We start from the raw sequence: 72,089 nt of genomic DNA, 5'->3' as shown, positions 1-72,089 counted from the left end.
AGCCAGAAACATTCAAAGCCTTGGACAATCGAGTTAATTATTTCTAATCTTCTTGATGATACTTGATGATACTTGATGCATATGCTTGATACTTGAGAAATATGAATGTACTTAATGATACTTGATGCATATGTGTGATGCTTGATACTTGAGAAATATGAATGTACTTTATGTTTAGAAACATTTTTCATTCATGCTTATTGAAAGGGGGAGCCATGACTATTGTAAAAGGAGAGTACTTTAAGGCGTATTTTCTCATTTTTGCTTTAGATTTGTAATCATCAAAAAGGGGAGATTGTTGGCCTAACAAGGCTTACAATTTTTATTTTGATGATAAAAAATCAAGATAAGTTTGATATGGTTTTCAAGTTAAACTGTTTTAGGAAGCGAGCAAAGCACAAGCATTTCAAAACCAAAATGAAAGCTCATGATGGACATACTTTGAAGAATGAAAATTAATTGAAAGCTCAAAGATGATATATAAAAGCAAGGATTTACATAAATATCAAAAGATTAGAGTTTTAAGGATGTCTCTATGTAAGTACTTCATGTAAACCTCAATATAAGTTGAATTGAAGCTCTTACAAATAAAAAAAAACTAAGAAAACACATTTTTTGAAAGACCTTAAAATATGTTTTTAAGTCAAAATGATTAAAGGTCTCAAAGGAAGAAAGTTTTCAAATAAAAAAAGAGAGTTTATGAGAGCAAGGCGACTGCCCAATATAGGCAGTAGACTGCCAAAAATAAAGGGAATTAAACTTGGGAGGCAGTAGGGTTCCAGGCGACTGCTTGAACCCTGAAAGGTGCCTAAGTGGTCAAGCCAGGCAACTGCTTGTGTCTTGGCAGGTGACTGCCAGCCTTCTGGATGTATACTTTTGACTATGGCAGAAGTCGTGGCAGGCGACTGCCACTCGAATAGATTTTTAAAAACTCAACGGGAATATTTTTTAAATGGATTTCTTGGGCTATACTCTTTATGAAAACTTGATATTTGCTTCAAGTAAACTTGGAGGGCAAGGAATTGGCTTTTAAACATCTATAAATAGCCTCAAATATAATGATTTTATACATCAAGAAATTTTCTAGCAATAAAAGAACTCTTAAAGCTCTCAAACTCTCTTATGCTCATCCTACGTTCATTACTGAATTGCTGCGGATCCCAACTCCGAATTTAAACTTTCAAAGTTTGAATCTTTCAATACATGGAAGAAATATTCGGTGATCTAAATTCAATTGAGCTTTAATCTTTTTATATTAATTTACATTGAAGTATATTTGTGCTGAAATTGTACTAACAAGCTCTGTTGTGAGAGTGTCTATTGTACACAAACATTTCTCTACTTGTTTCTTGTTTATAGATGATTCAAGGTTGTTGGATTGTTGTGCCAAGAGAGGGGATATCATTTGAAGAGGCGGGCTCTAGCCTAATCGAAGGAGTGTTGTAAACGGTGTTGTTCCGCCCGGCAAAGGAACTTACGTGAATCCTTTGGTGGTTTGCTAAAGGCAAGGACGTAGGCTGGGTATAAGCTGAACCTCATAAAATCTTGTATTTCTCTCACTTCCCTACTCTTTACTTTTCAGCACACTTTATAAACTGCGTGGATGCTTTATAATTTCTGAATTCTTGAGTGTTTGGTTGTTAAATAAACTGGAAGATAATTTGTTTTGGTTTGACCAACATTGATTGCGGAAACCAAAAGGGACTACGTTGGTTGATCATCCTAAACTTATTAAACTGAAAGTTTATTTAAAAGCTGAACATTGGGAAGAAGTGTGATTGTTAATTTCAACACTGGGCTTATACAAATCCAACAAACATTGCATACTACTACAGGGCTATTGTTACAAGAATCAAGTGCTTGGTTATTTCATTTTAATTGTGGTTGATTTGGATTGATTGTTCTACACGTATTTTGTGATTGTGTTTAGGTTGTGTTCATTGTTATAATTCAAAAGCATTTAAAAAGAACATAAATTTTTTTTAAAAAAAAAAAAACCCAATTCGCCTCCCTTCTTGGGAACTATATCCTATTTTCAGAAATGGGTACTAGAAAGCTGCAATAGCAGCAATAAACATGTTGTGCAGGTGGAGTTGGAGACTCAGGACAAGAATGCACGGAGTTCAAACTTAGGAGACTTGCAGTATCACAGGATAAACTGGAGCAGAAAGGAGATTGTGATGCAGGTAGAGTTACAGACTCAGGTAGAGGTGAACAAATGGTCGGTTCGGCCAAATTTCATTAATTAAGAAAATTAACCGAAATTTTTAGTTAATGAAAACGGTTAACCAAACTGATCGAATAGAGGGGTCTTACCGAACCGAACCCGACCGAATTACCCTTTTAGGTAATTCAGTTAACCGAATTTAATCAAATTAATTTGAAATGAATTAAAAAAAATAGAATATAATTATAGTCTTTTTTTACCAATTCCAGCTTAATTAAGCACCTCATCTATTAATTTTATTAATAAAAAGGAGTAAACAAGTGTGTTTTTCTCAAATACTCTCCCACCCAAACAGGATATCATTGTTTTTATTCAATCTCTTAGGAACAATATATGTTCATGTTAAATGGATTGATATACATTTTCTGGTTCACTACCAAGCAACTTAAGCTTTTAAATCACGTGATAAAATAAGACATCAAATATTTCATTTCTTCTCATCCTAGATTAATTTCATGTTATTTGTGCCTTCTCCTATGATTTCTGTCATAGGGTCGCTTTTTTCCCATTTGTGTCCATGCACCTACTTAAGTTCCCATTTCAAATTTGAAATGAAAAATTTATTGTTACATACTCCCTCCATCTATCATTCACGTAAAAAATTATTGCTGCTTTTTTTTTTTTTCGTTTTGTTTTTTAATTACACAGAGAGAGAGAGAAAGAGAGAGAGAGAGAGATAGTATATAGCGATTGTGCAATGAAGATTTTGGAGGATAAAAGAAGGACCAGTAGCATTGCTAGCGGTTGTTTTCAACCTCTATCTCCTACCCACCCTGGTCCCTGGTGACGTTGCCTCCAATCAGAATGAGTGTTGTGCCTTGGACTGCACTTTAACAAATTAACATATGCTAATTTATATTTAAATTTTAATTAATTATTAAATTAATTATTTTGGTTAATCGAACCAACATTACTCTTATCCGAACCGATTAACTGATTAATCGAACTTTATAAAACCATAACTGAATCGACCGATCCTGTTTCTTAATCAAATCGAACCGACCAATTTTGGTCGGTTAATTTAGTTAATTCAAGTTTCCCCGAATTATGCTCACCCTTATACTCAGAGCAAAAATGCAGGGAGTTAACTCGAAAGACTTGCAGGATCACAATCCGCCCAGTTGTGATTTGATGTCTTATGCAACCATTGCTACCAAGAAAGATCCTACTACCTTTCAAGTGGCAATGCATAGTTAGGAGAAGGATAGGGGGATAGGTGCCATGGTGGAGGAGATGGAGGTACTGTATAAGAATCAGACTCGGGGGTTAGTGGTGTTCACAAGGAGGGAGAGGGAGATAGGCTGCAAGTGGGCAAGTATTCTATTTTTTCTATGTGAGTGACATGCTGATTGCTGGAAAGGTTCTGACTGAGGTAAATCAATCAAGGAATCTATTAAGAAAGGAAGTTGACATGAAGGTGTTGCGTGCTGCTAAAAGTGTTCTTAGGTTGGAGATTCACAAGAGTAAAGTTACAGGGAGATTAAAATTATTCCGAGGTGATTTTTTAGCTATAGGGAGATTTGTGTTATCTTAAGGCGATTGTATGGACAAAACTACATAGAGATTGTGGTTATCTCAGGGTGGTTTTGGAGATAAGGTATTGCTGATGTTTAGCATGGTTGATGTTAAACTAATCACCAGTACACCATTGGCGTATCTAAGTAAACATTATACCATTCAGTACTCAAGGACGAACGGTGATGTTCGGGTTATGTCAAAGGTTTCCTATGCCAGTGCAGTTGGGTACTTTGGCAGGAAATAGAGGGCTCCATCAGTTGTGAGGTTTGAAGATGGAGGCTACATAGGGGACTTGGAAGAAAAAAGGCATACAATGGGGTACGTTGTGGGAAGGCCTAAGTGTTGGAAGTCTGAGGTACAGTCTTAGGGTGTGTTGGTTGCAACTGGATCGGAGCTTTTGGCAGAGGCTGCCAAGGTAGCATTGTGGTTTAAAGGTTTGTTCAAGGAGTTGGGTGTTTAGCTGGGTGGAGTTCCTATTACCACAGAAAAGTTTAAGTGTGGCTTGGACTTGGTTTACGTCTCTAGGTGTTAGGGGGGAGGTGGGTCTTGATCTACAGGTCTGAGTGGAACAGCCATTATGCTTTCAAATTTCCAAGGTGGTGAATATTCACCAAGGTGGAGATTTTAGGGATGTGGCTCAAATTCAGAACTGACCACATGTACCAAAGAAAAATACATGACACAAGCGACAAAGGGACAGAAGCAAGGTACAACTAAGGAGGGCAAATAGTCGACGATTTGGGGCCTAACCGTTGACGGTTTCATGTAGTAGCTGTGAAGATTTTTCTTCTAATCCAAACTGTCGACGGTTTTCGTCAGTGTAGATTATATATTTTCTAATTGGGGGCTTGTATATTAGGCTTATCTGGAGGAATTTCCTCCAGGGGATCACTATAGATGTAGTTTAGTTACACTAGAACACTTTTGTATGCATTAGATTGTTATATAAACATCATTTTGTAACCCTAGAAGGGATTAAGCTTGTAAGCTTCATTGATCATAGTGAAAACTTAAGTGCTGCTCTTGTGGACGTAGGCTATTGCCGAACCACGTAAATCTTGTGTTTTAGTTGTGTTTTTTATTCTTCTTATTACTAATTTTTTGCTTCTTAAGTATATTTCATCATCAAGTGATTGCATTGGTGGTCATTGATTATTTCGTGTATGATTGTGTGCTTTCACTGTGTGTGTTCAAGTTGAATGAACGTCAACATTTAGAGATTTATATTGATAAAGTAGTATGACCTCTGTGAGATAATATCACCATATGGATAATGAGACACAATTGATTTTTAATGTGATTTGCTTATCCATTATGAATGTTGTGCGAATATGTTTGTTTGCTTGGAATTTGTTTATTTGTGGTGTCTTTTTTATTTATCTTAATAAAATCTGAGCAAAATTCCTCCCAAGAAGAAAACTCTCTCCCATTGATCGAGGTCCTATAATTACCAACTTCTGAGTAAGAGAGATGGATCCTCAGAACACATAGAATGCAAAAGGATTAGTTAAAAGAAGATTTGAAACCTTCAAAAAGTCATTATCAGATATAATGGCCCAACTTAAAGGAAAGGCCATTATGGACCATATTCCTCCAGCCCCACTACAACATTAGTCAAGGGACTCCTCTTGATTTCCTATGCCACTTGCACCAATGCCTAAGGCTCCTACTGTTGAGGAATTCCCTGTTAATGACCGTATGACATATATTGAAGAATAACTATGAACCTTACAGGGGATATAGGAATATATGGGCAATGAGTTTGAAGAGTTGTACTCATTCACTAATGTCAATATACCAATCAAATTCAAGCCTTTGAGTTTGATAAGTATAATGGGATAGGATGCCTTAAAACTCTCATTTAAATGTACACATGGAAGATGATGATGCATATAAAGAATCATAAGCTTTTGATTCGTGTGTTTCACAAAAGCCCAACTAGGCCCACATTGCACTAGTATGCCACACTAAATAAGAGTAGGATTTAGAGATGGAAAGACTTGGCTGATGCTTTTATGATTCAATATTGATTTAATACGAATATAACTCCCACCAAGTTGTAGCTACAAAGAGATGGAGAAAAAGAAGACCAAGATATTTTTGGGAGATGCCTAGAGGTGGACGGAGAAGGCGGCCCAAGTGCAGCCACCCCTAGAGAACAAAGACATGGAAGAGCTATTCGTAAGAACATTCCAAGACATCTACTATGACAAACTATTAAGCTCGAGCTTGATAGATTTTGTTGAAGTGGTTGATATGAGGAAGAAAGTAGAAGCTGATTTAAAGTCAAGGAAGTTGGTAGAATATGTTGCCCCTGACTCGGGGGTCTCGCATGGATAGAGCACCCCATATGGGAAGAAGGATAGGAAGGAAGAAAAGGTAGGCCTAGTTAACATAGGGAGTAGAAGGATCACTATATCCTACTTAACCCCCAACCAAGTACTCATCCACCACCTATCATCCATCTAAAGTCTACCAAGTCCATATTAGAATGCCCAATCAGCTAAATTTGGGTCAGGTTTGCACCCAGGCCTAAGAGATTTTACATTATTTCCTTTGTTGAAGTTTGTTCAACTTGAACATGTGCAGAGGAAGCACACAATCACACACGAGTCAATCAACATCCTAATGCAAGAACTTGACGATGAAATATACTAAAGAAGCAATCAAACAATGATAATAAGAATAAAAAATACAAGTAGAACACACAAGATTTACGTGGTTTTCCAATAGCCTATGTCCACGAGAGTAGCACTTGGGTTTTCACTATGATTGATGTCTCACCTTACAATATGGTTACATAATGACGTTTATATAACAATCTACTGCATACAGAAGAGTTCTAGTATATCTAAACTACATCTGTATCGATCCCTAGAGGAAAATCCTCCAGATTAGCCCAATTTACAAGCCCTTGATTTGAATTTACATAGCTTTATTTGGTGCATATGATCTGCTCTGAATATGAGCCATATCCCCAACAATCTCCACCTTGGCGAATATTCACCACCTTGGAAATATGAAAGCATAACTGCTGCTCCACTCGGGCCTGTAGATTGGGATTCGTCTCCCCTTTAACATTTGGAAACGTAAACCAAGTCTAAGCCATGCTTGAACTTGACCGTGGTAGAAAGCACTTCGCCTAGCTGAACACCCAGCTCTTTGAATGATCATTTAAACCACAATACTATCTTGGTAGCCACAACCCTTGCCAAGAACTTTGATCTAGTTGCAACCAACGCACCCTAAGACTATACCCCAAACTTCCAACACTTAGACCTTCCCACAACGTACTCCCTTGCAAGCCTCTTGTCTTCCAAGTCCCTTGTGTAGCTTCCATATTTAAACCTCACAACTGAAGGAACCCTCTGTTGCCTGCTAAAGTACCTGACTGCACTGGCGTAGGAAACCTTTGACACAACTGGAACATCACAGTTCATCCTTGAGTACTGAGTGGCAGTCTGTTTACTTAGATTAGCCAACGGTGTACTAGTGACAAGTTTAACATTAACCATACTAAACCTCACCAACACCTGATCCCCAAAACAACCCTAAGATAATCACAATCTCCTTGTAGTTTTCTCCATACCGCCACCCTGAGATAACACCAATCTCCCCACAGCTATGAATTCAAGGTCACCCTGAGATAATCCCAATCTCCTTATAACTTTCCTCTTGCAAATCTCCAACCTATGAATACTCTTGGCAACTCCCAATACCTTCATGTTAACTTTCTTTCTCAACAGAGTCCCTGAATGATTTGCCTTAGTCAGAACCTTTCCAATAATCTACATGTCCCTCCCATAAAATAACAAAATACTTGCCCACTTGTAGCCTATCTCCCTCTCCTCATCTAGGAGTACCACCAACCCCAACATCTAATTCTTATATAGTACCTCCATCTCCTCCACCATGGAACCTGTCCACCTACTCTTTTCTTGGCCATGCACTACCTTCAAAAAGGTAGTAGGATCCTTTTTGGTAGTAATGGTTGCATAAGACATCAAATCACACCTAGGCAGTGGCCTGGTAGTGCCTCTGAGCCCATTGTGATCTTGCTAGTCTCCCGAGTTTGAACTCCCTATAATCCTGCCCTGAGTTTGAAACTCCACCTGCACCACAATCTCCTTTATGCTCTAGTTTATCTTGTGATATTGCAAGTCTCTTGAGTTATAACTCCCTGCACTCCTACCTTGAGTCTCCAACTCCACTTGTATAATATGCTCATTGCCGCTACTGTAGCTTTCTGGCACCCCGTTTCTCTTCATTTTACCTGAGTACGTTGTCCCATGACTTTAACACCTAAAGTCATGTCTCCACCAATCGCCACCTTATTTTCCCATAGATCACCCAACTTGAACCCATCTTTCTTATAGACTAGAAAGATGGACCATCTAAACATCACACCAAGCCTAGATCCCACCTCATTCGAAAAGTGCATGGTTGGACCTCCAAAGTCTACCGCATAACTAGTCCAAACCTCTTCTGTAACTCTCCCATATAGTGATTCCTTTAGCGATCAATTAACTGAGAATCAAGCCATACTCGCTGACTTCACCAAGAAGTCCCACGCAAGCCTTGCATACACCATGCCCTAGTCACAAAACTTCTTGAATACCAGCTTACTCAACAACAATATCTAACTTGAGGAACTCTCTCTCGGTCTAGTACTCCACCTCAGCCACAAGTTACACTTGACAAACATCTCCAATTTGTGCTGCATGAGATACCCCCAGACCTTTCATGATAACCTCACGAAATACTTATGTCTAACCTGTGATGCTGCCCTCAGCGGTCCCCAAACATCAATACCAATGTAGTTAAGAATACCCACTATTTTGTGTGTGGTTGTAGTACACAAAATAGTATTTTCTAACTTAGAACTCCCAATTGTAGCTCTGTTGACCCCATGGGTCATACCCTGTTTTGATTATGACAAATACTCCAATATTTAACATTTTCCAAGTTTGTGTGCAAGACCACATTAGGAAGATCGTATTGATGGCACGTGGCAACTTGAGGAAAATGAGGGCCCAAAAATTTTTAATTGTTGTAATCTATATTTCATTTCACTGGTCTGTAATAGTAACTAGGTATATTAGTCTATAATAATATTTACATGTCATGCATGTAGGATTTGTAAACTCACAATAACCATAGGGACCAAATGACCTTAGGGCGCCCTTCAGTCCACCTTCGGTCGACTGATGTTGAATTTTTGGGACTATCTCAAAACGGCCTCAATAAGACCTTAATGAGACTTTAGGTCCCAACACTCATGCGCTTATATCATACAAATTTGAGAAGTGTTAAAAATGAATTTAATTGAATAATATTAGGGATTTTGAGAGAGCTCGGGTGACCAAACTCCAGGAGTTCAAAACTCCTCGGGCGCCCGAACCGTAGGGAAGTCAGTAGGTTGACTTGGTTTTGGGCGATCGAACCTTTTTGAACATATCTTCCTCAAGCACCTGAATCCGTGTTAGAGTGCTTTTCACCAACTTGGACTACCGAATGATTTAGTTCAAATTGAGCTTTGGGTGACCGAACACACAAGTTCGGGCTACCGAACCTATGATTGGGCACCTGAAGTTACGAAAAAATGTTTCTAACTTTTGTTTGGGCTACTGAACTGAGACTCTGGTTGCCGAACTAATTTAAATGGATTTTATAATTGTGTTTTTTTGGGCGACCGAACCAAGGTTCAGCCACCCGAACCTCACCGGGTTAAAATTATTTTAACCGAGGTAAATACGAGTTAATAAGGGTTAATTGTGTTTAAACAATTTGAAACATTTCTAAGAATACCCAATAGGTCCCAAACAGTTATATTTTTTACCTAGCCTAGAAGTATGGGTTCATTTGTGTGGATTAGTAGGAGATTAAGAAAAATCGTTAGCCAAAATCCTCTCAAACTCAAGATCCCATTTTGCCTATAATACTTCCAAATACTCTCACACCTTCATTCCATTGATTATTTTTAGCCTTGTGAGAGTTCTTACTTAGGTTATTGCTTAGTAGTATTGCTCATACTCCCATTGCTTTGTTTGGTTGATTGGTAATGATTTTAGGGAGTTAAGCAAGGTTTTCCCACAGATTTCATTTAATAAATCTCGTGTTGGGAAAAACCTAGTAGCTTAAGGATCTTTGCATTGTCATTCCAGAGATTCCTATAGCTTGATTTTATTGTGCAAAATATTTTTAAAGCTATATTATTCTTTTAAGCAACTCTTGAGCATATTACATTGAAGAAAATATTTTGAGTTTTTTTTTAATATTTGTAGCATCTTTGAAACCTTGATTTATTATTGAGATTTTATATTTACTGTTTCAAAGAAATAGCTTGATTAGAACACTCTTGAGCATATTAATGATCATATCTTGTTGAGTGTAACTTGCACAAAAATACACATCACTGAGCTTACATTTACCTATATTGTTGATGTGTGGTTGATCGATTATACTACGCATATTGGGTATATATCCGCTTTACATGAGAAGAACAATCACTGTACCGATTACTTTGTGAAAAATATTGTAGTATTTCCAGGCGTGGCTTGAGGGGGTTTGATTTAGCCTGGAAGAATTAGGTTAGAGTCAACTCTATGAATTTGACCTAGGGCCTTCTCCACCCCGCAAGGAGAGTTTGTAAAGGTTGAGGTCAGCCCTGTACTAATTGACCTGGTTGTATTAGGTGCTGCTCCACCCGTTAAGTGGGCCATTAGTGGAATCCTCGGGCTTGCGAGCTAGAGGCGAGGACGTAGGCACAGTTGGCCGAACCCCAATAACATATCATGCGTGTTCTTTATATTTCAGCAAATTTATTTTTCGCACATTTATTTTCAGCACATGTATTTCGTATGCTTGATTCATTATATGTAGTACATGTGTTGATTGGGGTTATAATAAAATAGAAATACCCTAGGTTTGTGTAATGCTCATGTTGAATTAGCTAAACCTAGGAATAAATTTTTAGTACCCAATTCCCCCCCCCCCCCCGCCCCTCTTGGGAGTACACCAAAGCTATCAAGCTCCAACTACAACTATATTACCCTGCAGTATATAGAGATTTCCTACTATCCTATGTCTCTTCATCACCATCAATACGCCATCACTCACCATCATCGTCCTATCTTTGGACTTGTAACTATACTCATTACAATCCAAAGCACCCATTGATATCACGTTCTTCCATAAATCGGGTACATGCCTTACCCCACACAACGTATTTACCACACCACCATACATCTTGATCCTGATATCCCCTATTCCTATAACTTTGCATACCACACCATTTCCCATCAGAATGAAACCATGACTCACCAATCTATAAGTGGTGAACCAGGATTTGTTTGGCATCATAGGAAAAGAACATCCCATGTCTAGGATCTAAGAACCCATGAGGCGTTCTAAACCTAATGAAATAGTAAGCATCTCACCATCACTGATCCCTAAGTCCACTTCTTCAACTACATTCACAAATTTTTACGAACCCCCTTGAGCTTTTGCCTTCCCCTTCTCCTATTCTGGACATTTTGGTTTTATGTGTCCTAGTTTCCCGCACTTAAACAAACGAACATCCTTCTTCCTCCTGGACTGAGTTTTATTACTACTCGGTCCACTCTAGGATTTACCTCTCCCATGACCTTGATTACCCTTCGCCATGAGCCCTTCACCATGTGAACCCTCATCGCTAGCAATTTTCCTTTGATGGAACCTCAGAAATGTACTCGTGATGTCCTCCAACTCTAGGATTTTTCCCCTAAGTTAGCAATTTTAATCAGATTCTTGTATGTAGGCAAGATAGGTAGGAAATTCAGTAACATCAATGCCTTTTCCTCCTCATCAAACTTCACATGAACTCGCCTTAGATCATTAATGATATGATTAAATGTGTTGATGTGCTGAGTTAAGTCCGAACCCTCTACCATCTTAAACCAATAAAGCTTTTGCTTAAGATACAGCTTGTTCGAAATCGACTTTGACATGTATCGGTGCTCCAATTTAAACCAAACTGCCTCCGGTGAGTCCTCATCCATGACGTGATACAAAACGTCATTGGCCAGACATAACTTGATTGTGGAAACCGCCTTTGATTCAAGCTCCTTCCAACTTGCGTCATTCATGTCATTCGACTTCTTTTCGTATAACACCTTCACCATCCCTTACTGCACTAGCAAGTCCTTCACCCTTCATTTCCAAAGCCTGAAATAACCAGTTCCATTGAACTTGTTCACATCAAACTTGATCGAAGAGACCCTAGCCATTGTAGAACCAATAGCTTTGATACCACTTGTTGACATTCGTTCAACTTGAACACTTGCAGCGGAAGCACACAATCACACATGAATCAATCAACAACCTAATGCAAGCACTCGATGATGAAATATACTTAAGAAGCATTCAAATAGTGATAAGAAGAATAAAAAACACAACTAGAACACATAAGATTTATGTGGTTCCGCAATAGCTTATGTCCATGGGAGCAACACTTGGGTTTTCAATATGATTAATGTCTCACCTTACAATAGGGTTACATAATGATGTTTATATAACAATTTAATGCATACAGAAGAGTGCCATTGCCCAGTCAACTAAATTTGGGTCAAGTATGCACCCAAGCCTAAGAGATTTTATGCCACTGCCTTTGTTTATGTTAGAACTATATAAGAAACTTCATGCCTAGGGAAGGATAAGTTTTATACCTGAGAAAACACCAGAACCTAGAAAATGCTGAACCCTAATCTTACATGTGACTTCTATATGGGAGCCCTTGACCATGAAATAGATAGGTGTTGGACACTAAAGCATAAACAAGATCTAATTGATGCCAAGATTCTCATTTTATAGCCCAACAAAGAGGCTTGAGAGCCCCAATCTAAAGACTAATCCCTTATCAAACTAAGAGGGATCATCGATAAACTTGATTGAGGAAGAATTCGTAGCTAAGCATTACATAAATGCTTTTGGGAAGGGTTGTCAAGTGGTGCCAACTGATCAAAGTAGATAACCTGCTACCCTATCTATCTACTTTAACCTCGATGGCCATCCATTGCAAGCCTAGTGATATCACACCCCAGAAATTTACTCTCCAAACTATGGTAATCTCTATTCAGACCCCATCCTTGTTTCCATATGAATCAAATCATTAAGTCCCCTGGAGACAAGAGACCTTGATCATGGCCATCGAAGAAGACTCAAGCATAGCCAATGTCTCCTAGATAGGACGTATGATCCCAAGTGGGTGATGCTAGAACCTAGAGGACTTTAAGAAAAGAATAAAAGATAAGGAAAAAGTAGATAAATAAGGCTCTAACTAAAGGAATATCATAGAAGAGGATGTCACGTAATTCCTTCACTACTTAAAAAAAATAGTGAAAATCAGGTAGTGAAGCAGCTTCACCAAACATCGACTAGGATATCTTTATTAAACTTATTGTTGGCCTTTGAGAAACACAAGATAACATTGATGAAAGTCCTCAACAAAGCCCATGTGCCACATGATGTGCCTCTAGACAAGTTTTAGAATATGGTGGGGGTATTTTAGCTGTTAATTGCATCTCCTTTGTTAATGAAGAGATCCCTCCAGAAGGGTGAGGACATGTGAACACCTTACACATAGTAGTAAAATGCAACAATATAGTCCTTTCTCAAGTACTAATTGATAAGGGGCCAACCCTCAATGTGCGTCTCAACTCTACCCTCAAGAGGCTAGGAATAAACTAGACTTGTATAAGAAAAAGTTATTTAAGTGCCCAAACCGTTGATGGCACCCTGAGATAGATTATAGGATATATAGATCTGAATGTAGAAATTGGCCCTTGCACCTTCACCACTACATTCTAGGTATTGGAGATCGAGTCTTCCTTCAATATGTAGTTAGGGAGATCATGGATCCATACTATAGGAGTGACCCATTTATCCTGCACCAGAAAACTAAGTTCGTGACTAGAGACTTCATAATCATGGTGAATAGGGAAGAAACCCAAGGAATCTATAAACCTGGAATGGTGTCATACATTAGGGCGAACATCCAATAATGGAGTGCTCCTACCATGCATTTAAGTTCTTTATCTCCTATATCTGGAAGCCAGGAGGGTGAATCATTAGCTATGATGTTCTCAAAAGTGAGTATGGTAGTGGCTTGGCAAATGCTACTTCAAAATTATCAAGTAAGGGAAGGCCTAGGCCGATAATTGCAAGGGGCAGTGGAGCCAATAGTGTAGAAAGGACATATGGAGACATTAGGACTAGAATTTCTATCGGGAATGGGGGAGTGTCTACATTGCCAAGGTACATAAAGAAAGGTGACTGACCAAGCTATAAGGAAGAAGGCTAAACGAGTCCTCTCTCACTTTTCCTCACCTCCAGTACAATGTACCCAAACAAGTGCATGTTGTGTACTTAGGGAGGAATCTATGGTGGAGAAGGTGTCATTCTTGTTTGAAGAGAGTTTAGGGATCCGTGCCATTAAAGAGAAAATTCCTACTCAGTGGGACATCCATCTTAAGGATAAGCCCTCACAAAAAAAAAAAAAAAGAAGAAGAAGAAGAAGAAGACAAAAAAATAACTATTCTTTAAGAAGTTTGAGTCATGATAACCTTTTTTTGGTTTCTCTTTTTTTTTTTTTTCTATTTTTTTCCATGGTCCTCTCTATTGAGGTTGCTTGTGGTCATTAAAGGGGCTTCCTGTAAACAACATTTTTTTTTTGGTTTTTTTACAACAGCAGAATTGAAACCCCATGAAACCCCTCTACTTCTCCAAAGCCCTTATTACTGGTGTTCGATAGCCAAGAGCAACTGCGATGGCAACATCGTATTCTTCCCAGAGAAGGAAACGACGTATTCTCCCCTAGAGAGCCAACGACGAGCCCCCGTGCAGCAACTCGAATCTAGAAAGCCCTTGTTACTAGTGTTCCAACAACCAAGAGCACCTACGACAGCGACGTCATATTCTTATACACACGGTGACGACGATGACATATACTCCCCAGAGAGCCAACGATGACTCCCCCGTGCAGCGAGTATCAACAATCAGATCTCCTAACAACATCACTCTTGCAGCAGCGTCACCAACGAAAGCAAAGAAACTATCTTTCATAAAAAAAGGTTGGTTTTTTTTTTTTTGGTTTTGAATGTGGGAAATAGCCTAACCAAAGGATATGTAAAGTTAGGGTTTTGAAAGGTTATTAACACTTGTAGTGGGGGTTTGCTAGGGTTTGGCCATGGAGGCTGCCCCTCCTTTGGCACCGCCTTTGGTTGGGGTTTCCAATGCTTGTTTTGTTAAAAAATATTTTGTTCAGGTTGTGGCTTCCACAGCTAATACATCTTTGGGTTTTAAACTTCCTATGAGACATCCGGTTAAGATTCATGGTAAACAAGGCCTTGTTTTTTCTGAATCTGAGATGGTTAAGTTTGCTGATGATTTTAAGAATGCATTGGTGATTAAATTTACAAGATCAAGACCTTCCATTAATGTTGTAGGTCGAAACGTGGTGAAAACTTGGGGTTTGTTGAAGGTGCCAACTATGAGTGTGATGGATGAAATACATGTGCTGTTGTAGTTTAGAAGTGAACGTGATTTTATGTGTGCGCGGTCTCAAGAAGGAAGAATTTTGGTGGGGGTAGCATTTTGTTTATTTCAAGGGACAAAGGATTTTTATTTGTAAAAGGAACCACCTTTTGCATCCCAATGAATTTTTCTTCCAGGTTTGCCTCTTCATATGTACCATTCTGATTGCTTGCAAATCTTTGCAACTAGGTTTGTAAGGTACTTGGGTACCGATCATGCAACATTGAACAAGACCAGGGTGTTGGGGGCTCAAATGTGCATGGAGGTGGATTTATCTGTAGAACTGGTGTGATGATTTCCCATTGTTGTTTCGGCTAATAGAATTATTTGGCAAAAAGTCAAGTATGAAAAACTTGGGTTCTATTGTTGTAAATGTCATAGGCAGGGACATACTTTGCCAGTTTGTAGGGTGGGAGTGCTTTATTTTGATCAGAAGATGGATATTATTCACCCTTCGGATCAAGCCTTGTTAGGTTGGATCCATTTTTATGCCAGGCAAATTTTGGTTTCTTTTGTCTATGCTAAGTGTGCGCATTTGGAGCGACGTTTTCTTTTGGAGGATCTTCAAAATTTATGTGATGGGGAGTCTCCATGGTTAGTGGTGGGAGATTTAAATGCCATCCGTAGTGATACTAAACGTATTGGGGGTAATCAATGTCCGTTGGTGGTGATGTTGGAATTTAATAATTGTCTGAATTATTGTGGCCTTTTTGAGATGAGATTTCAAGGTCGCAATATGTCCTGGTGCAATGGGCATATAGGGAGGTATCATTAGGCAAGACTTGATCGTGCTTTGGTTAATGTTTCTTTTAAGAGTTTATTTCATTCAGCATGTATGGAATATTTGCCTAGGAAGTCTTCTGATCATTGCCCAATGGTGGTTCATTTGTGGGCTCCTCAGGTACCATACAGTTCGTCTCCTTTTAAATTCCAAAATATGTGGGTTTCTCACAATTCTTTTTTGGGTTGTGTAAAGAAGGTGTGGAAGCTGCTAGGAACTTTGAATGGTTTATTTAAACTAGCAGCAAAGCTTAAAAAATTGAAAAATGTGTTAAGGACGTGGAATAAACAGAACTTCGGTTGGGTAAATCTTAATATTCAGGCTTTTAAAGAAAAGTTGGAGATACTTGAGTTTCAACTTTAGGCTTAGTTTGATCCACACGTTGAGGCTGAATTTATGAGTATCAAAATGAAGTTGGCGGAGAGAGAGGCTAGAGAAGAAGCTTGTTGGGCTCAGAAAGCTAAGAAGAAGTGGCTTCTTGAAGGTGATCAAAACTTGAGGTTTTTTCATGCTTCTATTAAACAGAGATGGAAGAAATCTATGGTGACTAGTATGCACTTGGCAGATGACTCTATTTTGTTTTCTCCAGTGGAAATTCATCAAGGAGCTATGTGAATTTATGTGTAATCCCGACAGGGGGGGGGGGTTGAATTGGGTATTTTAAAAATCTTAGTCTTTAGGTCTTAATTTTGAAAACTTACAGTCACACACGCACAAGTTTGGTTACAATAGGTTCAGTATTACACATCATATAAATTTAATGTATGACTTTAACCAATACACAAAATTCCCAATCACTAACAAACATAATAAATATTTAATACGTGCAAAATAAATAAATAATTAAATACGTGCAAAAATTAAATGAGTTGAGGGAAAAGAGATGCAAACACGATTTTTACGAGGTTCAGCCAACGCAGCCTATGTCATCTTGATTCCACTAAACTACTTCATAACTTGGGATGGAGCTTCCTGTTACAATCTACTGCTTACAAGAGACATAGCTATCTCCTAATCTGATGCTTATAAGAGGCGTAGCTTCCTCCTCACCATTCACAAACCGAACCGTTAATATAAATAATAAATAAATATTCCTGAACACTCAAACACTTCTCAATATGCTAATGAGTACAATCCTCAGTACTCTCATAAGGTATAATATGAAACTCAAGAGAGAATATATTTTTATTAATGATGTATATGAAAAGTATGATCTTCATATGACAAAATATGTATGCATGAGATGCTTCAAAGATCTAAGCTTTATTCAATATCTCCCAAAAATAATTTCTTTAAAATATATGCTTTGGATATTTGAGAGTTGATTTCAAATAACCTTTTGCAAAAATAAAATATGAGATCCCTTTAAAAATATCCTTGAATATCACATAGATCTAAGTTCTTGCTTTCAAATATTTTATGCAAGAATAATAAAATATAAAATCTTTGAATAAAAAATATATACTTGAATATCACAAAGATTTAAGTTCTTGAATACTTTTCCTAAAAGACTTTTCAAATATATATATATATATATATGGGAAAATAGGTTTCTTGCTCCCAAAAGGAATTTTAGATAAAATGAATAAGGTGTAGATAACAGTTTAACAATAAGATTGAATGCTCAATAAAAGACTTTATCAAACCTGAAGATCAAACCAGTTTTTCATAAGATGGTATGAGTATAAGCACTTGGATCTTGAAGATGATGTTAACAAATTGCCTAGACTTGATGTGAATGCTTTGGAAAGCAGGCAAAGTTAGCAAGAGCAATGCAAAAGTCTTTCTAACGTATTTATTCTTACTTCCTTAGTGTTTCCTAGGGTTTAGTGTTGGTTTAAATAAGTATTCTTGGCCTTTGATAAATTTTCAACCGTTGAATCATTTAATTAAAAATTTTTCGTCTGTTTCTGCATTGAAGCACCATTCTACGCTACGAACTCATCGACGAATGTCCGTACCTATCAACAAGTGTCCTTCATGAGTTCGTCGACGAGACAAGGGAATTTGTTGATGACTGGGCTGTCTGGGATTTATACGCTCTCGGTATTTTCTCATCGACGAGGCTAAGAATTAGTCAACGAGTGGCCTTCATGCATTCATAGACGAGAATAGAGGAATCGTCGACGAGCTGCTTGTTATTCAGCTTGATTCATCCTAGGTCAAATGCATATGAATATGTCATGAAAAAACATGCATCCTAAGGTCAATCTATATGTCATTTTGAGTTTTGCATTATATCTTATGAATTATGCAAATACAATCAAACCTAATGCGGATTACAACTGAAAATTTGGATGGCCTTTATCCTTCTGCTCTTCGAATTCCATGGACATTTAATTGACTAATTTTGGTACCCATATTTTCTTGGGTCCATGGGGGTTAGTGCTCGACTCTCCTTTGACTTTCCAAACTTTCTTTGTTTTAATATATTTGTTCTTAAAAGGACAATCAAATTTTATGTGACCTAACTTCTTACATTAAAAGCATGTAGTATATCTATAAGATTCTTTAGATGGAACATAAAATTTTGACTTTCTCACAACGTGACCCATGTAAAGGTGTTTCTTTTTAAGGTTTCCTTTTCCATTAAAACCAAGACCTTCCTTATTTAGAGAATTTCTTTGGGCTCCAAGAAGTCTTTCAAATTGTTTTGACCTTCTGTGTATTTATAAATAATTTTATATTTGTCTTCCAAATTTCTTTTTAACTTCTCAATTTTCAAATCCCTTTCTTTTATTAAAGAGGTTTGAGACTCATTTTTTTTTTTTTTCCCAACAGCTTTGAAAATTCCTTTAATTTTAATTTCAAATCAGAATTTTTCTTAATCATTTTCTCAAGCATTTTGAGAGTATACAGATATTCCTGTTGCAATTCATCATACGAAATCATGCTATCATCATTATTAGAATCACTAGAATAATATGATGATGCGGAGCAAAATGATTGTACCTCGTGATCTTCATATGCCATTCGACACATATTGGCAATCTGGTCATCGCTAGATTCAGAGTCTGAACTGCTGGTACTATGTGTGTCCCAATCAACCTTTAGTGCCTTCATCTTATTTTTGAACACTTTCTTAAGCCGAGGACAGTCTGACTTGATGTGCCCAACTTCTCTACAATTATAGCACGTAGGAGGATCATCCTTTTGCTTCCTTCTGCTTGACTCTCCTTTTTCGATTTTAAGTCCTAGAATTTTCTAGTATACTTCCTATTCTTTTTCAAGAACTTTCCAAATTTCTTAGTTAAAAGAGCCATATTGTCTTTCGATTCTAAACAACTCTCTTCATTGCAATTGCTGGAGGATGCTTTGAGGGCTGTTGCTTTCTTAGTTTTGTTCAGCTCACTTAGTCTTTCATTTATTGTTAATTCGAACATGATGAGCGACTCGATCAACTCATCTATTGTCATTGCTTTTAGGTTCTGTCCTTCTACTATGGCTGTAGCCTTTGCCTCCCAGACTGGTGGTAAATCTCTAAGAATTTTCCTGATCATTTCATAAGTAGGGTAAGTCTTACCAAGAGTATGCAATGAATTGTGATGTGGGTGAACCTAGTGTACATATATTAAATGCTTCGTATTCACTTGCTAGCATGTCTATCCTACCGTCTTTTACATTTTTGGTGTCTTCATATGTGACTTCTAATTTATATCATATTTCCTTAGCAGTTGTACAAGCCATGACCCTATTAAATTCATTTACGTCTAAAGCACAGTATAAAAGATTCATTGCAGTAGCATTTATTTGAACAGTTTTCATATCCTCATCTATATATTCATCTTCAGTCTTAGGTACATTCTCTTTCTCTACAATTTTCATAGGAATATGATTTCCTTTGGAGACAACTTTCTATACTTTCCAATTAACATTTTGAATAAAGATGCTAATTCTTTGTTTCCAATATGTGTAATTAATGCCACAAAAAATGGGTGGTTGTGTGGATGAGTGTCCCTCACCAAATGGGGTTACACCGATGTGTGCCCTCATCATCTTTTACAAAAAAAACGTGTAAGTCTAGTGCAACCTCTCTCTGATACCAAATGTGAATTTATGTGTAATCCCAAGAGGGGGGGGGGTGAATTGGGTATTTTTAAAATCTTAGATTTTAAGTCCTAATTTTGAAAACTCCATAGTCACACGCACAAGTTTGGTGACAACAAGCTCAGTATTACACAACTTATAAATTTAATGTGTGACTTTAACCAATGCACAAAATTCCCAATCACTTACAAACGTAATAAATATTTAATACGTGCACAACAAATAAATAATTAAATATGCAGGAAAATTAAATGAGTTAAGGGAAGGGAGATGCAAATATGATTTTTATGAGGTTCAGCCAACCCGGCCTACGTCCTCGCCTTGGGTAAACTACCCCAGGATTCGACTAAACTACTTCTTAACTTGGGACGGAGCTTCCCATTACAATTTGTTGCTTACAAGAGACATAACTATCTCCTAATCCGCTACTTACAAGAGATGTAACTTCCTCCTCACGATTCATAAACCGAACCATTAATACAAATAATAAATAAATATTCCTGAACACTCATACACTTCTCAATAAGCTAATGAGTACAATCAGCCCTAAGCACTATCATAAGGTATAATATGAAGTTCAAGAGAGAATATATTTTTCTCAATGATGTATATGAAATGTATGATCTTTATATGAATGATATGTATGTATGAGATGCTTCAAAGATTTAAGCTTTATTTAATATCTCCCAAAAATAATTTCTTTAAAATATATACTTTGGAGATTTGAGAGTTTGATTTTCAATAACCATTCGCAAGATAAAAATATGAGATTCCTTTAAAAATATCCTTGAATATCACATAGATCCAAGTTCTTGCTTTCAAATATTTTATGCAAGAATAATAAAATATAAATCTTTGAATAAAAAATATATACTTGAATATCACAAAGATTTAAGTTCTTGAAAACTTTTCCTAAAAGATTTTTCAAACAAATATATATAGGAAAATAGGTTTCTTGCTCCCAAAAGGAATTTTAGATAAAACGAATAAGGAGTAGATAACAGTTTAACAATAAGATTGAAGGCTCAATAAAAGACTTTATCAAACCTAAAGATCAAACCAATTTTTCGTAAGATGGTATGAGTATAAGCACTGGGATCTTGAAGATGATGTTAACAAATTGCCCAGACTTGATGTGAATGCTTTGGAATGTAGGCAAAGTTAGCAAGAGCAATGAAAAAGTCTCTCTAAAGTATTTCTTCTTGCTTCCTTAGTTTTTCCTAGGGTTTAGGGTTGGTTTAAATAATTATTCTTGGCCTTTGATCAACTTTCAACCGTTGGATCATTTAATTAAAAAAATTTCATCTGTTTCTGCGTTGAAGCGCGGTAATGTCTGTACCAGCTGACAAGTGTCCTTCATGAGTTCATCGATGAGACCAAGGGATTCGACAATGATTGGGCTATTTGAGATTTATATGTTCTCAGTATTTTCTTGTCGATGAGACTAAGAATTAGTAGATTAGTGGCCTTCATGCATTCGTCAACGAGACCAGGGGAATCGTCGACGAGCTTCCTGTTATTCACCGCAACGCCCCAGAAAATATCTACTGATATAATAGTAATAACAATCATAATAATACACCATCGTGATATCTCTGATTCCATACTTTTACATTCCCATTTTTTTTTTTTTTGCATTTTAATCACAATTCATATATATATATATATATATATATATATATATATATATGATAATATAAATATTACATTTGCCCATTCACTGCATGCGAAAGTAAAAGTAGACCTATCCATAACTTTACATACCAGAGTACTACCTATCAACCATTACTATACCATCTCCTCAGAAGGAACTATAATCCAAAACTCTAAACATTTATATACACAGATCCAGACTAACACTTACCCTATCTATAATATCTACACCCCGTCCCCGAGCTCCTAGGTCTGAGTGCTTGGTGATCTTGAAATGTTGAAATATTAACGGGGTGAGACACCTCTCATTAAGACGGAATAAATTAGTGTTAGTGTGTGGCAATTAGTCTATATATATAAACGTATAATTCATCTCTTAATTATTGAAATGACATAACAGTTTAAACTATACTCATACCTGTACAATTTTATATTGCATATTCTTTTCCAACTCATAACTCAGCTTAAAATCCATATAGATATAAATTACAAGTCACATGATGTGTACACGTATAAATCAGTTGCTGAGATTGGGGCGTTTCGTACTGTTGTCCCCCAATCAACCCTTCATATTCAATTCACAATTCATCACATATATTTGCTGTGATACATATCAACATTTTCTACATGATTGAGGCATTTTGCACCGCCGTCCCTCAATCAACTATTCATATTCATCACATACATATACCATGATTCATATCAAACATTTTCTACATGATTGAGGCATTTTGCACCGCCATCCCTCAATCATCTATTCATACTATGCTCTTGCTGAGTTTGAGGCATTTCGTACCGCCGTCCCTCAAACCAGCCAATCATCATATACATTTGCTAAGTCTAAGGCATTTCGTACCACCGTCCCTTAGACCTGCCATTCGTATTACTACCATGACGAATAACATTATGTTTTGGTGAGTGTTTTCGTCATGTAGTTATATTTGCAATTTGGGTTGTCCTAAGCGTAATTTGTGCATTATCATTATTGTTATTACATGTTTCATAGTTTAAGATTATATATTTCATGTTTTATAATTTGTCTAATTTAGGTCATATAATTTGTGTGTAAGGTAAGGGTTTCTAAATGTATTCATAAGTGGTCGAACTACAATTTTCCAATCATCCGCATGAATATAACAAACTATCATGCCACAACTCTGTTATATAGAAAACACTGTCATGCTAATGCTTTTTATTAAACACTTTCTATAACTCTGTTAAATTTTATCATATCGTATCTCTGTATAAAATATTGTCATTTCACAACTGATCACAACACTAGACCGGCTATACTGATCACGGCACTGGGCCAGCCATACTAATCATGGCACTAGGCCGGCTATACTATCACAGCACTAGGTCGGGTGTATTGTCATAGTGTTGGGCCGGGTGTACTGATCATGACATTGGGCTGGATATGCTGTCATAATATACTGAACAATATCGTAATTTCTGTAATATTCATAACCTTCTAAAATTGTTATCAAACCATGCTTGTTTTGTGCATAACATAATCCGACATACTTATATACACAGTAAAAGTATTTATTCTCATGCCACATAATTTGAATAATAATTCATAATATAAAATCTGCTTGGGATAACTATATTGTTGAAAATAATGGTATAATAAACTCCAGAGTTTTACTCAATCCTAAAATAGATGTTTCTCACAAATATACTTATAACCATAATAATCTAAAATTTCCATATGCCTAACCATTTAGAAAATCAAGTATAACATTTCAATACTTAAAATCTTAGTTTTAAATGGTTAACCTTCAGAAAATAAGCTGACATAATTTATTCCCCTTACCTAATTCCTAGAGAAATGCCTGAAGGGATCCTAAAACAGTGCCTACGGCGTTCACACAAATCCTTGTATTCACACCCCTAGTTTAATTAGTTCAATCTCTTTATATCCTAACATCCCTGAGCTCACACGCTCTCTTTAACTGATTAAATTCTAAAGAAAATGTGGGTATGATCCACTTTCCATATTAAATTTAATTTCTAACATATTTAAAAACACCAATATGGTCAAATCCCTGCAGTTTAATTTAATCTCAGGAATATTTCCAAAAATCTAATATAATCCAATCCTGAAGTTTAATTTAATCCCAAGAATATCTCCAAAAATCTAATATAATAAAATACTACAATTTAATAAATAAACCATAATTTTCATGCTCTTAAAATTACTCAGAAAGCCATGTACAATATTCCAGTAATTATATACCATGATTTAACAGGGTGAATTTAAAAAATAACTAACATAATTTGTACTCCTCACCTTAGCTTTGGAGTGGTTCTTAGGATCCCCAAATCAAAAAACTACGCCGATTGAATTGACGAGGATTGAAGCTGGGACCTTGTGGTGGTGTCCGATCGTCAATTTGATTGAATATTGGGGAGAAATTGAAGAGAGGGAGTGGGTTTATCTTATCCCAGGAGTGATGCCTACGACGTCCTGATCACAAATCGACACCGGTTAAAATGTTGGTGGTCGAGAATGGAACCCAGTGGTATTTTCCGTTCTTCAATCGACCGAGAATTCACCGAGAAAATGAGGAGAGAGAGAGAAAGAGAGAAAGAGAGAGAGAGAGAGAGAGAGAGAGAGAGAGAGAGAGAGAGAGAGAGAGAGAGAGAGAGAGAGAGAGAGAGAGAGAGAGAGAGAGAGAGTGAAGCACAGCCAGGGGGGGTGGGGGTTTCTAGAAATGCAAGTGCAATTGCAATTGAAATGATGCAATCTTCCTAAGGAAGATTCTCTTCCTTATATATAAGAATAAAAGTAATATGTGTATATATACATAATAGTAATTTGAAATGATGCAATCTTCCTAAGGAAGATTCTCTTCCTTATATATTATAACTTAATAATATTATATTATATTATATTAATATTATGAATATATATATATATATATATACACATATTACTTTTATTCTTATATATATACATATATATATATATATCATATTATTCATTTAATTAATTCAATTTAATAATTAATTAATTAATTATATATATATATAGAATCATAACCCTAATCAAGTATAACTATTTTTTGGGTTGTTACATTCTGTTCAATTCAACTTAGGTCAAATGCATATGAATATGTCATGAAAAAATATGCATCCTAAGGTCAATCTATATGTCATTTTGAGCTTCGCATCATATCTTATGTAATAATTAATTAATTAATTAATTATATATATATATATATATATATATATATATATATATATATATATATAGAATCATAACCCTAATCAAGTATAACTATTTTTTGGGTTGTTATATTCTGTCCGATTCAACTTAGGTCAAATGCATATGAATACGTCATGAAAAAACATGCATCCTAAGGTCAATCTATATGTCATTTTGAGCGTCGCATCATATCTTATGAGTTATGCAAATACAATCAAACCTAATGCGGATTACAATTGAAAATCTGGATTGCCTTTATCCTTTTGCTCTTCGGCTTCCATGCATTGAGCCAAGTAGTATGTACTTTGTGTTCCTTGTGGCTTCCATGGCTTACTTACTCTCCATGCTTGCTAAGTCATGATCCTATTCAAAATCTCAATGCACAGGTAATATACCAAGTGATTTGTCATTATCAAAACAGGATTGGACTCATAGAGTCAACAAGCTATTAATTACTTCCATAACTTTCTGACTGGGGAGCAAGTGGTTACACATGCCGATTTGGATCCTTTTATTCAGCCAATTTTAACTAAAGAGGAAAATTCCATGCTCAGTACGGATCCTACGGTTGAGGAAGTTCATGATGTGGTTTTCCCTATTCCGAAGCATAGCCCCTTGGTCTTGAAGGATATGGGTCCGATTTCTATATGGCTTGTTGGGATATTATAAAAGACAATGTTGTTGAAGCAGCGACAAATTGTTTTAGGGGAAAAACCTTCCCAGGTTTTATTCCTCTTCTTTCATTGTGTTGATTTCTAAAGTGTTGGATCCAAAGAGTTTTGAGAAGTTTAGACCTATAAGTTTCTGTTCTATGGCATATAAATTTTTTCGAAGATTTTAGTGGCTTGGTTGTTAGGGGTTTTGCATAAGATGATATCTTAGGAACAAGGAGCTTTTATTCTGGGGCGTAGTATTTTCAAAAATATTACTTTGGACCAAAAGATGGTGCATTCGATCCACAGGATAAATTAGGGTGGCAATGTAATGCTCAAGCTTGATATGGCCAAGGCTTATAACCGAGTTAATTGGCGTTTTCTCTTAGATGTCCTGGTCGCTTTTGGTTTTGGTGATAATTTTTGCAAGATTATAGCAAATTGTATTTAGTATCCTTGGTTCTCTATTATGTTTAATGGCCGCTTCAAAGTTTTTTTTTTTAAATCAACAGGGGGATTGCGTCAAGGAGATCCTCTCTTTTCTTACCTCTTTATTTTGATGGAATAAGTCTTGTCAAGGTTGCTACAACATAATTTTATGTTTGGCAAGATCGGTAGATTTTTCCATCCTGTCAATGCTCCTGTTGTCTCTCATCTTCTTTATGCAGATGATTTATTGATTTTTTTCTAATGGAGATGAAAGGTCATTTCATAATTTGTTGAAGACTCTTGAGGTGTATGAAAAATGGTCGGGCCAACGTATTAGTAAGGAGAAATCTGCTATGCATTTTTCTAAGCTCCTCAATATATCAAGGCATTGTGAGATTATGAGGACCACATGTTTTCTTGAAGGATCTTTCCTACAACATACTTGGGCATTTCACTTGTGTCTGATCGGCTTAAAGCAAGAGTTTTGAAACCTTTGGTTAATAAATTTAATCCAAGGTGGTGGGTTGGAAGCTTAAGCTTTTGTCCCAAGGTGGTTGGTTAATTCTACTGAAACATGTTCTGTCATTTATGCCATCTCACTTGCTAGCCATGCTTGACGTACCTCATTCTACCCTGAACAAGGTAAACTCTATTTTATCCTCATTCTTTTGGGGAGAGGAAAATGGAAAGTTTAAGCATAAATGGTGGGCTTGGAAGAAACTATGCGTTCCCCAGTTGGAAGGAGGTTTGGGAATTAGACGTTTTGTGGAGGTGCAAAGATCTCTTCATATGAAGTTTGTTTGGCATTTTTTGAAAAGGGATTATTTATGGATGAGATTTACTAAGGCTAAATATGTTAAAAAAAGATCATCTTGCTCTTGCTAGCAATTATTTAGGTTGTTCAAGGTTTTGGAAGTCCTCAATGCAAGTTTTGCCGAATGTTTGTAAGAACACCATTTGGAGAGTTTTTAATGGACGGGTCTCCTTTTGATTTGATCATTAGATGAATTCCAAGCCTCTTTGTTTAAAGGTGGAGGACATCTCCTATCCTTTTATCCAGGTGGGGGATTGCAGGGATGATAATGAGTGGAATTATGAGCTAATGCAAGAACTTATTGGTCTTGATCTGTTGGGCGACATTTTTCTATCGTTGCCTATTAAGAAATAGGGTCTAGATGTTCTAATATGGAAGTTGACTTTGGACGGAAGTATTTTCTTATCTAGTTGTTGGGAAATTATCAGATTAAGGCAAGATAAATTTATGGGTATGGAGTGGATATGGCATAATTTTCTCCCCAAAAAAATCTCAGTGTGTATGTGGAAGGCATAGTTCAATTGTATACTGGTGGATATGTGCGTTTAGCATTGTGATATTTATTTGGCATCAAGATGTGATTGTTGTCTTAACAGAAAGATTGAAATGCTTGATTATGTGTTGAGTTTAGGGGAGGTGGCTTTGTTTGTTTGGGATAGAGCTTATTGTATTTTGGGTTTGCCGACGTTCATTGCAGGAGCCAAGTGGGGGCATGTCTTTCATTGGTTTTATTTAGCAAAAAAATCTTCTTAATGTGGCATTATTATTGGGTTAATTCCCTCTGTAATCACTTGGAAACTTTGGCAATTTCGGTGCAAAGTTAGGATGGAAAATACGATGGAATCTAAGGAGGGGGTTTGGAGATCCATTTATTTTTTGGATTAGGTGCATTATGATAGAGCACTCTGCTTTGAAATCTGGGTCCAGGGGGTTTGATTTATTTGATATACCTAGAATAGTGCTTCATAAACTTAAAAACATCATACGGTTGTTTGGGAGAAACCATCCACGGGTATACTGAAGTTGAATGTTGAAGGAAGTTGTAGAGGTAATCCGGGTTCATGTGCTGGTGGAGGCACTTTTCAGGATTCCTTTAGCAAACTTAAAGGTGCCTTTTCTTCTTGTTTTGGACAAGGTACGAATGAGGAAGTTGAAGGATCGGTTTTTTCTAATATTATTATTGAATGTGTAAATTGATTATTGATTGGATCAATAATGATAAATGCACGATGTGGTATTTATGGGATTTTTGGGAGGAGATTTGTTGAATTTTTTGAGACTGATCCTTGTTTTAACGCTGACAAAGCACTTATATCTCATGTACACATTTAACATTTTTGAACAAATTCATGATTTAGCACACACATGAGGTAATAGACATGGAAGCCAGAAGGAACGTAAAGATCACACTCTCTAGTGCATTCCATGATGCTAAAAGAGCGAAATAGAAGACATATTTGATTTAATTTGTATATGCATTTAAGTTTTTATATTTTGGTCTATAATAAATGCCTACATCTTGCATGATATGACTTAATGCTCAGATAGGCAATGGACAAACCTTTTGGCAAACTTTGGTCGAACGACGTTGGATTTTTGGGTTACTTTAATAGCCCCGGTTGACCAACCCATTTCAGTTATAAACACCTCAGTCGATCGAACACTCTGTCGACCAAAAAGTCAAAATGTTGACTAAGACTTAGGCGACTGAACAAAAATGAACATATCGTCCACGGTCAACCGAACACTAATCATTGAATTTTTCACTATCCCTGACCTCCCAAACTTATAGTTTAAAATTATCCCGAGCAATCGAATTATGAGGCACAACAAACTGAACAAAGAACCGGGCCCTCGAACCTATGAAGGTTGGGAAATCGCCTTGGCTTTAGCCAACCAGACTCATCCATAGGCACCCAAACCCAATATAAGCTTTGTATCTGTTTGGGCGACTGACCTTAAGGACTGGGTGACCGAATCTCTTGGGTTGCCAAAAATTAACTGCGATAATTGGGGTTAAAATTTAATTAAAATTTTCAAATAATACCCAGTGTGTCCCCAACAGTCAAAAATCTCCTAAACTCTATATATACCCCATCATAAGCCAAGATTAGCAACTTGATTAACAAATATTTTCTCTCAAACTTTTCACTTAATCAAAGTTCCCCCACATACACTTTTATTTCAAAAATAATTTTGGGGTTAAATTTTTTACTCTCCAACTCTCTTTATTACTATTTGGAAAATCTTTTGTAATAGAGTATTTGTTTTGTTTCAGCATTTAACACTCAAAGCACTTACTCTCATTTATTCTTCTCTGGTTTAAAATTGTTTTCTTTGAGAGTAAGCTTCTTGGTCCTCCTATATATATTTTTTGTTGATAAATATTATTGGGAGAAAACTTTTACGGGTTATCTTTGAAAGGCTTGAGCACATTCTTATCATTCATATTTCCTTGTGCTTGGAAAAACCTTGTTGCATTGGTGCTTTCATTGTTAAATCTTCATCTTGCAAGAAAAAAAATATATATATATATTTGAAAGCAAAAACCTTAGGTTCTCTGGTTATTCTCTGAAAACTATTTTTGGGAGAATATTTTTATTACAATCCAAATCTTTGAAGTATTCATTATATACATTTATCTTCAAAGATTGAAGATATCATTTTGAGAAAAGCACCCATACTCTACTAAGCATAATGCATATCATTAGAGAGTGTATGTATTGAGCTTAAATGTGTAAATTTCTGCTTGTATTTTTCAAATGCATTTTTATGTTCAAAAATGATTTTGTTGTACCGGTTGGGTTCAGCTCAAAAATTGAACTAGGGAGTTTCCGCCCCGTAAGGGAGACAAGTTGGGCTTAACCTTGTAATTGAGTTGGGGTTTACGTTGCCCCGTAAGGAGAGGTTGTAACGGCTTCTGCTCCACTCGTTTAAGTGAGCAGGGTTAATGTAATCCTTGGGGGTTATGCCCAAGGCGGGGAAGTAGGCTCGTTTTGCCGAATTTCAATAACAAGTATCATGTATCTCTCTCTCTCTCTCTCTCTCTCTCTCTCTCTCTCTCTCTCTCTCTCTCTCTCTCTCTCTCTCTCTCTCTCATTTAAATTACTGCACTTTAAATTCACTATGTGTATGCCTATTTGTTTACTGTTATATTTAATTGCATGTACACATTTACTTTGAATGAGATATACGTGTACGCATAGACCAATAGCTTAATCATTTTACATACACGCGTTTAATATTGAATGGGACATGAACTGTGGTGAATCGACAAATATTTAAATTAGCCAAAAAGTTTAAAACCCAATTCAACCTCTCTCTTGGGATCACACCATTTCCAACAATTGGTATCAGCGCTTGGTTGTATTAAGCTTAACTGCTATTTGTATAAAGATTGTAACGACTCATATCTGGTGTATCCTTGTTTTGAGGGTCAATACTTTGCAACTCCTCTATTGCTTATATTATATAGATTTTAACGTTTGATTATTGAAAATTCTTTTGTAAAATCATTTAATTGGAGGATTTGGAAAGTGTTTATCGAAGTCTTTCATATCCCATTAAAACGTTTTTAAAAGATGCATGTATCCCAAACCTAAAAATGATTTGAATTTGCATGACATAGTTTTAATCCATATCATTTGAATGCCATGCATATATTTATGTGATGCCTTAGCTACTAATGTATTTAAAAGATTATGTCTTGTAGTAGTCCTAAGGAATTTTGGGAACAATAAAATTTTGGAAAAATCGAGAAAGAAAAAGACACCACTTTGAGCTGAAACATTTAAGAAGGAGTAAAATGGAAAGGTATATATCTTTCTCCTTCTACTTTTGTTGAGTTGATAGGTCATGCCCAGTTTTGATCATGACAAATACTCTTAGTACTGATGGTTGTACTAAGGCTTGCATGCAGGTTCACTGTGCACGTGTATTCAGACTGAAAGACATACCATGATGGCATGTGGTGTTTGTGTCAAAGAATGAAGAATTTTGTGTTATATTTGTATTTATCTTTCATTTTCTTCATTTTAGGATGTAATATTGTTATGGACTGTGCACTCTACGACTTGTAATAATTTGCATCATGCATGGTAGGTAGGTATGCTCACACAGACCATAGTTGGACCTAGGTACCTACTTTTAGTACATGAAGTCCCCAATATCACTCTTCATATCGGGGGAATTAAATTTTGGCTAAAATGAACTTAATTGAAAATGTTGAGAGAGATTGGGCGACCGAACCCAAGCCGTGTAAAACGGCTCGGGCAATTGAATAAGTCAACATGTTGACTTCATGTTTCGGGCACTCGAACCTTTTTGAGAGTATCTTCCTCGGGCACCCCGAACCTGTGTCAGGTTCCTTTTCAACTACTCAGGTGCCCGAACGATCACGTTCAAAATGTGCTCGGGCGACTGAATTGACTTGTTCAGTTGATCGAACTTGGAACGGGCACCTGAACCTACGAACAAATGCTACTGACTTTTGTTCAGCTGACCATCCCTTACTTTGGGTGGCCGAACCATTAAAAACTGATTTTTTGAGTGAGTCCGTTCATGCACCCAAACCTCAGGCCGGGCACCCGAACCTCTCAAGTTAAAATATTTTTTACTAATTTTTAAATGGGATAAACTGGGTTAATTTTCTTAATGGCTATTAAAAAAAATTTAATTATCCCCATTGAGTCCCCAACGATAAAAAATTTCTCCTTACCTATAAATACCTGTTCATTTGTCATAATTAGTAAGGATTAGAAAACTTGATTAGGGCAAAATTCTCTCAACATCCAAAAACCCTATATTAGCCAATACTACTTCCAAACACTCACATACTCCACTCTCTTTGATCTTTTTAAGTGTTGTGAGTATCTCTAAGACTATTGTGCTCAATCTTACTAGTTAGAACTCTCACTTGCATTATTACTTGATTGATTTTCTTTGAGAGTTTAGCATTAAAGTTCTTCCACCGATTTTTTTTGATAAATCTTGTGTGGGAAGACTTTGAGGGTTGTGGTTCTTGCATTGTCATTGCAAGATACCCAAGCCTATATTCTTGTGTGCAAAATCCTTTTCAAAAACTAGTTTTCAAACACTCCATTGTGCTTTGTATATTGAAATATCTTGTTGAGTTTGTTTGAATCAATTTACTTAGTATATTTGAAACCTTGATATGATCTTGCGTTATTCGCATATTGTGTTTCAAATCTTGCTTTGATATACACTCTAGATTTGGACTGATAATCTATACTTGATTGAGTGTATAGCACACATTAGAGCACTGAGCATATTTACATATCATACATGCTTGCATTATTGCTTGAGTTGTACTGGTGCACATACCTGCTTGTGTAAGAAGCGTATTTTCGTGTATAAATTTTATACACATTTTTTGTATTTGAGGCACGGGCCTAAAGAGGGAAACTAGCCCTGTTGAGTAGTTCTGGACTGGCTTAGACCCAGTTAAGAAAGCTAGGTGCACCATCTTGATACGGCGTGTTGGTTGAGGTCAGCCCCTTGAATTGACTTAATTGTAATCGGTGCCACTCCACTCGTTAAGTGAGCAGTAGTAGAATCCTTATGTTGGTGTGGCCAAGGCAGGGATGTAGACAGTATTGGCCGAACCCCCATAACATATCGCGTGTATTTTTTACTTTTTTACACCTTACTTTTCTACACTTGTATGTTTATTTCCAAATTGCATAAATTGACCCTAGGTTGTGTTATACTATTGTTAAAACCAGTAGACCTAGGTGATAAATTTTAAATACCCAATTCACCTCCCCTCTTGGGGTTGCACAAAAAAAAACAATTGGTATCAGAGACAGGTTACTTAGACCTAAACGCCATTTAGTAAAATATCATGATGGCTCGTGCTAGTGCATCCCCTTCATGTAAGGGAAGATTGGTCACGCACCCACCAGTATTCTGTGACGATAACTATGCTATAAAGAAATTTAGAATTACTGTGTATGTGAAAGCTTTGAATTGGAAATTCTTGAAAGTCATTGATCAGGGCGATGGTATGCCTCTGAAATCCATTGGTTGTACTAGTGTTCCTAAATCAGAGTATGAATTGAATGATTATGACAAGAACTTAGTGCAGGTAAATTTTGATGCCATGAATACCTTACTACATGCTTTGGATTCTAATGTTTTGTATGAGGTTATGACGTGTAGTAATGCTAAGGAGATTTGAGATGAACTTGAAAGGAGATATGGAGTGTAACAACCCAAAAAATATTGGTATTTAAATAATAAAGAGGGAGGGGAAATGTAAACGGAAACAGAAGAGGGCAGTAGGCTTTGTCGACAACATTGCACTTTGGATAGAATAACCTGGGATTCTTACACAAGGCCTCATCGACGAACACAGGGAATTCATCGACGAGTGCATAAGGGGACCTCATCGACGAAGCCACGCCTCATCGACAAGAAGATACCGAGAAGGGTTTTTGGGACAATCTGAAATTCGTCGACGAGGGAGGAAGTTCGTCGACGAAATTATTGAAGGACTCATCGACGAGATGAGGTGTCTCGTCGACAAGGTGGCGTGTCTCGTCGACGAATCCCGCCCTATAAATAGATGAAACTCGAATTTTTTTATCAAATTTCAGCGCAAAACCCTTCTCTCTCTCTCTCTCTCTCTCTCTCTCTCTCTCTCTCTCTCTCTCTCTCTCTCTCTCCTACAACCCCCTCCCTTTCTCTTTTTGATCTTGGCCCCATTTCTCGCCGGATTGAAGATCCGAGGCCACCACGATGCTCCCGATGAAGTATTCTGCAAGTCTGCCGAAGTAGATCATGGGGAGAGTTGATTTGGAATTCATCCCAAATCCAAGGTAAGACATTTTATTCAGATTATGTCTTCCTTATAGTTATAAGAAATGTTGTAGGTAAGAAAATACTGATTTTTTTGTTCTGGGGGATATTGTTTTTAGGATGTTGAGTTAGGAACCCTTGCGGATATAGGGTCAGAATTTAGCAGGGGCTTTTCAGAGTTAAGGTAAAGTAAATATGCTATGCTAGCAATTTTTAATATGTATATAGAATATTATGAATGAGTGTTTCAAGCATGTATATCAAATTGTTTTTCATAGAATTATGAATATTATCTTATTGCAAAAATTACAAAAATTGAGCATGAGACTACGTTTATTCAAATGTGTGGCATGACTTTGTTACAGTACCCTATATATATAGATTTTACAGTATTTCAGATATACAGATATTCAGATGTTTCAGAATATTAGAAATGAATGAGACTTACAGTATTTTCAGAGAAAAACATGATTTCTAGACCATAACACTCAGACAAATTATACAGTGATAGCATCAAGATGCTACAACAGATATACAGAGTATATAGATATTATATACAGAGCATATAGATATTATATGCAGAGCATACAGATATTATATACAGAGCACAAAAATACTATATACAGAATATTCAATTATTATATGCAGATATTTTATACAGATATTATAGATAGTTTAGACAGAAAGCACAGATGATACAGATAGAAAATATATATATTTCAGTCAGATATCTCAGATAATATAGCTCAGAAACATAGTGTTATGGTTGTTTTTGAAATCATGTTAAAATCAGCAAGATGAGTATATATTTATATATATGTATATAGTATTACACATTATCAGATCCCTGTGGAAATTACAGACAGATACAATTACAGCAGAGCACGGTACTGTTGCTAGTTTTAGACACGTGCAACCACATGACTCAGATAGCATGTGGATTTCGTCTAACCGTGCTAGGAGAGATTTGTAGTCTCCCCAGCATGCTGGGTTGAGGTAGCCGGTTAGACGATTACAAAGATTTGAGATAGCCCGAAGTAATTGCAGTGGGCCAGGATCTACATAGATCATTACAGATTGGCGGATGATAGAGATTGACTTACCTAGAGAGTCGACCAGAGTAAGTCCAGCCTATGGGCCGCACAACCCTATCATGAGGGGATATATTATGATATATAGATCCCAGGGTATAGCAGAAGTTCCTATGTACAGATATATCACATAGCAGCACTTTATATTATTATACTAGCAGCACCTTTATATAGTAAACTCAGATACACAGTCATATTTTAAAGATTACATGATAGATAGATATATTCTGTACAGTTTATCAATTTTCCCAAATTACAGTATTATTTCAGTATTTTAATTATTTAACTCAGCCGCCACACACTTGTAATAGCATATTTCCACTTACTGAGCGTTGTCTCATCCTAGTGACTTACCATTTTTCAGGAGATCCAGCTAGGCGAGCAGATTAGGCTCGCGAGTAGAGATTGACTTGAGCTACCCTTGTGGGAAGGGTAGGTATTTTTGAGGTAACATTATTTTTGGGATAGTTTTCAGATTGTAGTGACGTCACTGGGTATTTTGTATTGTAAATATATTGTAGAGCAATATAGTTTTCTAGTATATTATATTGTATTTAGCAGTTCCCAGTTTTATGTACCGTTGGTTAGTTATATATGACAGATAGAGTTTCCTCAGCCCTCTTTGGGCCTGAGATGTTATTATCAGTATTCAAATAGATGACATTTATTATATTCAAGAAAAAAAATGTTGAGTAAATAGCAGGTCGTTACAGTTTAGTATCAAAGCCTAGGTTGTTAGGTTATGTGGACTCTAGAATGCAGCGGATACAATACCAGAATATAGGAAAAGAATTTGAGGTTGTGTTCTGTGGTCTGAATACAGGATTATCATGGTGGTTTCTGTGTTTTTCCTAGAGTGACGATTTTAGGAAAATCATAGTAACCTATCGACGAGTCGTGTGTTTGGGTCCCAGGATTGGATTTTTGGGGTAGGAACAAGGGAAATAGTTGATAGTGAATTTTAGGTTTTAGTTGGATGGAGTAAATTAGATCTATATAGGATTTTAAAATAGTGTTTTGTGTATTTTCAGGGATGGATCCGGGTAGTAGTGGTACAGATGCTAGAGGTGACAAACCAGAACCCTCCAGTATGAGGTGGAGATATAGATGTCATACTGTGCAACGTCACTTAGCAGGTGATGGCTAAGATGGCCAGAAGTGGAGAAGAGCATGGCTGCGCGATCAAGTAGTTTACACGGATGAGACCTCCTTCTTTTGTTGGAGGACCTGACCCGATTGTGGCTGAGAATTGGGTTTAGGATGTCGAGGAAATCTTAGCAGTACTGGCATGTACATATGAGCAGAAAGTGGCATTTGAGACGTTTAAACTGACAGCAGAGGCAAAGCGCTGGTGGAGATTAGCACATATGATTGAGGAGTAGAGGCCAAATCCAGTGCCAGTGTCGTGGAGTCGATTCAAGGATTTGTTCTTTGGGTGATATTTCTTTGCTATCATTTGGAGTGCAAAGGCAGCCGAGTTTCTACATCTGACTCAGGGGTTGATGACGGTGATACAGTATGCTGCACGATTTCTTGAGTTATACCGTTTCGCCCCATATTTAGCATATAACGAAAAGAAAAAGGCCAGGAAGTTTGAAGAGGGATTGAAGTAGAGTTTATTTGAGCAAGTTATTGGCTTTTGAGTTCAGACGTTTGCCGAGGTGGTGGATAGAGCTGCTATTATTGCGAGTGGTATACAGAGGAGCGCTGTAGCTCAGGGTCAGAGGAAGAGGTCTACGCCTCAGGATTTGCAGGTGAGCTTTAGTCGAGGGCCATGGAGAGGAGATCGCTATGGAGGTGGTCGAAGATAGATGACGGGCCATGGTGGTTTTCATGGTGGACGGGCTGCTCTTGTCTATCATAGATGTGGCCGCAAACAACCACGTGAATGTAGGATGGCTGAGGACGTTTTCTATCGATGTGGGAGACCCGGGCACAGATCTTGGTTGTGTCAGGGATTGACAACTTAGGCACCAACTCCAAGACCATATCGGGGTGGTTATTAGGCGCCCCGTGGAGGGCAGCAGAGGAATATGGCACCGGTGAGAGTGTACGCGTTAATGCCGAGTGATGCCGATGCAGCTAGAGACATAGTTACAGGTACCCTTACTACTTTATCATTTATAGCTATTTTTTTATTTGATACAGGCGCCACCCAATCTTTTATTTCTACGATAAATGCTAAGTTAGCGGGGTAGGAGGCATAGTTGCTAGATATTGGGTTGGTTGTTGCCACGTCGACTAGGTCAGTGGTGAAATGTAGAAGGGTGCTCAGGAGATTTCTAGTAACTATTAAGGGAAAGATATTTCTAGCTGATTTGGTGATATTAGATATGTAGGGGTTTGACATCATTTTGGGTATGGATTGGATGGCAGATAATGTACTGACTGTAATTTGAAAGAAGTGATTTTCAGACCTTCAGGCGAGCCAGAATATAGATTTCTTAGTTCGCGGGTACACTCTTCGCCACAGTTTGCGTCAGCTATTCAGGTGACAAAATTGATCCAAGAAGGCTGCCAGGGAATTGTTGCTTACATTAAGGATTCTCCAAAAAAAGAACTGAAATAACCTGATGTCCCTATAGTTAGAGATTTCTCATATGTATTCCCAGAGGAATTACCTGGTTTTCCACCAGACCGTGAAGTTGAATTTACTGTAGATCTTCTACCGGGGTCAGTGCCAGTATCTAAAGCTACTTATCAGATGGCCCTAGCTGAATTAAAAGAACTGAATGATCAATCGCAAGAATTACTGGACAAAGGATTCATCAGGCCCAGTGTATCGCCCTAGGGAGCACCAGTCTTATTTGTGAAAAGGAAAGATGAGACAATGAGGATGTGTATAGATTATAGGGAAATAAATAAACTAACAGTTAAGAATAAATATCCTCTCCCCAGGATCGACGATTTGTTTGATCAGCTCCAAAGGACCCAGGTTTATTCTAAAATCGACCTGCGGTCGGGTTACCACCAGGTGAAAGTGAGGGCAGAGGACATCTCAAAAACGGCGTTTCATATAAGATATGGGCATTACGAATTCTTGGTTATGCCATTTAGGTTGACTCATGCACCAGCGGTATTTATGGATTTAATGAACCGAGTGTTCCATCAGTACTTAGACTAGTTCGTAGTTGTATTTATTGATGATATACTAATCTACTCGAAGAGTTTTGAGGAGCACGAGCATCATTTGAGGCTGGTATTACAAACATTGAGAGATAAAAAGTTGTATGCGAAGTTCAAGAAATGTGAATTCTGGCTGAAATAGGTTTCTTTTCTTGGCCATGTGATTTCTGAGGCGGGTGTATCTGTTGATCCGAGCAAGATAGAGGAAGTGGTTAATTGGGTAAGGCCTGGAAATGTTCAAGAGGTTCGTAGTTTTCTAGGATTGGCAGGCTATTACCGACACTTCATAGAGGGATTTTCTAGTTTATCAGGTCTATTGACGTGACTTACGAGGAAAAATGTAAGGTTTGAATAGACTGATGAGGAGTTGAAGCAAAGGTTGGTTACAGCCCCAGTGTTGGCTATTCCATCAGGAGAGGATGGGTTTGTAATATATAGTGATGCATCCCTGAAAAGGCTTGGGTGTGTATTGATGTAGCACGACAAGGTTATTGCATATGCTTCTAGACAACTTAAAGAATATGAGAAGAATTACCCTGTGCATGATTTGGATTTAGCTGCAGTGGTGTACGCTCTTAAAATATGGAGGCATTATCTGTATGGTGGGAAATGCAAAATTTTTACAAATCACAAGAGTCTGAAATATTTCTTCACTTAGAGAGAATTGAATATGAGACAAAGAAGGTAGTTAGAGCTTATTAAAAATTATGACTGTACTATTAATTACCACCTAGGAAAAGCGAATGTAGTAGCAGATGCACTGAATAGAAAATCAGTGGGACTAGCACTAGCGGCCATGGAGATTTAGCACTCGATCCTAATGGATTTGGAGACTCAACATAGAGTTGGTAGAGGATAGTCCTCTGGGTTTTGTTGCCAGCCTAGTTATATAGCCTACCCTATATGAGAAAATTAAGCAGCTCAGAGAAATGATGCAAAGTTGGCAGAGGTGATGACTAGAGTGAGGGATGGTCAGGGAGAGGAGTTCAGTATATCAGATGATTGAGCCCTGCATTTTCATACTAGGCTATGTATTCCCACTGATACTAAAATCAGAAGAACTATACTGGAGGGGGCTCACAGATCACTATACACAGTCCATCCTGGCAATACTAAAATGTACAGGGATCTGCAAGAGTACTTTTGGTGGAGTGGAATGAAGAGAAAGATAGTCGAGTTTGTCCAACAGTGCTTGATGTTCCAACAGGTTAAAGTTGAGCACTAGAGACCAGCAGGACAGTTGCAGCCGTTGTTTATTCCAAAGTGGAAGTGGGACCACGTTTCTATGGATTTTGTTATGGGGTTACCACCAGTGCGGCAGGGATTGAATGCTGCCCATTTTATCCCAATTAAAGTCAGCTATTCCATGGACAGACTAGCAGAGATATATATTCAGGAGATAGTTCGCGTCCATGGTGTACCGGTATCCATAGTTTTTGACCGGGATCCTTGGTTTACTTCACGATTCTGGAAAAGCTTTCAGGAGGCTATGGGTACATAGTTAGCATTTAGTACAGCTTTCCATCCCCAGACAGATGGTCAGACTGAGAGGACAATTTAGACCTTAGAAGATATGCTTCATGCGTGCGTGTTAGATTTTAGGGGTAGCTGGACTTAGTTTCTACCACTAGTTGAATTTGCCTATAATAATAGCTACCAGTCTAGTATCTGCATGGCTCCATATGAGGCACTGTATGGCAGGAGATGTCGTTCTCCTCTCTTCTGGGATAAGGTAGGAGAGAGGCGAGTTTTGGGTCCAGAAATCTTTCAGCAAGCTTGTGACAAGGTCCAACTAATTAAAGAAGGAATCAATGCCGCCCAGAGTCGGTAGAAAAGTTATGCAGACACTCGCCGCCGAGAGTTAGAATTTGAAGTGGGGGATCGGGTATTTTTGAAAGTAGATCGTATGAGAGGGATTATGAGGTTTGGGAAGAAGGGCAAGTTGAGCCCTAGGTATATTGGCCCTTTTGAGATAATAAAGAGAATATGGTCAGTTGCCTACAAGCTAGCTTTGTCGCCAGTTTTATCCAGAATACACGACATGTTTCATGTTGCTATGTTAAGGAAATATGTCCTAGACCCATCCCACATCATTAGCTATGCAGAGATAGAGTTTAAGGATTCATTAGCTCATGAAGAAGCACTAGTACAGATATTAGACAGAAAGACACAAGAATTACGTACAAAAGAAATTCAGTTAGTAAAAGTTTTGTGGAAGAATCACGCTATAGAGGAAGCTTCTTGGGAACTCGAGGAGCAGGTCAGACAGAGATACCTGCAGTTGTTCCAAGAGGTATAGAGGTAATCAGGTAAAGTATAGTATCTAGATAGTATTTCTTTTGTAGGTACATGTATTAAATAGATAAAAGTAGTTATTAGTTTTACATATGTAATCTCCTAGAACATAGTATGTAACCATGGTATTCCTCTGCCATAAGTGAGGGCAAGTAATAAAATAAGTAGACCCTTTTTCCTTTATGGATGATAAATGGAGACACAAATAGTAAATTTTGAGGATGAAATTTTATAAGGAGGGGAGAATGTAACAACCCGAAAAATATTGGTATTTAAATAATAAAGAGGGAGGGGAAATGGAAACAGGAATAGAAAGGGGTAGTAAGCTTCGTCAATCAATGTGTTTGTCGATGACATTGCACTTTGGATGGAATAACACAGGATTCTTACACAGGGCCTCATCGATGAAAACAGGGAATTCGTCGATGAGTGCATAAAGGGACTTCGTCGATGAAGCCAGACCTCGTCGACGAAGCCACACCCCATTGACGAGAAGATACCAAGAAGAGTTTTTGGGACAATACGAAATTCTTTGACGAGGGAGGAAGTTCATCAATGAAATTATTGAAGGACTCGTCGATGAGGTGACGTGTCTCTTCGACAAATCCCGCCTTATAAATAGTTGAAACTCGGATTTTTTATCAAATTTCAATGCAAAACCCTTCTCTCTCTCTCTCTCTCTCTCTCTCTCCTACGACCCCCTGCCCTTCTCTCTTTGATCTTGGGCCCATTTCTCGCTGGATTAAAGATCCGAGGCCACCACGACACTCCCAACGAAGTTCTCTGCAAGTCTGCTGGAGCAGATCGTGGGGAGAGTTGATTTGGAATTCATCCTAAATCTAGGGTAAGACATTTTATTCAGATTATGTCTTCCTTATAGTTGTAAGAAATGTTGTAGGTAAGAAAATACTGATGTTTTGTTCTGGAGGGTATTTTTTTCAGGATGTTGAGTTAGGAACCCTATGGGTATAGGGCCAGAATTTAGTAGGGGCTTTTCAGAGTTAAGGTAAAGGAAATATGCTATGTTAGCAATTTTTAATATGTATATAGAATATTATGAATTAGTGTTTCAAACATGTATATCAGATTATTTTCCAAAGAAATATGAATATTATCTTATTGCAAAAATTACAGAAATTAAGCATAAGACTACGTTTATTCAAATGTGCGGCATGAGTTTGTTACAATACCCTACATATATAGATTTTATAGGATTTCAGATATACAGATATTCAGATGTTTCATAATATTAGAAATGAATGAGACTTACAGTATTTTCAGGAAAAACATGATTTCTAAACCATAACACTCAAACATATTATACAGTGATAGTATCAAGATGCTACAACAGATGTACAGATATTATATACAGAGCATATAGATATTATATGTAGAGCATACAGATATTATATATAGAGCACAAAAATATTATATACAGAATATTCAGATATTATATATAGATATTTTATACAGATATTACAGATAGTTCATACAGAAAGCACAGATGATACAAATAGAAAATATATATATTTCAGTCAGATATCTCAGATAATATAGCTCAGAAACATAGTGTTATGGTTGTTTTTGAAATCATGTTAAAATCAGCAAGATAAGTATATATTTATATATATATATATATATGTATACAGTATTACACGTTATCAGATCCCTGTGGAAATTACAAATAGATACAATTACAGCAGAGCATAGTACCATTGCTAGTTTCAGACACGTGCAACCACACGACTCAGATAGCATGTGGATTTTGTCTAACTATGCTAGGAGAGATTTCCAGTCTCCCCAGCATGCCAGGTTGAGGTAGCCAGTTAGACGATGACAGAGGTTTGAGATAGCCCAGAGTGATTTCCATGGGCCAGGATCTACATAGATCATTACAGATTGGCGGATGATAGAGATTGACTTACCTGGAAAGCTTACCAGAGTAAGTCCAGCCTATGGGCCGCACAACCCTATCATGAGAGGATATATTATGATATACAGATATATCACATAGCAGTAATTTATATTATTATACTAGCAGTACCTTTAGATAGTAATAGCATATTTCCACTTATTGAGCGTTGTCTCATCCCAGTGACTTACCATTTTTCAGGAGATCCAGCTAGGTGAGCAGATCAGGCTCGCGAGTAGAGATTGACTTGAGCTGCCCTTGTGGGAAGGGTAGGTATTTTTGAGATAACAATATTTTTGAGATAGTTTTCAGATTGTAGTGACGTCACTGGGTATTTTGTATTATAAATATATTGCAGAGGAGTATAATTTTCTAGTATATTATATTGTATTTAGCAGTTCCTAGTTTTATGTACCGCTGCTTAGTTATATATGACAGACAGAGTTTCCTCAGTGCTCTTTGGGCCTGAGATTTTATTATCAGTATTCTGACATATGACATTTATTATATTCAGGAAGAAAAAATGTTGAGTAAATAGCAGGTCGTTACATGGAGCACCCATGCAAAACAAAGTGAACTCTCCGTGTGACTCAAGCTCTACTGATCTTGAAGGAGGTAACCAGTGTTTTGTTGCTTTAACTGATAATGAGGTTATCTCTATTCCTTCGGCTTTAGTAGATAAATCTAGAAATGATTCGTATGCTGATTTGAATGATGTGTTTGATTGCGAATCGTATGATAGTAGTGATAGTGAGAGCATGCCTACTTATGAAGAACTACAAATTGAATATATTATAATTCATAAGTCACTTGTTAAAGCTAACCAAAGATATACTGTTTTGAAGAACAAGTATGAGGCATGTGAGAAAGAATGTGAATCAAAAGTTCTTGTTGAAAGGGAAAATGGTTTTAAAATCAAAGAGTTAGTAAACAAGAATGAAAAATTAGAAAAAAAAAAATGAATGCAGTAAGATCTCAAACTTCAAATGATAATAATAAAGATCTTCTTATTATAGAACTTGAACGCAAAGCAAACAATATGACTGAAGAATTTATGAAACTTTGGAATGTTTACAAAGGTCTAGAGAACTTGAAAATTCAAGATCTAGAAACGAAAATAGAAGACCAGTCTAAGATCATCTGTACATTCACTAGAGGTAAATTTTTTTTAGATAAACTCTTAGGTTCACAAAGGATGACCTTAAACAAAGAAGGTATAGGTTATAATGGGATTGACAATAAGAAAAGAAATAACCTATACATGGGGGGCTTTATAAGAGCATCAAAACACTATGCTAGTACCTCCTCTGGTCCACACACTCACACCACACGTGTCTTATGTAAAAAGAAGGGGCACGTAAAATTTGATTGCCCATTTAAAAGGAAAGGTGTTAAATGCAAACAAGTCTGGAGAGTCAAAGTACCACCTAGTCCTAACCCTTCAAGAATCAAAGATAGAAAAATGGTATGAGTTATTAAGAAAGAAAACCCCTTGAAATTCAAGGAAGAATTTGCTCAAATAGGAATTACATGATCACATAATTCTTCCTTAGCATTTAGGATTAGCTATAGGTGGTAGTGTTGACTAAAGGCTTAGGAAGTGGTTCAAGATAAAAATGTAAAATCTTAGTATTTATCCTCTATTCAAAATTTCACATACTAAGGATCTTGAAAAATTAAGCCAATACAGAAATTCAAGCAAAATAACCAATCTGAAATTAAGGCATATATTGATTGGTTAAAATATGAAATTATTGGCTACTTGAATAAAAAATCACTTCCAAATGGACATGGCATGTTTGCCTCGTACTTAAATTTCAAATTTCTTAACTCACGCTTAAATATGACCCATACTCAGTCCATTGCACAAGTTTTAGTTTTAGGAAATGAAGTTAAAAATCTTGTCCTAAACTCATCTTGAAAGCCTAAAATGCCTAATTAAATGTTTAGTCATCATTCTAGGCTTGAAGAACTATTGATCATAAATTCCAAATATTTCTGGTGCTTATTAACAAACATCTTTTCTCTTGATCAAAACTAGAGGCATCCACTAGGGGATTCAAGTTTCACTGTTAAATAAAAAAATTCCCTTTGAGCTTAAATTATAAATCCTATAATTTTGGTTTATATCCTTCATAAGAAATCTTTACCATACCACGATCACATCAGGTAAAGATCCACCCTCTCATTAATTCCTATCCTTGCTCCAAAATTGTGATCATATCTAAAGGATACATTCCAATCACCAAAGAGCGTCAGTTACTAGTTATTCATATTCTCCACAATGCTCTTTGCCAGAATAAGTTAGGACATATTCTTTAGAATGCTTATCTTGTATAATGTCCTATTTTTGAATACTCTCTTAAATAAAATGTTTAATCTTTAAGAGTATTTATTCTTTACTTAGCTTCATAAGCTCTCAAACATTAAATCAATTCCATTAGAGCTTCAGCTTTGTGAATTAAGTTAAATGGCTAATATGATTGCTACTAGTTTCAACATATATGAAAATACAATAACTAAGAAACCTATGCATGAACGATAAGAAAGTCAGGTCATTTGAACTTAGGCCTCTCACGTATTGTAAATCATAAAAAAAGAGGCAGATATAGGCTTAGAACTCTCAAAGAAATATTTATTGTAACTTTTTGGTCTTCTAAGCCTAAGCATGATAAGCCAAGATTAAATCACGAAAAGTCTAAAACACTTGGTTAAGTAATTAGAAAATAGGAAAAGGCATAAAATGATTAAGTAATTAACTTTGGGGGAGCATTACACTTTCATGTGTACTAAATTAAAATGCTCTCATAATCATAGCTTACATGCCTTAATGAATAAAAATTTTGCACTGAACTCAATTCTATCATCTGATCTTTACAATTTATATATATATTTTTTTATGGAAAGATTATATTTATGAATTGTTCACTATACTACTGGATTGCATGCTTGTATTGAAAGTCTCCTGCATGGCGAATGCAATTGATGTGAATTGTATACTGGTAGTGGATATAGGTTCTCGTGTGCTTTGAACTGACTATAAATAACTTGTTTGAACCTATCAGGCACAAATTTTATGAGAAAATGTCCAATTTACAGACGGCATGCTGCTGAAATTTCGAAAAAAAAAATTTCCCAAAATAAAACCTTGAACATAGATGATTATGGTAAAGTTAATATTAAAATACTTTTGAAATGATGAGTGAAAATCATTTTAATATATTAAAATTCATCCTAGCATAATCATCAAATATTTAGAAAGACCAAGATCCATCCTTATAGGAACCGTATAAATGACCTATATGCATCACTTTCGTCTGCTAAAATATTGAGGCTCTTCTGAAATCCCTAAACATTATATCCTACGCTTCAAGTTTTATGATTTGACATGGAATGTTCTTGGGTCATGAACTCTATTATATGTCTTAATACATATTTTCTAATGCACTTGTTGTCTATAGGGATAACCATACTAATCAGAACACTGTTAATAAATCATTAGTATGGCTGGTTTAAAGGATTTCAAATGAATAGCTTATACTACTGAGCATAATGAAATTAATCCTTGATTAGTATAAGTAGTTAAAGTATCTAAGCATGAATTCAAATTGATAGAGGGAGCATCTGAAAATAAATTCCTATCTTGTTACGCTCACCAGCAATTTTGGCTTAGATCAGTTTGTTATTCACTGTGGCACGTGCTCAATTGTGATGACCTTATTGAATATCTTAATTGAAAAGTATAATACTTAGCCACATGTTCTTTGTGTTTGCTATATGATCTTGCATGTGATTGATAAATTTTTAAGATCATTATGGTTGTAGTTTTCAGGTTATAATTCAGTTTGTGTGCTTAATTAACAAAACAGGAAAAATTTGTGCTTGCTTGTTTTAAATTAAAGTTTCTTTTTTAGCAAGCACCCCCTAGCACCATTTTGCAAACATTATAAGGGGGATATATATATTATTATAATATACATATATATTTATTTACATGCACTTTTGGCAAGATCAAATTTCAAAACTAAACTCTTTATCACTTGCCTTATTATTATTATTATTATTATTATTATTATTATTATTATTATTATTATTATTATTATTATTATTATTATTATTATTATTATTATTATATGTTTTTAAATTGCATAACTGATTCGGTAACTTCACATGAAAATGCATGCGAACTAGTTAGACTGTGTTTATGCTCAAACCTTCTTTTTGGTATCATATGTCGTGTGTCTTTAACTCAAATCTTTCACAGGTCTTATGATATGTTTCAATTGTAATGGTTTGCGTATGCTTATGGTCTAACCTTGTTTGTTATGTCATTTGAACCTTTTAATAACTAGTTATATAGTTTGTGTGCTTAATTGCTAAACCTATCATTGCCTTATACTCTATGAATTTGTTTGTGCTATAAAATGCATAACTAACATATCTCTTGCATGATTGATAGTTATATCTATGTTTTGAGAATACTGCACTGGTTGAGTTGATTGATGAATATGTGTTATATACTATTGATTGAAACTCAATACATGTCACTTAGGTACAAAGTTATGATTGGGAATGGTCTACTTTCAAACAGCATGCTGTCAATTTTTTTTTTAGAAATCCTCCCACTATACCTTTTGTACCTAAATGATGTCCTTTGCCGTCATGCTTGATTGCTTAGCCCTTTTTGCTATTTCCAAAAGGGGGAGAAGAAGCAAAACTGGGTACATTGGCTAAATTTAAAATTTAATTACCCATTGATAAATCATTTAAATTAAGCTTTAGTTGTCTTTATGCATAAAGTTAGGGGGAGCCCTTTCTTGGCTGTGCCCACTTTTGCATAAAGTATTTGTCATCATAAAAAATGAGGAGATTGTTGACCTGATAGGTCACACCTAGTTTTGATCATGATAAATACTTTTGGTACTGATGGTTGTACTAAGGCTTGCATGCAAGTTCACTGTGCACGTGTATTCGGACTAAAAGACATACCATGATAGTGTGCGGTGTTCGTGTCAAAGAATGAAGAATTTTGTGTTGTATTTGTATTTATCTTTCATTTTTTTCATTCTGGGATGTAATATTGTTATGGACTGTGCACTCTACGACTTGTAATAATTTGCATCATGCATAATAGGTAGGTATGCTCATACAAACCATAGTTGGACCTTAGGTACCTACTTTTAGTACACGAAGTCCCCAATATCACTCTTCATATCATTGGAATTAAATTTTGGCTAAAATGAACTTAATTGAAAATGTTGAGAGGGTTCAGGCAACCGAACAAGTCAACATGTTGACTTCATGTTTCGGGCACTCGAACCTTTTTTAGTATATCTTCCTCGAGCACCTTGAACCTGTGTCAGGTTCCCTTTCAACTACTCGGGTGCCCGAATGATCACATTCAAAATGTGCTCGGGTGACCGAATTGGCTGGTTCAGTTAACCGAACTTGGAACGGGCACCCGAACCTACGAACAAATGCTACTGACTTTTGTTCAGCCGACCATCCCTTACTTTGGGCACCCAAACCATTAAAAATCGATTTTCTGTGTGAGTCTGTTCGAGCACCCGAACCTCAGGTCAGGCACTCGAACCTCTCGGGTTAAAATATTTTTTACTGATTTTTAAATGGGGTAAACTGGGTTAATTTTCTTAATGGCTATTAAAAAAATTTTAATTATTCCCATTGAGTCCCCAATGGTCAAAAATTTTTCCTTACCTATAAATACCTGTTCATTTGTCATAATTAGCAAGGATTAGAAAACTTGATTAGGGCAAAATTCTCTCAACATCCAAAACCCTATATTAGCCAATACTACTTCCAAACACTCACATACTCCACTCTTTTTAATCTTTTTTAAGTGTTGTGAGTATCTCTAAGGCTATTATGCTTAATCTTACTAGCTAAAACTCTCACTTGCATTATTACTTAATTGATTTTCTTTGAGAGTTTAGCATTAAAGTTCTTCCACCAATTTCATTTGATAAATCTTGTGTGGGAAGACTTTGAGGGTTATGGTTCTTGCTTTGTCATTGCAAGATACCCAAAGCTATATTTTTGTGTGCAAAATCCTTTTCAAAAACTAGTTTTCAAACACTCCACTATGCTTTGTATATTGAAATATCTTGTTGAGTTTGTTTGAATCAATTTTCTTAGCATATTTGAAACCCTAATATGATCTTGCGTTATTCACATATTGTGTTTCAAATCTTGCTTTGATATACACTCTAGATTTGGACTGATAATTTATACTTGATTGAGTGTGTAGCAGACATTAGAGCACTGAGCATATTTATATATCATACGTGCTTGCATTATTGCTTAAGCTGTACTGGTGCACATACCTGCTTGTGTAAGAAGCATATATCCGTGTATAAATTTTATACACATTTTTTGTATTTCAGGCGAGGGCCTAAAGTGGGAGACTAGTCCTATTGAATAGTCCCACACTGGCTTAGACCCAATTAGGAAAGCTAGGTGTGCCATCCTGGTAAGGAGTGTTGGTTGAGGTCAGCCCCTTGAATTGACCTGGTTGTAATCGATGCCGCTCCACCCGTTAAGTGAGCAGTAGTGGAATCCTTATGCTAGTGTGGCCAAGGCAAGGACGTAGGTAGTATTGGCCGAACCCCAATAACATATCGCGTGTATTGTTTACTTTTTCGCACCTTACTTTTTTGCATGTGTATGCTTGTTTCTAAATTGCATAGATTGACATGCTTGTTTCTAAATTGCATAGATTGACCCTAGGTTGTGTTACACTATTGTTAAAACCAGTAGACTTAGGTGATAAATTTTAAACACCCAATTCACCCCCGTCTTGGGGTTGCACCAAAACTAAACATAAATTGCATAGATTGCCAAATACATGCAAAGTGAATTTGAAATGAGTATGATGGGTGAACTTAGTTTCTTCTTAGGGCTACAAATTAAGCAAGCTAAATGTTGAACTTTCATATGTCAATCTAAATATATCAGGGGCTTGTTAAAGAAATTTAATATGGAAGATTGTAAAATTCTTGGTACACTTATGAACTCTTCCATTAAGCTTGATGAAGATGAGTAAGGAATTCTTGTTGACGTGATATTGCATCGTGGCATGATTGGGAGTCTCCTATATCTCACTACTAGTAGGCCTGATATTATGTTTAGTGTATGTATGTGTGCTAGGTTTCAGGATGCTCCTAAGGAATCCCATCTAAAAGCGGTTAAACGAATCCTTAGGCATCTAGTTGGAACTATAGAGTTAGGCTTATGGTACCCTAAGCATACTACTTTTGAGATTGTGAGTTATACTGATGCTAACTTTGTCGGTAGTAAGGTTGATATAAAAAGTACCAGCGGCACTTGTCACTACTTAGGACAATGTCTTGCTTCTTCATTCTCTAAGAAACAAAACTCAATTGCCTTATCCACAGCCGAAGCAGAATATATTGCGGCTGAAAGTTGTTGTGCTCAAACTCTTTATATGAAACAAAAACTTCTGGATTTTGGATTACACTACAATACAATACCAATTAAATGTGATAAGACTAGTGCAATCAACATCCTAAAAATCCTATCTCACATTCACAAACTAAACACATTGAAATTAGACATCATTTTCTTCATGATAATGTGCAAAAAGGAGATGTGGCACTTAAGTTTGTATGTACTGTTGGCTTAATAAGACTTATAATTCTTATTTTGATGATAACAAATCAAATGATATGTTTAATATGTTTCAAGTAAAAGTTTTTTCAGGAAAATAACAAAGCTCAGGTGTATAAGTAAGTTTATGGATTACAAAGAATCCTTGAAGAACACAAAGTAAAGCTTATGGATTATAAAGAGCATGAAGAACAAAGTTATACTGTGAAAAGCTCAAAGGAAAGATTGCAACCACAAAGATGATGGAAGAACAAGATTGAAGACTAATAGAATTATATTTTTTCAAGGATATTCTAAATGTAAGTACTTCAAAGTTAATCTCAAGTATAAAGTGGTTTGTAGCTCATAGAAATTCAAAAATATGTTTTTATATATATACTCTAAACAATGTTTTTTAAATCAATAAAAAGAAAGGGTTTAAGAAAAGAAAAACTTTTTGAAATAATGAAGGGCCAGGCGACTACCACATTAAGAAAATGATTTTTCAAATAGTCAGTAGTTAGACAGGCAACTGCCTAACCTGCCAGGCGACTGCCTTGGTTCTGGCAAGCGACTGCCAGCATTCTGTGTTGAGAGTCTGCTCTGTGATAGGAGACTACCAAGTCGTGGCAGGCAACTGCCACTCGAACGTTGGCATTAAATCTCTCAACGGGAAGATTTTTTAAACCACATTTTTGAACATATTTATTCCAAAATAATTGGAAATGATTTTTAGGAATCTTTAGGAGTAATGGATGGCTTCTAAAACATCTATAAATAGTCAAAATCTTCAAAGGTTTAATATGATGATTATTATTGAAGCAATATTCAAAGGTTTTTGAAATCAAGCAATCTTCAAAGGTTTTCAGATCCAACAATCTTCAAGGTTTTTAGATCAAACAACTTTCAAAGGTTTTTAGATCAAGCAAAGTTTTTAAAGGTTTTTAGATCAATTGATCTTCAAGTATTCAAAATTCTCAAAGGATCTAAAACTTTCTTGAGTTTAGATTTCTGATCTAATATTGATTCATACTTTGAAGCAAAGCTTTCAAAAATCAGAATCTTTCATTTTTTATTTTTTTTTGAAAAATCATTTGGTAATTCATACTAAGTATTGAGCTTCAAATTTCTTATATTTGAATTACTTTGGAGTATAAGTGTGCTGATTATTGTACTAATTTACTCTGTTGTGAGAGTTTTCTTTTGTACACAAAATTTCTTTATCATCATTCTTAGACGATTCAAAGTTGTTGAATCATTGGACCAAACAAGGGATTGTTGTTTGGAGAGACGGGCTCTAGCCTAACAAAAGGAGTGGTTGTAAGTAGGTATTGTTCCACCAGGTAACGAAACTGATATAGTGGAATCCTTTGGTGTTTTGCCAAAGGCGAGGACGTAGGCTGTGTTGAAGTCAAAACTCGTAAAAATCCTATGTCTTTCTCTCTCCTTTACTTACTATTGTTGTATGATTTAAAAGTGTAGGTTGTAGGTTCTTAAGTGAGAAACAAACAAAAGTACTTGATATTTAGAAAGTGTGCTTTGATTAATCGTTTGCGGAAACCCAAAAAGGGAGTACGTTGGTTAATCTGTGGAAATCTTGATCAAGTAAAGTGCATACTAAAATCAACAAAAGATCTAATATTCTTGGTTGAGTGATTGAATTATTTTGATTTCATTAATTGACTTGTAAATTTAAATTTTCAGTATTTTAAGTGTGGTTATTGTTTATACATCTTGTTTTCTGGGTAATTATAACCAAAGGTTTAAAAATCATTAAAATTTAAAAGAATCCAATTCACCCCCCCCCCCCCCCCTTCTTGGGAAGCTATTCCTTATTTCAATTGGTATCAGAGCCTCGTTATAGAAATTCCTAACAAGAAACTATAAAAAGATCTAATGGAAAACATTGGAGTAGCACCCTTTGGTAAAGGACAATCCTCAACCCGTCCACCAATCTTTTGTGGACACAATTACACTTTTTGGAAAAAGAGAATGGAAATATATCTCCAACACATGGATTGGAAAGCTTGGAAAGTTATTATGGATGGAAATCTTATTCCCACTAAGTTAGTTGATGGAAAACATATTCCAAAGGAAAAGAAAGACATGACAAACTTAGACTATAAAATGCTTCAAATAAATGCAAGTGCTATAAATTCGTTATATCATGCATTAGATGCTGAGTTTAATCGAGTCATGGCTTGCAAAATAGCTAAGAAAATTTGAGATAAATTAGAAGTAACTTATGAAGGAACCGTTGATGTTAAAGACAATAGGATAGACATGCTAACAAGTGAATATGAAGCATTCAAAATGAATTCTGATGAAACAATATCAAGCATGTACACCAGATTTACCCACATAATAAACTCTTTAAGTGCCTTAGGAAAAATCTATACTACATATGAAATGATTAGAAAAATTCTAAGAGGCCTACCCTCTACTTGGGAACCAAAGGCCACAGCTATCACGGAAGGTAGAAACCTTAAGACTACTTTTTTGGATGAACTTATAGGCTTACTTCTTACATATGAAATGACATTGAAAGAAAGGAATCCTGAACTAAAGAATAAAAGACCCATAGCTCTAAAAGCATCTAGCCATAGTACTAGTGAAGAAAAAAGTGAAACAAGTGACTTAAATCAAGATGAATTGGCATTCATTACTAAGAGACTAGGAAAATTTTATAGAAGAAATAAAAGGTTTCCTAGAAAATTCTACAAAAAGAAAACTGAAAAAGGAGATTCAAGTAGGAAAGAAAATAAAAGTAAGAATGAACATATGTTATCATTGCAAAAAGCCAGGGCATATTAAACCGGAGTGTCCATTATTCAAGAAAGACAAGAAGAAAAAGAAGGAAGCAATGAAAGTTACTTGGGACGACTCAAGCTCCAACAAAACTGAAACTGAATCAAATGAACAAGAGATGAAAAATATATGCTTCATGGCAAACGATGAAAAGGTAAATTCTTATTACTCTTCAACAGAATCTCAAAATGTGTCTTGTGATGAGTCGTGTGATAGTTTGCCTTCTTATAAGGAATTACAAACTGAATTATTTTCATTACATAAGAGATTTATAAAGGTGTCTAAAAGAAATATAACTTTGAAAGATCAAAATCAAGAACTAGTAAGCAGCTTGAATCATTCAAAGTTATTGAAGAAGAAAGAAACACTTATATTAAGAAGTTGGAAGAAAAAATAAACACAGCAAAACAAGAGTTAGATAAAAATCATAAAAATGATTTGAATAAGAAAGATTTAGAAATAAATGAACTAAAAAAGGTAATTGAGGATAAAGAAAATATTGTCTATAATTTCACTAAAGGCAAAGAAAACTTTGAAAAGATGATTGGACAACAAAGGCTTCATGGAAACAAAGAAGGAATAGGCTACAACGTTAAAACAAATAAAAGGAATAAAAATCTATAAATGGGATATTTTGTTAAAGAAGCTAAGTTTTATGCTAGTACTTCATCAAATAACAAACATGAACACACTACTTGTTATATGTGCAAGACTAAAGGTCATGTGATGTTCAATTGCCCATTAAAAAAAAATATGTTAAAGTTCAAAGAGAGTGGAAAACAAATGGTGAAACCAACAACAAAACAATGAAAGTCAAAAAAATTTGTGTAACACCCCAACCCCAAGGGACCTGGGATATTAACTTTTTACCATTGATTTACAGCGGAAGCAAATAAACTCAATTATTATTAAACCAGAGCACTAATTATCCATATTACAATCATTTATTTCAAAAGAAGAAAAATTACATAAGCATAAATATCTGGCATCATACTAATATTTCTAAACAAATTTTATTTTTCTATCCCCACCCGCATGCTTGCTAAGCCTGATTTCCAACATGCTCTTCAGAGTTATCTGAAATAAAAATATGATTGGAGTGAGACGACGCTCAGTAAGTAAATAAGATTATTATTAGTGTGTGGTAAAAATGAGCTTTTTTAAAAATTTCGTAAAACAATATTTAACATTATAACTTCAAAACTGTCTCTAGAATAAATATAAATTTAAAATTTCTACATAAAACTTTTACCATCAACTATAACAGTAAAATTTTATAATCATATACTATAATTGTTAAATTAAACTTTTAATTTAAAAACTGTATAAATATTTAATGATAAATATACATATACTTTTCCTTATACGTTTTCTTTATATCGTCATTTAAGCACTAAAATGATCATTTTCATGTAAACTTATACTTTTCCTTCAAATCATCAGTAACTTTGTACACGTAATTAAATATATATAAACATATATTGTAAAAATCACTCTTAGGCCTATTTGCCGTAAGTCATGTTTACTCCCATGACTGGGTTGTGCGATCTGAAGACTAGACTTAGCTGGCTGGCCGACCAAACTAAATCAATGTACATAAACTTTAAGTGAGATTTTCCTTATTAAGTCCTGGTTCGAAACCAGGCGTGCACTCAGGAGAAATCCACTAACATAAATAACCACTCTGTAAATAGTGTGGGTGCACTCTGAACCGTATAAACTTTAAGCTGCGGTACCGAGCATCTGTAACTTTGAACTTTCATTGCCATAAGGGGTTTTAAAATCATCTTATTATAATTTATGCAATTTAAAATAATATCGTGAAAATCTCATCTTTACTCATATTTTCATAAAAAAAATGTAACGTATAAATAAACTCATGCCACACAATTTTTGTGTTCAAAATATATATAATTTTATTTTTGAATAGAAATAAATGCTGAAAATTTACCCGAGAGGATTAGAACATTTCTTAATCCAAAAATAGATGCAAGTATATTAAAGATAGAACTGGTATAATTAAATACGCGTAAAAATAAACTCATGGAAATTTTGTAGAACTAATTAAAATAATTGAATTTTACTTATAAAATAAACTCGGGTATGAATTTTAAATAAAAAAAACTAACATAATCAAAATTTACTTACTTTCTTCCTTACGAATACTGTAACTATCTCTAAAAAATGAGATCGGAAAGAGTGGGTGATTGAGAACTTACTCAAAAATTCTCTCTTCACTACAATTTCTTTCACTCACTAATTCTTCTCTTCCTTGGAAAATTGTTGTGAAAAATGAAGGTTGAGAGCTCCCTATTTATAGGAAAATTTTGGAGAAGAAATGAAATTTATAAAAGTGTGGGGAGATTGGTGAAATTATAATTTTTAAAAATTAAAGAATGGGCAAGGGATGGGCAAGGTATGGGTTGAGTATGGGATGGGGATGGAGGCCATGTGGGAGTGCTTGCCACCATTCCCATTAAATAAATTTTTAATTAATCACTTACCTAATTAATTAATCAATTAGTTAATTAATTATTTTATTATTTTATTATTTTTCTTAATCATTATTATCATTATTATTATCATTGTTATTAATTTTGAACCATTTTAGTATTTATTTATTTTATTATTTATTTTTGAATAAGAACTAAATTTGAATTTTGAAAACTCATGTGGGCCCCACATGGTCTTGTGGGCCCCACACCACTTCGAGACCCAAACGGATCTTACGTAACTCCAATAATCCTCATACAATTTTATGAGCCCTACACAGCTTCGAAACTCATGTAAATCTCCACACGGCTTCGGGACTCATGTGAGCCCCACACAGTCTTGTGGGCCCCGCATAGGATACCTATTTTATTATTATTTTATCATATATTTCTGCAAATTATATCAGTCAAAATATTATTTTATGTACTTATTTACGTGTACAAACAGTGTCTATCCTGTTTATCCTATGAAATTCCATTTTGACCAGGCCAACCTCTAGGGAGCGACTGAGCCGCAATGGTCTCTGAGCACTCGCTAAGACAAGGTCTTTCTTAGGCATCAAACATGGAATCAAGGATTCTACAGAAAAACATTTTTGTATTGATATTAACTTAATGACCATTTTATTATTTTATTATTATTGTGCTTAAATCATATATATATATATATATATATATATTTTTAGGTCATCACAATTTGGGTTCCTAAAACTAACACACAGTGTCCCTCATTATAAGTTTGCCTTAGGACAACAACGACAACAGACAAATGATACTTGGACAATGGATGCTCAAGGCATATGACCGGTGACAAGACCAAGTTCTCTACCTTAAAACAAAAGGATGGGGGATACGTCACCTTCAGCGACAATGCCAAAGGTAAAATTGTTGGTATCGGAAAAATTGGTAAAGAATCTTCACTCACTATAGATAATGTGCTATTAGTAGAAGGACTCAAACATAATCTTTTAAGTATTAGTCAATTAAGTGATAAAGGGTTCGAGGTAATGTTCATGAAAGAAAAATGTGTTATCCAGAATCCCAAAAATAAAGAAACCTTGTTTATGGTTCACAGAATAAATAATGTTTACTGTATAAATCTTGAGAAAATAGCAAATCAAAACATAACTTGTTTAACAGCTATGAATGAAGTAAGTTGGTTATGGCGTAGGAAATTAGGACATGCTAGTATGGACCTACTATCTAAATTATCTAAGAAAAATCTTGTAAAAGGATTACCAAATATTAAGTACGTAAAAGACAAGATGTGTGATGCTTGTCAAAATGGAAAACAAGTAAGAACAAGTTTCAAAAAGAAAAAAATCATATCCACCAAAAGATCCCTAGAACTCCTACACTTAGACTTGTTTGGTCCAACGAGAACCTTAAGCTTAGGCGGAAAACAATATGCTTTTGTAATAGTAGATGATTTTTCAAGATTTACTTGGATAATCTTTTTAGCTAACAAAGATGAAGCTTGTAACCAATTAATAACCTTATGCAAGAAACTACAAAATAAGAAAGGCTACAATGTAACAAGCTTTAGAAGTGACCAAGGAAGAGAGTTTAAAAATAAGGAAGTTGATAAATTTTGTAATGAACATGGAATAACTCACAATTTTTCAGCACCTAAAACTCCACAACAAAATGGAGTTGTTGAAAGGAAAAATAGAATTTTGCAAGAAATGGTAAGAACAATGCTCAATGAAAATAGTCTACCTAAATATTTTTGGGCAGAAACTGTAAATAAAGCATGTTATATTGTAAATAGGGTATCAATAAGATCAAAAATAGATAAAACATCATATGAACTTTGGAAAGATAGAAAACCAAACATATCCTACTTTCATGTGTTCGGTTGTAAATGTTTTATATTAAATACTAAAGATGATCTAGGAAAATTTGATACAAAGTCAGATGAAGGTATTTTCTTAGGTTATTCTACAAATAGTAAAGCTTATAGGATTTATAATAAAAGAACCTCTACAATAATGGAATCAATTTATATAACTTCTGATGAATCAAATCATTATAACATTAAAGATATGAATGATGAAAAAGAAGTCACTTCACAAAAGGAAAAAGTTCTTGAAATAAAAGAAGAAAAGAACAATGATGCATTAAATGAAAACCTTTCAAAGAAACTGAAACTTCCTAAAGAGTGGAAATATGACAAAAATCACCCAAAAAGAACAAATTCTTGGTGAAACATCAAAAGGAATAACCACTAGAGCCTCACTAAAAAGTATTTGCAATCATTATACTTTCTTATCCCAACATGAACCAAAAAATATTGAGGATGCCTTAAAAGATGATTCTTGGATTATAGCTATGCAAGAGGAATTAAATCTGAAATTAGGAATAGCTTCCCAAGAGAGGGGGGGGTGAATTGGCTTTTAAAAATTTCTTTTAACTTCTTTTAAGAATCCTTAACTTCTTTAAACACTTAACCAATTCTTTAACTTGTTTGTTTAATTTCACCAATCACACAAGAACTTAGTTCTTTTGTCCAATCAATAACACGATTAAACAACCAATCAATTAAACACAATCTTCAAACCAAATAATCAATTTAATTGCCAAATACAAGTTAAACATCAAACAACCAAACCAAGATATAAAGTTTTTAGCACTTTGGTAATATAAAATCTTGAGATTGTTTGTTTGTTTATATAAGCCCCGTGATTATGAATTTGAAAACCTTGTGAAGAATGTAATTTAATATTCAACAATCCTTTCACAAACACAATAAAGCTTTTGTAGTAAGCCCTAGATATAAATTTTAATCAAGCCCTGTATATATGGATTTGCTTAATATGATGTTCAATGCAACATTCAATCACTCTTTCCAAATATTCAAAACTCAAATAAACTTTCACTTAATTTATCTTTGAGTGTTTAACCAAGAAACGTACTCCCGTATGGTTTCCGCAAGATATGGTTTCACCAACGTACTCCCTTTCGGTTTCCGCAACCCAAATCAAAATTAATCTTTAAGTTTACTTGATTTCCAAATATGCGTAGTATATTTGATTTTCAATTTAAATCATCCACGCAATGTTAAATATGTACTAAAAATAAAAAATAGGGAAAGAGAGAGTGAGACGGAGATTTTTACAAGATTCGGCTTATACCCAGCCTACGCCCTCGCCTTTGGCAAACCACCAAAGGATTCACTAAACCTGTTTCGTTGACGGGTGGAACAAAACTGATTATAACATTCCTTGATTAAGGCTAGAGCCTGCCTTCTCCAAACGATATTCCCTCGTTCAGTCACTCCTTACATAGGCTAGAGTCCGCCTCTCTAAGCAATATCCCCTTGCTTAGCCAACGATCCAAACACCTTGAAAAGTCAATGAACTACAAGAAACACAAGATAAAATATGCGTACAAGTATACTCTCTCAAAGAGCAAGTTAGTACAATTTCAGCACTATATACTTAAATGTAAAATATCAATAGGAAATAGAATGAAGCTCAAGTGTAGAATTCACCAATATCCTTCTTAGAAGAGGATTAGCAGTAGGAATTCAAAGGAAGAAGGATCAGCACTTTAGAATTCTCAGCAAAAGAATTTTTCAATGAGTGAGCAAGAGAACTTAGGAAGAACAAGAGTACTTTCAGCTCCTCAAAACAGATTTTTCAATTCTTAGGTTTATTTTGTTTTGCAAAACCATGTATTTATAGGCTTTTCAAACTTGCAAAAGTTTCCTTAAAGAATTTCCCTATTTATTAGAATATTTAAGGTTCAAACGGCTATAATTTAAAACATTAGAATTTTGAAAATTTGCCCGTTGAACAGTGTTTAAATGTCTGACAACAGTGACCCCATTTTAGTGTTTTGACCATAACTTTTTTTTTTTTTATAACTCCAAATTAGGTGGTCTTGCTGTCAAAAGAAAGATAAAAGAAAATACTACAACTTTCATGTTTACCACTCTTTAAAATAATGAGCGTTTTATAGAGAAAAATTCACCTCAATGCGGCTATATAAAAACTGACAGCATTTGGGAAAAACTCTTTTTGGTGCTCTTTATTCCAAAAATGATTCTAACCTTTTTAAAATAATTTTTGACCTTATAAAAATATTATTCAGGTATTTTAAAAAGTATCTAGGTCTAAGAAGTTAACCTAAGAGTTTCAAAATATTTCAAATGATATTTTAAACATTAAAGCACTTACATGAAACTTCTAAAATATTAACATTCTAAGTTCTTGACTCTTCATACTTTGTCCTTGGATTGAATCCATCTTTTCTTCAAGCTTCCATATTGTTTAAGCTTTCTTACTTTGCCTTTCTTTGGATCTTTTGACTTTAATATGCCTTGACTTTCAACAACTTATTCATGGTCTCATGTTCTTCAACGAGTAATTCATGTCTTAGCTCATTTAAGCTTTATTTGATCCTTGTGAGCACTTTGACCTTACTTCCATCATATTTGATCCTTGTGGACACTTTGACCTTACTTTCACATATATGAACCCTGAAATATCATTACTCACACAAAGACATTAAATTTCATTTGTTTGTTAGCATCAAAATAAGATAACAAGATTTTAAGCCTTGTAAGGCCAACAATCTTGTTAGGACCATGTGAGCCCATAGGTGGGCTTGATACACATGGGTGAACACCAATTTGACCCAAAAGCTCAAGCTAATTAGGTCTTGGGTCCATCCATGTATATAAGCACCCATTATCCACTTTAATTTTTCAATGTGGGACAAGCTCACAAGTGGAATTCTCAACAATCTCTCCCTCACTTATGAGTTCCTACTCCGCCTTGAACGGAAACCATCTCCTTTCTGGGACAATTCTCAAACAGTTGCTTAAGTGGGCCTTACCACTGGCGTCTTACGTGTCTCATATTGCATTCCACGTGCCTCCAAACCAATCCTACCTCCCACGTCTTGAACCTATTCGGATCTATCCGCAGCCTAGATGATCCTTATTGGCCTTAGCCACACACTTGGTCCTCCAAGTGTTAGCACGTCTAGAGAATTAGCTTCCCGTCTCGACTTTTACGATGTCGCTCACCCAGAGTTACGAACCATCGACTCTGATACCACTTATTAGGACCATGTGAGCCCATGGGTGGGCTTGATACACATGGGTGAACACCAATTTGACCCAAAAGCTCAAGCTAATTGGGTCTTGGGTCCATCCATGTATATAAGCACCCATTATCCACTTTAATTTTCCAATATGGGACAAGCTCACAAGTGGAATTCTTAAAAAAATCAATTCGAAAGAAGTCAAGTATGGGAACTAATACCAAAACCCAAAGATAAATCAATTATAGGAACTAAATGGGTGTTTAGAAATAAGAAGGATGAAAATGGAGTTGTTGTAAGAAATAAAGTTAGGTTAGTGGCACAAGGGTATAATCAAGAAGAAGGAATTGATTATGATGAAACTTTTGCACCTGTAGCAAGGATGGAAGCTATTAGGATGCTTTTAGCCTATGCAGGCCATAAGGATTTTAAGTTATATCAAATGGATGTGAACAGTGCATTTTTAAATGGATATATAAATGAAGAAGTATATGTCAAACAACCCCCAGGGTTTGAAAATTATAAAAATCCAAACCATGTATTCAAATTGACAAAAGACCTTTATGGTTTGAAACAAGCTCCAAGAGCATGGTGTGAAAGGTTAAGTAAATTTTTACTTAAAAATGAATTTACAAGAGGAAAAGTTGATAGTATCTTATTCATTAAAACTAAGAACAAAGATATACTATTAGTTCAAATATATGTGGATGATATTATATTTAGAGTTACAAATAAATATCTATGTAAAGAATTTGCCATATGTATGCAAAAAGAGTTTAAGATGAGCATGATGGGAGAATTAAATTACTTTCTTGGATTACAAATCAAACAAGCTAAAAATGGAATTTTTATAAATCAAACTAAATACATCAAAGACATGTTAAAAAATTTTGTTATGGAAGAAAGTAAACCTATAGGAACTGCTATGAGTACTTCAACTAATCTTGATAAAGATGAAAAAGGGAAACAAGTTAATACTAAGCACTATCGAGGGATGATAAGAAGCTTACTCTATTTAACAGCAAGTAGGCCGGATATTATGTTTAGTGTATGTATGTGTGCAAGGTTTCAGTCAACTCCTAAGGAATCACACCAAACAGCAGTCAAAAGAATCCTTAGATATCTATTAGGCACACTTGAACTAGGATTATGGTATCCAAAGGAATCCAAATTTGAAATGATTAGTTATTCAGATGCAGACTTTGCTGGATGCAAAATAGATAGAAAAAGCACAAGTGGAACGTGTCATTTTCTAGGGCATTCCTTAGTTTCATGGTCTTCAAAGAAACAAAACTCTATAGCATTATCCACAGCAGAAGCAAAATACATTGCTATAAGAAGTCGTTGTGCACAAACATTGTATATGAAATAGCAATTGAAAGATTTTCAAATACAATATCAAACTATTCCTATCAAATGTGACAACACAAGTGCTATTAATATTTTAAAAAATCCAGTATCTCACTCAAGAACAAAACACATCGATATAAGACATCATTTCTTGAGAGATCATGTGCAAAACAAAGATATAGTACTATAATTTGCAAATACACATGATCAATTAGCAAATATTTTCACAAAACCTTTGTCGGAAGAAAGATTCATATTTATAAGAAGAGAATTGGGCATGCTTCATAGTCGTGAAGTAAGCTAAACATTGTTCTGGTTGCCAGGCGACTACCTGGCTACTGCCTTTTAAGATTTCACATAGACAAGCACCTGCCACATTCAAGCAGGCAACTGCCTCGTGGCAGGTAGGGTTTAAAACCCTATTTTAAGTCATTTTAAAACCCACCAGGCACCTGACCATTCATTTTTCTCTCTGAAATCTTTTCGTTTCTACCACTTTTCATACACAAATCTTGCTCAAAGCATCTTGAAATCAAGTATCTAATCCTTCCTACTCACTAAATCCCGAACTTAACTTAGGATTTCCTTGTTTTTTTTCTCCATACAACCATGCCTCGATCAAAATCCGTTGGTGTCAAGGGATCCCCATCTTCAACAAGGATCAATAACAATGAGGTGGAGAAATGGTTGGTCACTCCACACGCCAAGCACCTTTACCGAAATCAAATTGCTTCAGCTGATCCGATTTTAGGTAAGGTTCTCGACGTAACGTTCTTCAATTCTTATTTTCCTGAAATCATGGAACTTTTCAAGAACATCGGATGGGATAAGTTTATCACCTACCAAGCTAAAAGCTATTATCCCAATGTTGTACGTATTTTTTATGCAAAGATGGAGTGATGCGAAAATGGAATCAAAACAAATTTTCTTGGGAAAGTCATCCATCTAACTTCAATATCTTTGGGAAAGATTCTTCGAATTAAGTTAGGGGATTTTGAGGTTCATATTATTGAGAAGCAATGGATTATGGCTCAAGGTTTTACTCCACAAGAGTTTTTGCCTCTAGTTATGACTTACACTCCTATTAACTTTGGTTATCCTCCACTTTATAAGCAGCTTAGTTTGAAAGCCCTAATTCTGCACAAGCTCATTACAAATAACATTTTACCATGATCTGTTTTTCACGATCACATTTCATTTCTAGATTGTTTTGTAATGTGGTGCATTCTCAAATGGAAGAAGATGGATCTTCCAAGTTTGATTATTCAGCGGATTATCATGAAAGTCGATGCTCCCCGTATAAGTAGGTATTGTTCCACCAGGTAACGAAACTGATATAGTGGAATCCTTTAGTGTTTTGCTAAAGGCGAGGACGTAGGCTGTGTTGAAGCCGAACCTCGTAAAAATCCTATGTCTTTCTCTCTGCTTTACTTACTATTGGTGTATGATTTAAAAGTGTAGGTTGCAGGTTCTTAAGTGAGAAAGAAACAAAAGTACTTGATATTTAGAAAGCACGTTTTGATTAATCATTTGCAGAAACCCAAAAAGGGAGTACGTTGGTTAATCTACGGAAATCTTGATCAAGTAAAGTGCATACTAAGAGTTTATAGGAAAATCAACAAAAGCTCTAATATTCTTGGTTGAGTGATTGAATTATCTTGATTTCATTAATTGGCTTGTAAATTTAAATTTTCAGTATTTTAAGTGTGGTTATTGTTTATACATCTTGTTTTCTGGGTAATTAAAATCAAAGGTTTAAAAATCGTTAAAATTTAAAAGAATCCAATTCACCCCCCGCCCCCCTATTGGGAAGCTATTCCTCATTTCATGTACTAATGAACAGTGGGTGGACATATTTACTGAACCACTTCTCGAAGATAGGTTCATACAAATTAGATGAGAGTTTGGTCTAATGCACAGTAGAGAGGCTTCTTAGATGTTTCATAGTTTGCATAAATTTAGGGGGAGCTCTTAAGTAAAATTTACAAGTCTTAGCAACTAATATTATCGTTGATATGTCTTATTGCCTTAGACTTTGTGAATATTGATTATTGTTTGTGTGTATAATTCTAATATTTATAGCATGTCAATGATGGACTTTATGTTTTATTGCATTAATCATACTGGAACTTTTTGAGTAGTTGTGAATAAACTGTTAGGATTTATAAACTCAAACAAGTTGTTATTTATACAGGATTTGTTTTGGAAAGTCCCATTTTCAAACGGCACTCTGCCGAAATTTTTTAAAACTTTCCAAAACTTATAATCTATAAATATGGTATTTACCTATTGCCTAGAGTTCTTAATTCTTATGACCCTTTTTGCTGTTGCCAAAAGGGGGAGATGGAAAGGCAAAAATAATTGGGTCAAAAATTAAGCTTTCTTTCATGTATATTGATAGGGGGAGCCTTCTTAGGCTATACCCATATTTTTGCTTGATGTATTTGTCATCATTAAAAAAGGGGAGAATGTTGACCCTATAGGTCACACCCGATTTTGATAATGAAAAATAGCTTTTGTATCTAATGCATACTTGAGGTTATGTGCATGTATTCAAATTGGCAGATCATAATGATTGCACAAAGAGAGATCGAAGATGAAGACCCAATTTATATGTTGTAATTTATTTCATTATTATCTAAAGGGTCTGTAATAGTAATTAGGGATTGGTTTGTAATAATCACACACATATCACCTGCATGATCTAATAAGTAAGCTCAAATAAAAAATGACTAAAAAGGACCTAGAAAGGACCCTAGAACACTCACTCATGCACTTATATGTGTTAGTCATTTGAGTAGCGTGATTGTCGGCTAAAATAGGACCGAAATGCACTAAGAGTGCACACTCAGTCGACCAACACTCCATGTACAATTCGCCCCCAATCGACCGACCAAGGATCGGGTCAACAAGTTGACCACAGCCCGGTTGACCAAACTCACGCAGTTCACTTGACCCCGGTCAACCGAACACCCCGGGGGTCAACTTTATTGACCTCCTGGTTAACCGAAAAGAAAATACATTGCAACGCCCTGGTCGACCAAGTTCCCACATGCGGGAACTCAATTCAGTTCAAAATGGTCCCGGTCGACCGAACCTCGCAAAACTAAAAAATCGCCTTTGGAATTATAGTCCAGTTGACCGAACGAGTAGTTCATTTTAGTCCCGGTCGACCGAGCCTCAAGAACTTCAGTCAATCGAACTTGTCCTAGTCGACCAGTGTTCTCGGGTTGCTCTGAATTTTTTACAGCGATTAACTTTATTAAATGGGGTTAATATAATTAAATAATATTAAATGAAAGCATAATCACTGTACCAATATCATTGTTGTGAAATCTGAGTGTTTCCAGGCATGGCCTGAGGGGGCAGTAATTCAGTCTGGTAAGGATTGGTTGTAAAGGTTGAGGTCAGCCCTATGATAATTGACCTAGTTTGTTTAGGTGTCACTCCACCCATTTAAGTGAGTAAGTTTAGTGGTATTCCTTGTGCTTGTTAGCCAAGGCGGGGACGTAGGCAATTTGCTGAACCTCGATAACATTTTTGTGTGTCACTCTCCACTTACTGCTTTCTAGTGCATGTGTTGTTAATTTGATTGCTCTATTTAATTTCTAGTACATATTATAACTGATTTACATTACTTGTACTAGATTGACCATAGGGTTGTGATTATACTGCTATTAGGATATTCACCTAGGGCTTAAATTTTAAAAGTACCAATTCAACCTTCCTCTTGGGACCACGGTAAAGCTAACATTGATTATTGCTGAAGCATATTTATTTTCACTTGTAAAAATCTGCTTTAATTGAGAGTTTGACTTGTACGAACAGAAATTGTTTCTTGTTTCTATTTTTAACGATTCAGGGATATTGGATCATTGCCTAACAAGAAGGGGAATTCTTGTTAGAGAGGGATTTCCACCTCATATAGAGAGAGGTTGTAACTTTTCCTAGTAAAAATTTGGAAAGAAAAATCCTTACAGTGGTTGCTAAGGGCAAGGACGTAGGCTTCTAGCCGAACCTTGTAAAAAATCTGGTCTTCAACTCTTCTTCCCTAATCTCTTTACTTTATTACAAGTTTATTATTTGTGTGTATGTTTATTAAGAACTTTCTGACTATAGGAAGTTATTGAAAAACTGATTTTGGTTTATACTCAAAATCAAGGAGCATATTGGTTATCATTGGTTGGATTAACAAGTTCAAAATTGAATATTGATCTTTATATCACAGTTGAAGTCAATGTTGCTCAATTAATTAAAGGAAAGTTCTAAACTTTATAAATCAAATCTTCAGAAATCATATTTGAAATTGTCATTATTCATTGTTGAGGAAAATTTTGAATATTGAAGTTCTGAGATTTTTTAGATCAATCTTATAAAATTATGCTTTGATTAGAATTCAACAAGTTGAAATTGTTCATTCATATAAAGTATTGTTGGTTGTACTTCTAAGGTTGCTAGTCGATATTATTGTGTTTGTGTGATTGTTCAAAAATCAATATGTTGGGTTAATACTTAAACTAAGGAATTTGTAAAACAAAGTTATAAAAAAATTTTAAAAACCCAATTCACCCCTCCTCTTGGGAGTATACCTAAATTCTTAAACTGGATCAAAGTTCTAGATAGTGGTTGAGGCTTCCAAGGCAGCATTATGGTTTTAAGGATCGTTCAAGGAGCTGGGTGTTAAGTTAGGTGGAGTTCCTGTTACCGCGGACAAATTCAAGCGTCGCTTGGACTTGCTTTATGTCTCTAGGTGTTAGATAGGAAGCGGTCCCAATCTACTGACCTAAGTGGAGCAGCGGGGTTATGCTTTCAGATTTCTCCTAAATGGTGAATATTCGCCAAGGTGGAGATTGTTGGGTTTGTGGCTTATATTTTGAGTGGAACGCATGCACCGAGAAAGTATCATGAAGCGAGGAACAAGAGAGAAGTTTTCTTGAAGGCAACCGTTGCTGGTTTATTTGACGGGTTGAGGGCTAACCGTCAATGGTTTGGGTGTAACCGTCGATGATTTTAAGGTAGAATGCATGGAATTCTTCTCGGCTTCAAACCATCGATGATTTCGTTCTATGCAAGTCACGGATTTTGAACGGGAAATCATTAGATTAGGAGTTTTTTTAGAATATTCCTCCAAGGGATCACAACAGAAGTGTTTTAGATATAGTAAAAGTCTTATGTACGCATGAGATTAGTATTTAATCAATATTGTGTAACCCTAGTTAGGTAAGTTTGATGTAAGCTTCACAAAGTTTGGTGTAAGCTTCATTGTGATAGTGAAAAACAATCGCTGCTCCTGTGGGCGTAGCCAAATTATCGAACCACGTAAATTCTCATGTCTTCGATTATTGCTTTCATTTATTCTCATTGTTGAGTGATTACTTCTTTCATATTGTTCATCATTGAGTATTTGCATTACTTATTCTGTGATTGTTTCGAGTTTGTGTGAAATTTCTGTTGCCCGTGCTTAGTCACAACAATTGATATCAGAGCGCCAATTGTCACCAACAATTGGTAAGCGCCAATTGTCCACCAAAACCGTTGATCGTCTCCAGACCATCACGCGTCCGCCTCGTGCTGGACCTACTGTTGCAGTGATGCTGTTAGGGTTGCCGTGACTCGTGAGGGAGATCCAGAGATAGCTAGATGCCCAAATGTCAAGAAGGCGTTCGGGTGCGCCGCGGACCTGCTGGCGCTGCTAGCGTTAGGTTTCAATTTCAATTGATTTCAGCCTTCCACACACAGTACACAAAATATAAACTATATATACGGGTCATCCACCGGGTGACCCAACCTGAACCTGCCTAACCCTTTTATAAACAAGTCAGCTTGCTTTAACCCAAACCCGATTTAAACGGGCGGGTCACAGGTTACCTTTTGAGTTTCGACCTATTTTTCCACCCTTAATTCCAATCTAAATTCCATTCCAAATATTGATTTCATTCGAATGTTAAATTCATTCCATAAACCAAACGGGGGTAACAGTATGAAGTATAATAATATAATTTTTTTTTTTTAATAAAAGTTATAAACAATCATGTAAATAATTTTATCTTATTATATTTTTATATATCAAATATAAAGTAAATATTTTTGCAAAAAGAATATAAATTGCGTGTTAAGATTTTGAATAAGGCAACAATAATTGTCATAATAAAAAAATATTTTGTACATCAAATATTAAAAAAAAAACAAAAGAAAAAACAAAATTTTGACAAGATCGGTCTTTCAACACACCAAGCATTGGGTCACCCTAACGTGGAAGTCATCATCCATGCCAATACATCATCCCCGCCCAGCTCACGCAAGGGCCTGAGCTCCCGAGAAGATTGAGCTGCCATTACACGACAAATGACACGTCATCACCCTCACCCACAACGCCTGTGGGACCCACATCCACGTCAGGGCCACGGCTGAACATGGACCCTACGCCTTTAGTTTAAAGAGCAACCCTAACATGCGTAGGGCAACGGGCCTGGTAGGTCCGCTGTTCCGAGTCACCCCATGACCAAATGCCGGTCGGTGCAACAAAATCTGAATTAACTAATACTTGTGGGGTAGGGTACCCTATGTGGCTAGCGTCCTTCTCCCACCTTCACTGGTTTTGGACGGTTGCACCATTCTGAAAAAATAAAATAATAAAAGAAGAGGAAGAAAGAAGATGATGAATGGAATCCGTATCATGTACACGTATTACATGCACATTTTAAGAAGCTTGTTATGATTGCTCGGATGAAAATTTACATTGTGTTTGACAAATTATAGTGAAGAAAGGAAAAAAATAAAAAATAAAATAAAAGGTCTTTTCTAAGAGATGGGCTCAAAAGAAAGAAAAAAAAAAAAGGAAAGAAAGATAAATGGAGCTAATTTTCATTTTCCTTTTTTTAATTTGTTGGGGCTTCATAATTTGGTTAAGTGAAAGAAAAAAGAAAGGAAAAAATGGTTATCCCTAAAATCATTATTAATTCATAGATATTATCATTGCTTAAATTAATGAGTGAATTTCTGTCTATTTTTTTATATTTATTATTTTGATAAAATGATATAAAATCAAAGGAAAGAAATTATCAAGAGTAAATTTTTTTTTTTTAGCTCTTTATTGTTTCACTGAGCTAAAAAAAAATCTAAAAGAAAAAATGATTATGACTTGTAAAAAAATAATGAACAGGTCTCGTCCTAATTTTTTTATGCTATGATGTTCATCGTCTTCGTATTTTGCAGTGTTTAAAATGATTATTTTCACATTAGAAATATACCTTAAGCATGAAAATTGCGTAAACTACTATAAAGATATACCAAAAAATAAAAGTATTTAACAAAATATACATTTATTCTCTTTTTCCTACTCATTATTTAATTATAAAAAATAAAATTAAAACCAATGATTGTCGCAAATAATTAGTGAATTCAACAAGTCGTCTTTTATGGATGCCCTCTTCTTATTGCCCTTGAAAGGAATCTATTTTAAAATATGTAACAAAGACTACTAACATCAATGACAAGCGTAAAAATATTTCTTAAAATCACATCACTATATAAATGTATTAAGTCTCAAGACATTTTAATATAGGCTTCAGTAGTGAGTCTCAAGTGAGAAGGAGTATAGGAAGGAAGGTAATCTCTCTTTGTTTTATAGCTTAAACTTAATCAGAACTTCTAATTCGAAAAATTGCATAAATATATTAAAAACAATGTCAAAATATAATTTTATGGAAAGAATACAAATAAAACAACTTAAGTAGGAGACAGAAAAAGATTTTATATTATAAATATTTCAAATATTAGGGAATTTAATGTATTAACTATGACAGCTAGTTTGGTTCAACGATTTTGTTTGAAAAAATGGAAAAAAAAAAAAAAAGGAAAAAAATTTATTTTCCATTGTAGTTTCTGTCTACATCAATTACCATTAAAAATGAAAGTTTATTTTAATATAATTAAAATTTAAGAATATATATACACACTAAGGATGTGCAAAATCAAAATTTTGTTCATTTAATTAGTTTATTTTTTATTTTTTATTTTATAACCAAACATGAAAAAGTAAAATTTTCATATTTTCCTTTTCTTATATTTCCCATATTCCAAATGGGTCATAAAAGTTGAGGGAGCTACATTGTGCTTGTTAATATATTTTTCAAACTTCTTTCTTACATTCATCTCTTTTCTTAGCTAAGGAGTGCATTAATTTTGCAAATTTTTAAAACACGTTGAGGAAGAAGGTTACAATCGATTGGTATTAACTGTACAGTGAGTAGTCAATATTCCCGCAGTTTTTTTCTTGTTCTTTTCTCTAGAAACAAACACATCTTTCTCGTGAATTGCAGAAGTCGGCACTAGCTAGGGTTGTTTTCCGTCTAATCATGGATGTTCATGCGGAAAATGGTGAATGAAAAAACTAGAGAACTTAAAAACGCTTTCTTTGAAGTCATGTGTCTTGACTGTCTGATGATTTAACAGCATGCATGTTTGTAAATTTTGAAATGAAGTTCATGAAATAATAAACTAAATTATGGATATATATATATATATATATATATATATATATATATATATATATATATAGCTGTGTGAAAAACAGATATCCCGAAAAGAAAGATTATAATGGTAGAAAACTGATGAGACATGAACGTAAATTTGTGCATGCAACCAGTCCTCTTTGCAGAAAGTGGCTTTCTGCTTTTGTTTTGTCTTCCTGAAAATATGCTGTGTCCCCCTCCATCATTCATTTTAATCACGTTTTCCAATGATATACCCAGAATTTCATGTTTGGCGGAAAGGAAAAGCAATTCCCAGCATATATCTCGTTTGGATTTACCTAGGTAATTGGGTGGTTAATTTCTATTTTCTAGGAGAAATTATAGACGGGGATTGACTGTGTACTAGTAGTGCTCGCATCTTCAAGAAGCTTAAAATTTATATTTGAAAGAATCATGGCTTAACAAAATGGTATTGATTTGAAACTGATCAAAAGAGTAAAGGCTCAACAAGTTGGTTTAACTACTACTTGAAAATACATTGCATACAAAATTTAGCATTAAAAATTGTTTATAAAATAATAGAAAGAATTGAAGTCTACTTGTAAGTAAGCATCACCCTTGAATTCTAACTAGACAAACCCATGGAATTTCTTATCTTTGGTCCAAACAGCACATTGTTTGATCGCCAAACCAAAGACCAAATCACAGGCAAGGCCCCAAGGTCCAACGGGAATCTTATGTCAAACAAAGTCCAAAATCATTATTCAAACAACTCTCCAAATACAAAATTGAAAACCCTAGGCATGCCACACGCATTCCCCGCGGCTCTAGGGTTTGACAGGCAACGATTATACATTAAAGCGGAAAGTCTAGAAGCCCAAACAGTCCTTGAAGGCAGAGAATTGAGAAAACAGGAAGAGATTATTATTGTTATTATTATTATTATGCATGAAAAAGCTGAAACCAAATGTACCAACAAACATTATTTACATATCACTTCTGAAGAAAATTACCATGATCTTGAATTAAGGTCTCTGAAAACAGGGGGGAATAGAGGATTAAAACTGATAGACAAAATAAAATGGCATTTCATCTTGATGGGTAAAACAGAACAATAATCAAGCAATATCTGCATTGATCTATATAAATCAGACCACAGTATCCAATCCAATCATAGATAAAACCACACTGGCAGAGCTCATCAAAAACAGAAGCCTGCTTAAGGGGAAACAAATAAAAAAAATATATACAACCAGAAACCAGAAACCAAAACCTGCCAATAGGAAATTCACAACCAATTCCCAAACATCTTGAAACAATTCTTCAAACCTTCAATAATGAACTATCTTCATTCACTTCCATCTTACTGCCCACCAAGCTTAAGGAACCATAGCTGTCCATGGCTTGAATGATCAAATCCTCCATTAGTTCCTTCCTACGTGGTGGCAATAGATAATCCAAAGAAATCTCGCCAACTGATGCTAACTTAGTAATCTCAGATTCATCTAGACCTTTTGCAGGGCCTAAACTACAACGATCTGCTCCATACTTTGACAATGCATCCTTGAATTTCTTGATCTGTTCACAAAAGTTGTCTTGTAAGATGAAATACAGAAGACCCATCTAGCCTACTCTTTTTTTTTTTTCTTAGACACGCACGCACACAGAGAAAGCGCTCAACATGTCAACCGATCGTAGGATTGAGGTTCTTACAGTTGCATTCGTACAGCTGAAGCTACATAACCGGCCTTCTGCTCCTCTGTAGAGTCTGAAGAAGGGTAGAACATGGATGTGGAGAGTGTGACACATTGTTCTGAGTTCTTCATAGTTTACTTTGAGAAATATTGCAGTTGGGTTGGATTCCGCCAGCTGACAGATCTGATAGATTGAAGTGGAAGCACAATTAACTTAATCAATTAAAACTAAGATGGGCTCTCTCTCTCTCTCTCAAGGAGAATGTCTGTTTTCTTTGAAAATCAAACCAACCTTGGGATGAAGAGCTTTGCAACCTCCACAGCCAGGTGAATAAAAATCCACAATAACCAATCTATCTCCGGCATTTAACAAGGAATCGACTAGTTCTTGAGCTGAATTAATTTCCACCATATTAGGCTTAAGGGTCTTCTCCCACCATCTCTGA

General features: G+C 35.5%; 1 protein-coding gene across 1 annotated transcript in view; it reads right to left on the bottom strand.

Moving 5' to 3' along the window:
* Positions 1–71,019: 71,019 nt before the first annotated feature.
* Positions 71,020–72,089, bottom strand: part of LOC131145978 (thioredoxin-like 1-2, chloroplastic) — a 2,010-nt gene continuing 940 nt past the window's right edge. Inside the window, exons 2-4 of the mRNA XM_058095181.1 lie at positions 71,936–72,089; positions 71,663–71,827; positions 71,020–71,527 (exon numbers count right to left, since the gene is read on the bottom strand). The exon at positions 71,936–72,089 is cut by the window's right edge and continues 29 nt beyond it. Of these exons, the coding sequence (XP_057951164.1) occupies positions 71,273–71,527; positions 71,663–71,827; positions 71,936–72,089 (574 nt within the window). The 3' untranslated portion in view covers positions 71,020–71,272. The remainder of the gene's footprint in view (positions 71,528–71,662; positions 71,828–71,935) is intronic.

This window comes from Malania oleifera, chromosome 13, assembly GCF_029873635.1.
Source record: "Malania oleifera isolate guangnan ecotype guangnan chromosome 13, ASM2987363v1, whole genome shotgun sequence".
Taxonomy (NCBI): Eukaryota; Viridiplantae; Streptophyta; class Magnoliopsida; order Santalales; family Ximeniaceae; genus Malania; species Malania oleifera.
This window is presented reverse-complemented; position numbering and strand designations above follow the sequence as displayed.